Source organism: Myodes glareolus, chromosome X (assembly GCF_982192425.1).
Source record: "Myodes glareolus chromosome X, mMyoGla1.1, whole genome shotgun sequence".
Taxonomy (NCBI): Eukaryota; Metazoa; Chordata; class Mammalia; order Rodentia; family Cricetidae; genus Myodes; species Myodes glareolus.
This window is the reverse complement of record NC_142053.1, coordinates 68,103,162-68,161,005: the sequence shown is the minus strand read 5'-3', so window position 1 is coordinate 68,161,005 and position 57,844 is coordinate 68,103,162. Positions and strand designations below refer to the sequence as shown.

Here is a 57,844-nt window from a genome sequence, read left to right as displayed (position 1 = left end):
TACAACATAAGAGCGGTAAGGGGTCTCATAGAGACATCCCTCCAGACCCTAAACTACACATTTTATCCTTTATATATTTTCAATACATGTTCATCTCTTCTGTTTTGTGTGAATGTCTGACTGACCAAAAGAGGATGTGACTTGGAATACTTCAGTGTAAACACAGGTATACAAAAGGAAGACAAAATACACAAAGTGAATAAAATAGGTAGGGGAAAGCATAAAACGTACAATTTAGAGAAGAAATATCTACAAGTTGAAAAATATAATATATATTGAACACAATCATTGATGGAAAGTATTCTTGATATTGGAGGTGCCATTTGTGCTGAGGTCATGATTCACTTAGATGAATCCCACAATATAACTAAGGATATTATTTTATAATCTGTTTGAGGACATTTATCAATAAACATTTAAAAGATTAATCAAAAGAATTTGTCTTCATAGTAGAAAACAAAAATATAGAAATGAATAAAATTTGTGATGATAGAATTACTATTTTATGAATTGGTCCATATTGTTTGTGATATTTTCAGCTACAGAATAACAATTTAATTTCAAAAGTTGTTAATTAGTATAAAGCTGAAATTAAACAAAAATTAAGCCATCAGCAAACTTTTATTGATGATACTTAAAATTGTATTAATTATGCTAAGACAATTATAATGACCATAAATGAGGAATTTGAATAGTATTCTCAATGGATTGTTAAAGTTTAAGCTATATTTAAAATTATGTAGTTTATGAGTATGAGAATGTTTATATGTTTTATTAGAATATATATTATTTTTTGACAAAATTACTTCATTTATATCATAAATTGTTTGAAATGAATTCAAATTTGTAACTTTTTCTTTTAATCATCTCATTTGATCAATGAAGTTGCTTATAATACAATAAATATGATTAATAGTATTGTTACAGAATTCAGACTTATAGCATCTGTAATGAAGATCTCTGATGATCAATTTGGTCTTAATAAGCTTCCATGTAAAAATTTGTCTGTAAGGTAATTTACATATGTAATTAATAAGGGAAATCACTGCAGAATGCTAGTTTTTATTTATCAGGAAAAAGTGAACCAGAGTAGTCATGAGTCTAACTTTATAAAATTCCCTGACACAAAATTTTACATTGTCCATGAACTTGTTTTTCCTTGCTAAAATGAAAATAAGTTACCCTCATTTTGTAGAACATTGGAGTACTAAAAATACAACATATTAGCACAATGCCTGAAATATATACAGTAAGTACACAAAATGTATTATATTAAATCGAGTAGAATTAAATAATTGATTATATGAGTGGAACTAATAGATTTCAAAGACAGTGTGTCTGTACAACCTTAAAAGTTACATTTACAATAATGTCTCATTGTAATAATTTTTACTTCAGATCAATATAGAAGAAAATGTATCAAAATGTATTTTACATAATGTTGAAAAAGTATTAAACTAAAAACTTGCATTATAATTTTAACTAAAGGTTATTCTATTATAGATTTGTGTAACTTTCATTACATTAAGACATGTATAAGTATTTGCTAAAAATTCTTTTATGTTGCAGTTCGATAGTCCTGCCTTTCTTTTATTTTGATCATTTATTCCAATGAATGATTTTTTTTCACTCTATGTTTGTCTTTTGAAAGATGTATTGTATATGGAATCTAAAAATAAGTGTAGATAAGGGTAAAATATTTTCTTTCATGAGGCCAGCTTAGTAATCAAATTTTTCCAGGTTTTATGAATCTGAATTTTCTATCATTCTCAACTATATGTGACTTTAATATTGACCAACAATGTTATTTTTTGTATGTAGCTTATTTTCCTGTGCTAAAATATTACACTCATTTCCATATATCTCAGTTTATTCGCTTGTTGAATGTTATTGGAATAGTCCTACAGTTCGCAAATTGACAGTAGTCTTTCAGTAAAGATTACAATACCATTCAATTTTGTGTTAACAAAAATATTCCAGAGCTTCAGTAGTTAACTCATTTGACACACATATTTTTTAGCAACCTTTTCAAAGTGTTTTTTAGAATGAATATACAAGTTTTACTTTATTTCAACAACGTAAAAGGGTAAATAGTACTAATAGTACTAGCTTCCTTTTTCTTAAAACATTTCATTGGAAATACACAGTGATTTTTTTTTTCAAGTTGCATTTGGTTAGTTCATTACAACAATGGGTATAATTTATAGGTACCTCTATAAGTATATTTTCATTGTGGACATTTCTGTTAAATATTTGACCCTGTAATTAACAATTTACCAACATGATGTAGGATATCCTTCTGTATATGTATTGCTTTTATTTGTTAATGAATAAAGATGTTTTGGCCAATGTCTTAGCAAAGTAAAACCATGTGAGAAATCTGAACAGAGATATATATAGAGAAAAAGGTAGAATCAGGTCAGATACCAGTTAGCTGCCTAGGAAACAAGAATTGTAGAAAGTGTTTTAATGCGAAGGCTATGTGGAAGTATATTGGTGAATAGAAATGGGTTAATGTAAGGTATAAGAGAAATTTTGCTAGAAATGTTGCTAGAAATATTCCTGAGACATTTCCAAACATTTTTATAATTAATATAGTTAATTTGTGATTATTTGTGTCTGAAATACTGGAAAGAAAATGTACAGTCTCTGTTTATAAAAAAAAAAGTGGGCACTGAAGAAACCCATTATGAAGTTTGCCTTCAATGTGACATGACTAACATGAAGGCTGGCTTGTTGGGGTTTCTGTCCCTCCCAGTACCCCACAGCTGGCAAGTCCCAAATGAAATCACACAGAGGACTCCATAAGATTATAATTAGCTCAGGCTTCTTGTTAACTCTTGTAGTTTATATTAACCCATTATTCTGATCTATATTAGCTATATGGCTTGGTACCTTTTTCAGTGTCAGCTCACATGTTGCTTCTTTGGTGGTTTGGGCAGGAATGGCGGAGGGAGCTTCCTGCTTCCAAGAATATTTCTGTTCCCATCGCCCCACCTATACTTCCTGCCTGGCCAATCAGCGTTTATTTAAAACATGATTGACAGAATACAGACAATTCTCCCGCACCACATGACCAGCCATTTGTGCAAGAAAATATTTTTGTCTGTAATATTTGATGGTATGTTCTGTAAATGAGACATGTAAAATCCACAAGAAATGACTGTCTAACTTGTCAAAAGAAGATAAGACAGTCATTCATGGTTTCTGTTTCATGAAAGAAACTTTCAGATATTCTGAAGGACATAGAAAAAAATGACAGAAAAACAGAAAATATAGAAAAAACAGTCTTTTAAATGTCCTGCTTCATGGAAAACTCTGTCAGATGCTATGGGCTTGTCGGCTGAAGGGGAATTATCCAAAGTTACAAAAGAACTTTTGGTGACCATTCAGGCAATACACTCTTTCTGTCAATTTTAGAATTTTGGAAGTTGCTTACAATGCTCTTCCAGTTTATTTAGGTAATATTATATCCTTCTGGAATCTGTGATAGAGTTGAAGACAGTTATAGTTTTCTTAGTTTTGACTAAAGATAAATTAAATATGAAATTTTTGACTCACAATGATATAGCAAATGATAATGTATTTTCTTTAACTTGCCAAATGTAAATAACTAAATATTGAATAAACTATAATTTTGCTTAATAACTGTATTGTTTATGATATTTTACTATATTAAAATTAAAGCCTTCCTTTTTAAATTAGATAGAAAAGAGAAGTTGATGTGGGATATCATTCTGTATATCTGTTGCTTTTATTGGTTGACAAATGAAGCTGTTTTGGCTAATGGCTTAGCAGAGTAAATCCAGACAGAAAATTCAAACAGAGACATATATAGAGAGAATAGGCAGATTGGAGGAAACACCATGTAGTTGCTGAAGGAGAAAGATGCGAGAACATTATCGGTATGCCACAGTCTTGTGACAATACACAGATTGATATAAATGGGTTAATTTAAGATGTAAGAGTTAGTTAGGAGTATACCTAAGCCATTGGCCAAACAGGGCTGCAATTAATGTAGCTTTTGTGTTATTATTTGGGTCTGAGAAGCCAGGAAATGAAAGTGCAGTCTCTGTCTTCAAACATATTGTTTAACTGTAAGAAACTTTGTGTAAATTTAAGATGTAATTTTACATCATATATAATTTACAATTACCATATTCTATGGATTGTCTTTCTATTCATTCAGTAGTCCACAGAGCAAAGTTTTCTTTTTAATTTGAAGAAATATTCTTAACCCACATTTATATCTCTTATTCTGTGGTATTTTTCTAAGAAAACTGCTTATTTAACTCAAGATCATAAATAGCCTGTAATTTTTTTTGCATTATTATTTAAAATTTTATTTAACTTACTTTCTAAAATTTCCATTTATCATAGCAATAAGTCCTGAATTCATAATATCAGCAATTTTTTCTTTGTACTTCAAAATGATTGGGGTTTTTTTGCTTGTTTTGTGTGTGCATATATTTGTCTTTGTGCTTATGTAAACTTATCAATGTGCTCCCTAAAGCCTTTGCTTGGAGATCTCAGTGTTAAGCATTCCATGCCCTTGTAAGAACTTTCACAGCATACCAAAAGGGCACACTAAGTATTAGATTATTATAACAGAGAATAAGAAGAGGTTACAAATGGAAAAGTCCAGAAAAACCCCCTGTATTAACTTCTGCCACACTATTCATTTTCATAGGACCATGTCAAAGGGCAAACAAAGTTATTGGTGATTAGTTCCCATGTTTGACAAGTACAGGGCGAGGAGCCATGTCCACAAAAGCTCACCTAAGTAAAATGATAACCCCATGTTCATTATGCTAACTTTTGCACATGATAATGTCTTGACTCAGGAGCTAAAATATAAAGCTAGTTCAATAGCCTGTAATTTTTTAAACAAAGTTTCATTTTATATTCAGCTTTATGTTTTCAATATTTTTAGATTATTACATATATTTAACATTTCAACATTTTGAGATGTGCCTGTACTGTTTCCCAAAGATTGTTTATGCTTCGGTTTTACAAAGAGGTACTATTTCTACACTTATCATTTTCTCCATTTTCAAAGAAGTCTTTACAAACTAAAAAGCAACTACTAAATTGATAATGTTATGGGTAGGTATAGTTTCTACGATTAGAGTAAGTCAGCAAACATTTTTGAGTGCATTTTTATTGTTTTACTAACAATTAGATTCATTTCTCATTGAATTTCGATAAAGCCTTCATGTGATCAAGATTTTAATATATTAGAAAATGCCCTAAACTATTTTGAATCAATGGATTGTTTGCAACGTGGCAAGCAGTAGTTGAGGACTGAGATGTATAGGAACTGATACAATGATCTCATTGCCTTTCTTCCATTTCTGTATGTATAGTACAACTTGGATGCATATTGAATGGATTCACAAAATGAAGATACATAAATACTTTATTCTGATGCTGAAGGTCATTTTTTATTTTTATTAAAAATTTCCACCTCCTCCCATTTCCATCCCCCACCCCCCACTCATCCTCCCTTCTTCCCTCCAAAGAGCAGTCAGGGTTCTCTGCCCTGTGTGAAATCCAAGATCCTCCCCCATCCATCCAGGTCTAGGAAAGTGAGCATCCAAACAGACTAGACTCCCACAAAGTCAGGACATGCAGTATAATCAAAACCTAGTACCATTGTCCTTGGCTTCTCAGTCAGTCGTCATTGTCAGCCACATTCAGAGAGTCCAGTTTGTCCCAGTCCAGCTGGCCTTGGTGAGCTCCCATTAGATCAGCCCCACCATCTCAGTGGGTGGGCAGACCCCTCGTGGTCCTGACTTCCTTGCTCATGTACTCCCTCCTACTGCTTATTATTTGGACCTTGGGAGCTCAGTCCAGGTCTTCAATGTGGGTCTCTATCTCTATCTCCATTCATCGCCAGATGAAGGTTCTATGGTTATATGCAAGATATTCATCAGTGTGGCTGGCTATAGGACAAGGCCAGTTCAGGCATACTTTCCTCTGCTGCTCAAAGAACAAGCTGGGAACATCTCCTTGGATACCTGGGAACCCCTCTAGAGTCAAGTCTCTTGCAAACCATAAAATGGCTCCCCAAATTAAGATATCCATTTTGGTGCTCCCATATCCAACCTTCCTCCATCCCAAACATCCTATTCCCACAAGCTCTCCCCATCCTCTGATTCTCCCCTCTCTATCCCAATCTCCACTTACCCTCAGCCCACACACACCCCCAATCTCCCAATTTTTGCCTGGCAATCTTGCCTACTTCCAGGATCCAGGAGGATAACTGGATGTTTTTCTTTGGGTTCACCTTCTTATTTAGCTTCTCTAAGATCCTGAATTATAAGCTCAATGTCCTTTATTTATGGCTAGAATCCACTTATGAATGAGTACATACTATATTCATCTTTTTGGGTCTGGGTTATCTCACTCAGGATAGTGTTTTCTATTTCCATCCATTTGCATGCAAAATTCAAGATTTCATTGTTTTTACTGCTGAGTAGTACTCTAATGCATATATATAGTCCACACTTTCTTTATCCATTCTTCCAGTGAGGGGCATCTAGGTTGTTTCCAGGTTCTGGCTATTACTAATAATGCTTCTATGAATATAGATGAACAAATGCTTTTGTAGTATGATAGGGCATCTCTTGGGTATATTCCCTAGAGTGGTATTGCTGGATCCTGGGGTAGGTTGATCTCAAATTTCCTGAGAAACCGCCACACTGATTTCCAAAGAGGTTGCACAAGTTTGCATTCCCACTAGCAATGGATGAGTGTTCCTTTTACTCCACATCCTCTCCAGCATAGGCTATCATTGGTGTGTTTGATTTTTAGCTATTCTGACAGGTATAAGATGGTATCTCAGAGTTGCTTTGATTTGCATTTCCCTGATCGCTAAGGAGGTTGAGCATGACCTTAAGTGCCTTTTGGCCATTTGAATTTCTTCTGTTGAGAATTCTCTGTTCAATTCAGTACCCCATTTTTCAATTGGGTTAATTAGAGTTTTAATGTCTACTTTTTTGAGTTCTTTATATATTTTGGAGACCAGACCTTTGTCTGATGTTGGGTTGGTGAAGCTCTCCCAATCAGTAGGTTGCCTTTTTGACTTAATGACAGTGTCCTTTGCTTTACAGAAGCTTCTCAGTTTCAGGAGGTCCCATTTATTCAATGTTGCCCTTATTGTCTGTGCTACTGGGTTCTACCTAGGAAGTGGTCTCCAGTGCCCATGTCTTGTAGACTACTTCCCAATTTCACTTTTATCAGATTCAGTGTGTTCAGATTAATAATGAGGCCTTTAATCCATTTGGACTTGAGTTTTGTGCATGGTGATAGATATGGATCTATTTTCATTCTTCTACAGGTTGACATCCAGTTATTCCAGCACCATTTAATGAGATGTTTTCTTTTTTCCATTGTATACTTTTGGCTCCTTTGTTGAAAAATCAGGTGTTCATAGTTTTGTGGGTTAATATTCGGGTCTTCTATTCTATTCCATTGGTCGACTTCTCTGTTTTTATGCCAATACCGAGTTTTTCTCATGACAGTAGCTCTGTAATAGAGTTTGAAATCAGGGATGGTAATGCCTCCAGAAGTTCCTTTATTGTATAAGATTGTTTTGGCTATCCTGGGTTTTTATGTTTTTTCTATATAAATTTGATTTTTGTTCTCTCAAGGTCTGTGAAAAATTTTGTTGGGATTTTATTGAGGACTGCACTGAATATAGGTTGCCTTTGGTAGAATTGCCATTTTTACTATGTTGATTCTACCCATCTAAGAGAATGGGAGATCCTTCAATTTTCTGGTATCCGCTACAATTTCCTTCTTCAATGCCTTAAAGTTCTTGTGAAATAGATCTTCACTTCATTGGTCAGAGTTACCCCAAGATATATTATGCTATTTGTGGCTATTGTAAAAGTTGAAGTTCTTTGGTAGAGATTTTGGGGTCACTGATGTACACTATCATATCATCTGCAAATAATGAAAGTTTGACTTGTTCCTTTCCAATTTGACTTCCCTTCATCTCTTTATGTTGTCTTTTTGCTATTGCTAGAACTTCATGCACTATATTGAGGAAATATGCAGAGAGTGGACAGCCTTTTCTTGTTCCTGATTTTAGTTTCTCTCCATTTAATTTGATGTTAGCTGTTGGTTTGCTCTATATCCCTTTTATTATATTTAGGTGTGATCCTTGTGTCCCCAATCTCTCCAAGACCTTTATCATAAAGGGGTGATGAATTTTGTCAAATTCTTCTTCAGCATCTAATGAAATGATCTTATGGTTTTTTTTCTTTCAGTTTATTTATATGATGAATTAAACTGATAGATTTTTGTATGTTGAATCAGCCCTGCCTCCATCTCTAAAATGAAGCCTACTTGATCATAATGGATAATTTTTTAATGTGTTCTTGAATTCTGTTTGCCAGAATTTTACTGAGAATTTTTGCATCAATGTTCATGAGTGAGATTGGTCTGCAGTTCTCTTTCTTGGTTGGGTCTTTGTGTGGTTTTGGAATTAAGGTGACTGTAGCTTCATAAAAACAGTTTGGCAATGACTCTTCTGATTCTATTATATGAAACACATTAAGGAGTATAGGTATCAGCTCTTCTTGGAAGTTCTGATAAAATTCTGCATTAAAACCATCAGGTTCTGGGCGTTTTTTGGTTGGGAGTTTTTTTTCTTTATGACAGCTTCTATTTCCTCAAGACTTATAGGTCTATTTAAATTGTTCACGTGGTCTTGATTTAATTTTGGAAAATGGTACTTATCAAAAAAAAGTCCATTTCTTTTACATTTTCCAACTTTGTGGCCAATAAGCTTTTGTACATAATTTACTTTCTATTATATGGCGAGGGGATGCTTTATTTTTGATTCAGTCTTTTTGGTGTTCTATATGCTTCTTGTACCTTCAAAGGAATATCCTTATTTTGGTTGGGTAAGTTTTCTTCTATAATTTTGTTGAATATATTTTCTGGGCCTTTGAGCTGTAACTCTTCTCTTTCTTCCCCTATTATTCTTAGGTTTGGTCTTTTCATTGTGTTCCAGATTTCCTGGATGTTTTGTGTTAAGAATTTGTTGGATTTGTTTTGTTCTCTAATCAGTGAGTTTATTTCCTCTCCAGTATCTTCAGTGTCTGAGTTTCTTTCTTCTATCTCTTGCATTCTGTTGGTAATACTTGTCTCTGTAGTTTCTATTTGTTTACCCAGATTTTCCATATCCCGCCTTCCCTCAGTTTGTGTTTTCTTCATTACCTCCATTTATTTTTCAAGTCTTGAACTGTTTCTCTTACCTGTTTGATTGCTTTTTTTGTTGTTGCTGTTTTTCTTGGGTATCTTTCAGAGATTTATCCATTTCCTCTACCTTTTTGTTTGTCATCTCTATTTTTCTATGGCAGTTTTTTCACCTTCTGTTTAAGGTCCTCTACTATTTTTATAATGTTCCATTTAAAGTCGATTTCTTCTATTTCTTCTGGAGTATGGTGTTCAGTTCTTCTTGTTTCGTGATCCTTAGTTTCTCGTGATGTCATATTGCCTTTCAGATTGTTGGAGGATTGCTACATCCACGGCTGTCTTGCCAGTGTAGCATAAATGCTGACTGGATGGGCAAATATTGCCGGCAGGATTGGGATTTGTGCTTCCAGGAGCTGTGTGTTCCAGGCGGGTCCCTGGCAACCAGTTGTGGTGTAAAGCTACCTGAGTTGCCATTAGTATTGACTCGATCTGGCTGTCCTTGGAGCCATATGTGTGTCTTTTCCCTTGTCTGTGTGTTCTTTGTGATTCTTGCATATTGCTAACAGATCAGACTATTCCAGGCAGTTGCGGATACAAACAAGACTGCTAAGGACATTTTTGAATTCTGCTCCGCTATTAATCAAAGCCTTTAAAAAGTAGCCAGTTCTGAAATTGCCAGAATCATCATTAGGACAATTCCTTGATGATATGGAACAAAAGGAGTTAATTTTACTAGGATACATCTTAGAAGCTTTAGGCATTTGCCTGAGAAATATGTGCAATTGTAAACAGGCCTATGAAACCTTTCTTATGGGAAGAAAAAGACCTAGCCTAAACTGACAATATCTGAGCCTGAGAATTGAGAAGGGAGGAAAGTTGAAGTTAGTGATATAAAGTAAACTTCAGAAAGACTCAAGACTATGTATTAGAATTTTCCTAGCAGAAAGCTTTCCCAGGGAGATAGTAGCCTTTTTTCTTTCTCACTCAGGCACACAAGGTCACTTAGCTCAAACCAACCAGCCACCTGCAAGCTGATAAAGATGGTCTAGCTCAAGGGCAGTGATCTCTTTGAAGGCAAGAGGAGAGAGTTTGTTTTGTATAGTGTGAGAAAGCAGAAGTCCTTGTGCCCAAGTCAAAGCATCTTCAAAGATTCTTTTTGTAAATTATTTTATGCTGTTCTTTTCTGTCTTATGATTTGATGATGTATGCCTTTGCCAAGTTCTTTGATTGTAAAAAATATATAATCCTGCACTGAAGTAAGTAAATCGCCACAGCATGCCTCAATATTGAGAGTGTCTGTGTGTCATTTTTCTTCGCCGTATCCTGATCTCTCCTGTGCCTTCGCCCTGATTCCCTACGGTCTGAGTGGCCCCCCTGAGCCGGTCCGTAGCAGGTGGCGCCCGAACAGGGACTTGAAGGACAGGTAATATTTCTCTTTTCTTTCTTTTCCTTTTATTAGTTTTCAGGAACGGCTCTTACCAGGGAGCTGCAGTCCCGCCGGAAGATTTGCCGGTCACAGTGTAAGTAATCCTGAGGAACCATGGGGCAATCTATGAGAGATGCCTCACCAGACATAGTCCTAAGAATGGTCTATGCTGGAACAATGAAGGGTTGGAAATTCAGCGCCAATATTGAAAAGACATATGGAGGAGGTGTAAGAGACTCCTCATCTCTCACTTGTTATAATTGTGGGAAACCTGGGCACATGCAGAAAGACTGCAGGAGGCCCAGGGGAGCAGGACAAAAAGGAACAGGGCAAAGGGGAACTCCCGGACTTTGTCCCCGGTGCAAAAAGGGAAAGCACTGGAAGAATGAATGTAACTCTAAGTTCCATAAAGATGGAACGCTCTTAGATAAGAATAAAAATAAACATAAAAATAGAAATAAAAACCAGACAAATATAAAACAAAAGGTCTAAAATTATGATCAGAGAAAAGTTAATAGGGAATTTTAAAAGGCATTAGCAGCTAAAGGACATTTTCTGTGCCTCTTCTCTTTTCTGAGTTAAGTTTTTCACTGTGATAACACTCAAGGTTTCTTCCGCTGGCCAGCAGTTTCTTCTCTTAACTCTTTCCTGTCCTAATACTGCTTATAAAAGGTTTTAAATTATTCCAACCTGTAACTTTAAAAAACATTAATTTAAAAACAAATGTTAAAGATACATTAGGCTTCTATATTATCTAAAAACCAACAAGGGCAAAAAGGCTAAAATAATGATAATAATAAATAAAAATAATAAAAGGGGTTTGTCTAAAAGTGTCTGGCTTAATCAATGAAACAAAGATTGAGAAAGGAGTCAAAACCTAAAAATTACAAAAGATATATAAAATGTTATAATTTCTTATATCTGAATGTTTAATGGTCAATTCTGGTTTTAAAAGGATTTATCTTGTGAAAGGGTCATGGTTATTTCTTTTATGCATGCTTGTGTAGCTTTATGATATTAAAAAATATATGAGGTGAGTATACTCCACAGAGTAAGGGTCTCAAAAATTCTGTCCTATGAACATCATATGATTTTGCCACATTTTGCCAAAAACGTTCTGAGCAAATATTGATTTGGGTATTTTTTAATAATATAATTATTGATTAATTGTTCATGCTAAAATAATGCTTTCTCCACATTCAGCAAAGAAATTATATTTAAGATTTGTCTTTTTTCTAAGTAAAGACTTTCTAATATCTTGACAGTTATTTTTTGCAATAAAATATTCAAATGTTCTGACTCATAATTTTTGAGAATTTTTATGTCTTAAAAATACAATACAAATACTTATAAAACGTTTCATATTGTTTATGATTAGGTTTTAGCCTCATTGTCTTTACTAAAAATGATTAATTTACAGGTTTACTTTAACAAAGATATGGTATATATTTTTGGTTTGTTAAAAGTATAAGTTAATAAAAATAATAAAGTTTGCCTAATCAGAGATACCTGGACAGCCATAAATGCTTCAAAAATCTGTATAAAATGGCATTTAAAATAAAGTTTAAAAAGCATATATTAGATAGAGACTCTGAGACTTTGACAGTGACCTAAGGTCTCCAAAGAAGATTATGGGACACCACGATGTCTCCACCTGAATAACAATAATGCTGACCACTGGGTAAGATGACCCCCAGTGCAACACCTGCTGTCAGGACCTGGTCCAGACCATGAACAAACAGCAGGGGAAATAGTCCTCAGGTAAGCTGGGGATCCTGTGACTAAAGCAGGGGAAAATAGTTCTCAGGTAAATGGGAATCCTACGACTAAAGTAGGGACGATTAATTGCTTTTCCTATAAGTAAAAGGAAAGCGTCTGCTGTTAAAGCAGGATTCATTTATAGCTCTCTTTGTAAATAGAGAGAAGACAACCGCGGCAAAGCGGGGGTTAATTACTTTTCCCTGGAAATGAAGGGGGAGCAGCCGCTATCAAAGCGGGAGTTTTATTGCCCATTCCATAAACAAGGAATGAGTAAAAAACAGTTTCGCAAGTCGACGAAACGAAAGTAAAAGGAATATCAATTAAATATGGGTGCTAATCAATTGCACTCAATTTTTTAGGCTCTTAATGAGCTGCTATGTTTAAAGAATCTAGAAGATAAGACAAAATACTTAAAAGAAATTTTTTGCCATTGCACCCTGGCTCGCTGTTTCAGGAAGTCTCTCGATGTCATTGTGGGAAAAGAGGGGAGAGACCTAGACTTTGCATTTAAGCAAGGGATCCTTAAGGGAAAGGAAAAATCAGTTAAGGAATCAGAGCCAGGAATTTAAAACCTGATGCTCCAGAGTTTATCATACATGAATTGCCTAGAGCAACACCAGGTAGTGCTGGCCTTGATTTGGCTAGCTCAAAGGATATGATTCTTTCTAAATGGGATGGCATTGCCTTAGTACCTACATCAATGAAAGGAACATTGTTGCCACAAACTGTGGGACTTATTATAGGAAAAAGTTTCAACTATCAAAAGAATTCTAAAGTTGTGTCAGGTGTCATAGATGCAAACACAGAAAATGACATTAAGGTCATGGTGAAGCCATTATCTGAGACTATTCAGATTCATAAGGGACAAAGAATTGCTCAACTATTACTGCTACTTTATGTTAATTTACCTAATAAAGTTTTGAGGAATAAATAAGAGCAAGGGCAGTTTGGATCCTTAAGGGAGGGGTCAAGTCAATTTGGAAGTTAATTAGAGGCTGTCTGGAAGATCTATATTACAGTAAAGCAGTAAAAAATGGACAGGCAGCGCTGGAAATGTTGCAAGAGGAAAGATCAAAAAAAGTCAGAAAAGACAAGCAGTAAAAGGAATCATCAGGAATGGGGAGAGTTATACCCGGACCTTTCTGAGTTAAAAGAGTCAGATAAGCAACTACAAGCAATTGTAAGCAAATTTGAAAAGGCAAAGCTGAGAAAAAGGATGAGAAAAAAGGAGAAAGGAGGTTTAAAAGCGCTGACGCTTTGCCCCATAACACCCTCCACCCCTCCACCTTATGTGGGAGGAGGTAAGGGCAGCTTCGAAAGCACATTTTATTTAAGCGTTTGAAAAGAGGTGAGAACTGAGCTGCAATCAGCATACCCAGTGTTTCAAAGTCCGCAAGAAAATAGATACAAAAAGAATAAAATCATAAATTATTTAGGAGCATGAATTTGTGAGAAGCAAATTATTCTACAAAAGGTAAAATTGAGAAAAAATAATTTAAAGATCTTGAAGGATTTTCAAAAGTTGTTAGATGATATAAATTGATTTAGATGTTATTTTAAGGAGCATCCTGTAATATTTTCTGAAATAACATTATCACAGCCTATTTCCATGGCCCCAAATGTATTTACAGACGAATCTAAGACAACATTTAATCTAATATCAGATTCTACAGATGTTAATACCCTCAGAATTTTAGAAGTAGCCAGGACCTATTAAAAGTTCCAGCCCTATGTGTCTTTTATTTCAGCAATCGCAACATTTAATTTGGCAGAGAAGAAATTGTTTTTACATTCAACATATGAAAGTCCATACAGCTCTGCCAGGACCTTTGAATGAAGGAAATAATGTAATTGATCAATGGACTAAAATGGAATATATATATATATTCATGAGTTCTTAGAGAAGGCGAGAGCTTTTCATAAAGCTTTTTATGTCAATGCTAAAGCATTATAACAAAAAATTCATCTCTCTCTCGAGCAGATTGCTCGACAGGTAATCTTGCTCATCAACATCTACCCAGCACTGGAATAAATCCACGGGATCTACTCTCTCTAAAAATCTGACAAATGGAAGTAACACATGTATTCTCCTTTGGAAGGTTATGCTATGTGCATATGACTGTTGATACTTTTCCATAGTTGCTTCAGCACACACAGGAGAAGCTATTAAGGATGTTATTCAATATCTCACTTTATGTTTTCAAATTATGGGAATGCCTTTACAGATAAAGACAAATAATGGGCCTAAAAGTTTTAAATGTATTAACTTCTGTTCCTAGTATAAATTTGTCTCTACAGGTTTCTCCTTGGCTGGCAGACACAAACAAGCATTAATTGCTGCCTATAACCTGCTCTAAATGACTGTGGACCAGTCTAGCCGATGTGAATGCCCCCTAGCTCTTCAACAAAGTCCACGAACCAAATGTTTCCAAAATTTTCTCTTTTTGACTAGCATTTTACCTTTGTTAACCTTTGACAACGTCGCCCCAAAGTCAGCTGGAAGCAGTTAAAAGAATACATCGCCCAATTATCCCTGGTTAAAATGCTAAGTCAAAAGAGATATATTAAAAACCCAAAGTTAACAAAGCTAGCTTATGATTGAGCTGACCCTTAAGACCAGGAGGATTGGGGAAATATAGGACCCTCACCCCTTATTTTCAAAGGGACAGAAGAAATTCCTTAGGATGTTTTTCATAATAATGTTACAATTATTAACCAATTATAATGATAACTTCTTTACAGTCATAATGGTTCTACTTATGTTTCTAAAGCTTTTGAAACTTTTTGTGCACAATGACACAATGTACATATTACAGGCATCCCATATAGCCCTTAGGGCCAGATAATTTTTAAAAGAGCACATGAATATTTTGCTCCTCATCATTTATTATCACATACCTTATTTGTATTAAATCATTTAAATACTAATGATAAAAGATTAACACCTGCAATGGTGCATTGGACCTGTGAGTCTAACTCTGTTTTGCCAAAAGTCCTATGGAAAGATCTGCTGTCTGGCCAATGGAGAGGACCAGACGTTTTAATAATATTTGGACGAGGGTATGCTTGTGTGTTTCCACAGGATGCCGACTCCCCCATCTGGATACCAGATAGGCTTGTCCAGCCGACGCCAGGAGAGGCGGCGAAAAAGGAAGAGGCAATGGAGACAGACGAGATATCTGATGTGTCAAATGAGGAAAATGAAGGCAACTCAGTTACAGGCGTCGGAAATCACCTGGACGAAAATCAGATGCCTTGTCAAAGAAGCTAGAAGACTGCTTATTCAGCAGGAAAAACCCCTGAAACCCAGCCTATACTTTCTTGCTTTCTTAGCCTTGATATCTGCTCCTCCTACAGTACAGGGAATGGCTTATTGGGCCTATGTTCCTAATCCCCCAGTTTTACAACCTGTTGGCTGGCTAGATCAAGAGCCCATCAGGATTTTAACTAATGATACTAGGAGACTGGGAGGTGCTCAGGACTCTGACTCAAGAATTAGTTCGTCCTCGTTAATAACCTTTGAGGGACGTTCTGATTCCTTGCCTATTTGCATTACACTTTCTGGAAAGGTACCAAGATTTTGCTTAAGTTCAAGCTATAGAACTTTTCTTACTGACAGCCCAGATAAGGAAAATGTTGGTAAGAGATGGATTTGGGAAATTCAGATGCAGACCTTAGGGGAATATAATTATAAAGAAACGTTTGAACAGGTTTCATCTATGCCTATTGAACCATGTATTCAAAAATATCGGGATAAGGATCAATTTTGGGATTCAGCTATTAATAAGTTCCCTACATGGCTAACTTGTGGCTTTCCAAATACAGCCACTAAATATCAGCCTAAAGATTCCTCTTATGAAATTTGGGATTATTCTATATCTTCAAGTTAACAGTATTTTTATGAAAACCATATAAACACTCATCAAGAGAAATTTCATCACTATAAATACGTAAGGGTAGGAGAGCCCTTACGAAGATGGTTTTCTCCAGGTTTTGTTGAGCCTACATGGTTTGCTAAAGAAGGGAATATTACTAGAAAGCACTCTGGCCTGTTCAGATTGCTTGCTGCAGCTAATATATTTCTGGAAAAAAGACCTAATCATACTAAGATTGAGCCTATAGGACTCAGGGCATGTATTTCTTATCCTAATGCATTGTTATTAGCTCAGCCTGCTTTTGTTAATATTACCAAAGTGAATAAGTCCTATCAAGTTGTTTGTCATTCCTGTAAACTAACTAATTGCATTACTTCAGCTGAACCAAAAGATTTGAATGTTTTGCTTATTGTTAGACGTTCACCTTTTGTTATGCTACCTGTGGAACTGGGAACTGATCCTTGGTTCGATAACTCCGCCTTGCAAGTTTTGAATACATTAAGAGATTTGGTACGGCCTAGGAGATTTGTGGCTACACTTATTTTAGGCATAGCAGCATTAATATCAATACTCACCACTTTTGCTGTAGCTACAACAGCGTTAGTTCAAGAGATTCATACTGCTCATTATGTGAATACATTAAATAAGAACATTACATCTGCATTACTGAGACAGGCAGCAATTGACAATGAATTGGAAGCAAAAATTAATGTATTAGAAGAAGTGGTCCTTGCTCTTGGACAGGACATTGCTAATTTGAAAACTACTCTATCCACACGTTGTCATGGAAGCTTTAAAGCAATTTGTGTCACACCACTGACTTATAATTATTCAGAGCCATGGGACAAAGTGAAGGCACATTTACAGGGTGTTTGGCAAGATAATAACATCACATATGATTTAATTGCATTACAAAAAGATATTTCTGCTATTAGCCAAGCTCATTTACAACTAGGTGGTCTACAAGATTTGGCTAATGAAATTGAGTCAGGAATTAAGGCTTTAAATCCATTAAATTGGGTGCAGTATTTTGTCCTCATTGGAATAGTCATTTTATTAGTACTGTTGGTGATTTTTCTATTCCCTTGTCTCCTTAAATGTCTTTTCAAGTCAATGGCCCAAGTGAAACAGGATGTGTTCGAGTTGCATTTTAAAAATAAAAAACGGGGACCTGCTACATCCACGGCTGTCTCGCCAGTGTAGCAGAAATGCTGACTGGATGGGCAAATATTGCCGGCAGGATTGGGATTTGTGCTTCCAGGAGCTGTGTGTTCCAGGCGGGTCCCTGGCAACCAGTTGTGGTGTAAAGCTACCTGAGTTGCCATTAGTATTGACTCGATCTGGCTGTCCTTGGAGCCATATGTGTGTCTTTTCCCTTGTCTGTGTGTTCTTTGTGATTCTTGCATATTGCTAACAGATCAGACTATTCCAGGCAGTTGCGGATACAAACAAGACTGCTAAGGACATTTTTGAATTCTGCTCCGCTATTAATCAAAGCCTTTAAAAAGTAGCCAGTTCTGAAATTGCCAGAATCATCATTAGGACAATTCCTTGATGATATGGAACAAAAGGAGTTAATTTTACTAGGATACATCTTAGAAGCTTTAGGCATTTGCCTGAGAAATATGTGCAATTGTAAACAGGCCTATGAAACCTTTCTTATGGGAAGAAAAAGACCTAGCCTAAACTGACAATATCTGAGCCTGAGAATTGAGAAGGGAGGAAAGTTGAAGTTAGTGATATAAAGTAAACTTCAGAAAGACTCAAGACTATGTATTAGAATTTTCCTAGCAGAAAGCTTTCCCAGGGAGATAGTAGCCTTTTTTCTTTCTCACTCAGGCACACAAGGTCACTTAGCTCAAACCAACCAGCCACCTGCAAGCTGATAAAGATGGTCTAGCTCAAGGGCAGTGATCTCTTTGAAGGCAAGAGGAGAGAGTTTGTTTTGTATAGTGTGAGAAAGCAGAAGTCCTTGTGCCCAAGTCAAAGCATCTTCAAAGATTCTTTTTGTAAATTATTTTATGCTGTTCTTTTCTGTCTTATGATTTGATGATGTATGCCTTTGCCAAGTTCTTTGATTGTAAAAAATATATAATCCTGCACTGAAGTAAGTAAATCGCCACAGCATGCCTCAATATTGAGAGTGTCTGTGTGTCATTTTTCTTCGCCGTATCCTGATCTCTCCTGTGCCTTCGCCCTGATTCCCTACGGTCTGAGTGGCCCCCCTGAGCCGGTCCGTAGCAGAGGATTTTTTGCTTTGGCGCCTGCCCATCTCTTCATTCAAATGCAGCCAAGAGTCTTGGTGTCTTGGTCCAACCTTTGCTGAGACTGACTCTTCTCAGTGCAGGCACAGGAACTGTTCCCCAGTTGGTTGGCCAGTGGGTCTGAAAGGTTTTCCTCAGAACAGAGGCAGGACTCCTCGAGTTCAAAGGACCCCACAGACAAAAGGGCGAACTTGAGGGGGAGGGGAGAGTTGTGTGGAGTCAATAAACCCCTGCAGCAGGAGCTGGAGGTGCCGTGCACTCCCCTCTGGCTGGGCAGGTGCACACTCACCCCTCTGAGTGGGTAGCCCCAGTGAAGGAGCAGGACCTGTTCCAAAATATTATTTTCTTATTTTACAATAAAGCCCAGTTCCCATTTCCTTCCCTCTTCCCGCTGAGTCATCAGAATCAGAATGACAGCTTACTAAAATCATTAATAATAAATTTATTATAGCAAAACCTAGAAGTCCCCATATTAAAACATATGTACATTTGGAAGGTGTTTGAGACTTCAAGTACAACTTATATTTGCTGTTTTTGTTACTCTTGTTTTGTTCTGAATTTCACTAGAATGATAATGAGCTTTAGAAATAGACTCTCATGTATCTCAGTCTGTGCTAAAATACTATGTACCTCAATATTACCTTGATTACTTGATACACTTCTCTCTCCTCATCAAGTACTAAGATCATACATGTGTTTAGTTACAGCTGGTATTGTTGGACATGGCATTCACAATTTTATGCATTCTAATAAATGCTGTACCAAATAAGTTCCATCTTTTACTCTTGAATATGATGCCAACTTTTAAGATAGGTGTCACTTCTAGATATGCATTATTTAAAATGGTACCAACAGAGGCATTTTAAATTGTAGCCACAAATAGCATGACAGAATTGCTCCTTCTCTAATTATTATAAATCAGATACTAATTTTAATACACAAAGAGCAGATATTACCATTAAAGTGTATGTCAAATCATTATTTACAATTCACAGTTATTAGATGTGATTTTCACTTAATTTACTAAATAATCACTAAACTACCATTGATTTGTGCAATTATTTTCCAACCAAAAAATATTTTAATGGCAAAATTTTCTGGCTTATTTGGTGAATATAAATCCTGATTTTTTAAATAAAACCAGAAATTCTATTTTTTATGAATTAAATATTTGATAGTATACCAGAATGATCATACAAAACACTGGCTTCAAATCTGACTTCTTGGTCTGTAATTGATTTGAAATCTTCTAAATTTACTGGGTTTTATTTAGTTTTGTTTTGTTTACCTAAAACATTTAAAGTTACAGATAATATGTCAAATTATTGTCTCAGTGATTAAATAATTTTATTTTGCTACTTTAAAGGAAGTCAACAATGTATAAATTAGATCTGTGCAAAGATGTGTGCTATTAAGATTTTTCATTCCAAATACAATATAACCTAAACTGGCAACTTAAACAAGTAACATTGATTTTTATAAATATTGGAGGCTGAATACTGAGCAGGCCAAAATCAAGGATCCAGTATGATCAAGGTCTGGTGATAGCTTCTGTCTGAATGTAGATAGTCTCCTTTTTACTCTGTTCTTGTATGGCAGTAAAGGACTTGGAAAAATCAAGGTCTTATTCTGTAAAGAAACAAACCCTATCATCACATTCTCAGGCTTTATAATTCACCTCAGCTTAATAACATCTCAAATTGGTTATCTCCAAACACAAAATGAAGATACATAGTCAGGGGAAGGATCAGTTCTAATATTGGTACTCACTTTTTAATATATTTTCTTTGTCAGCAATTTTTAATTATTCTTATTCTAGTCACCGTAAATTTTATCACAGAATTAACCATTTTAAAATATGAGTATTTGTAAGGAGCCGCCATGATGTCGCCTTGGCGAGATAGTGCCAGCGGTCCTACAGCCTGGAGGTATACAAATCCTTTGATGTTGCCGTGCAGGCCAGTGTGCTTGGGGCCTTGTTTTGCATTTCAGAGACTTGGTTCCCTGACCTGTCCTGTGGCCTTGGGCCCTAGCAGAATGGCATCAACCAATCAGCATTCGAGCCTCTCACCCTAGAAAAGCAGCTGCCTTTGAGCTTTTCCGCTCTCTCTAATCTCTCTCTAGTCCCTGCGCTCTCTCATCTCTCTCTCATCGCTCTCTCTGGCTTCCTGTTCTCTCTCTTCCTCTCTCCCTTGCTCTCCCTCTCTCTGTCTTTTCTCTCTCTTCCCTTCCCCCAATTTTCCTCAACCGAGTGGCTCCGAATAAAGACGTGATAAGGGAAGGAATCTTGATTTCGTGGCCGTTCATTCCTGCTGGTCAGGAAGCGCGCCGCAAGTATTTTATTTTATGTCTTTTCTATAAACAGTGATCTGGTTTATATAAACATCTGTTGAAATATATAGCAATGGCTATAATATTTGAAAAGCAAAATAGTATTTTACTTGACAAAATAGTATTTTTGGTGAATACTTTATGTGATCTTGATCCCACCTAGTTCTGTCTGTTTTCTTGCTTATAATTCTCAATAACAGACATGACATGAAAAAATGCAACTATGAAAAGGAAACAATAGAGTAACTTAAAAAACCTGGCAAAATGACATCACCAGTTGACATGCCAAATAAGAAGATGAAAAGATCACAATGTCTCAAACAATTTCTCATGACGGAGGAAAAATATGTTTCCTCTAGTCATCGATTCCTATATACTTTGTGTAATTACAAGGGAAAAATTCTTGGGCAAATGTCTGTTTAACAATGCTAAATTAATTCAATAGGTTGTTCACAAATTGTGGGGATGGTTGTAAGTTTGTTCCACCTTGACTGTATATCAGAGAAATTGAGCTAATTATTGCTCCCTCAAAGTTGTTGACAACATTTGTGGCTACAAATCAGAGACTCTGACCTACTGTGTATTTTGGGAATAGAGGTGGATCTGATCCAGAATTCATGTCTATTTCATATATCATAGTAATAAAGTCTGTTGTCTCCCTCTCCCCTTTTGGAGTGAAATCCATAACCATGTGAAAAATAAATGAGGCAGATTCACAGTTTACTGAATGTCCCTTTTCATGCTGTTTTGTGTTTCTGTCTCTTTTTTTCTTTCATAACTCTGTTCCTGTTGCTTAATAATTTTAATCCTCATGCTCCTACCCTGAAACATATGGACTTTGTTAAAGATAGTTTTCAACAACAAATATGTTTATCTACCTGGAATGTAGATGCAGTGCTCATGAATTAAGTTCTCCAAACAAATCCTAGTTTATACAAGGACAACAAATCCTCACTGTGGAAAGTGCTTCAAATTAGACACCCTGAGATGAGATGTAACTGATTTTTATGGTCTTGTTCTGTTACTGGTCTTTTTTCTCTTTAGAGAACAAGATATTATAACATTTTATTCTAGTGGGTCATGTAGCCTTCTGAATTTAAAAACCCAGGTATGCTGCTCTCTGAGTTCCCTGAGATGCCATGCAACTGAGCCTGAAGGAAATGAGATTCCATTCACTCATAGATAATGTCCTCTGCTATAAAGAAACGACTGCTTTGTCGTTAAACCTAAATTTCTACTCTCTGCTTATCTGTCAATTGTAAAGTTGGCACTTGTTACTTCTCTCAGAACTCACTGACCAGATCCACAAATGTAGTAGAAACTTCAAGAATTTTTATTGTATAATTGCACTTTTATTTTTAAATTCTTGATTAGATGAAGTACAAAATGCAAAACAAAAATCATTCAAAATTTTCCAGGAAAGTTGTTTATTTTAAAATAAGATTTGAGAGACAATATCTATTATCCCTGTTTAATAAAATGGTTATTATTGACTTCTATTAAGTAATGTCTCTAAACTACAAGTATTCTAATTAAAATAATTATTATCCAAGTATCTTCAGATAAACATTAAGAGCTAGTAAACACTTAAATAGTGTGAAAACAAAGTAACCTTTTAATTTTCCTGAAAGCAATGATTTCAAGATTTAATAGGATTAGTATTTTACTTGTTAAATTCAAATAACATTTATTCTTTGTAATCATTTGGCTAATGATACACTAAGCATATTATCTATTCAAAGCATAGATCATGCATTTGAAGTGAAACAAATGCAAAAGATCAACTAAGACTAAATATGCAGTAGATGACTAAGTGTTTACAGAGTATATAGTAGATAATTTTTATTTTATGGTATTATATATAAGTATTTGATGAATATTACAGTTTTCAAAATACATAGCTGAAAATATAGCTTTGTAAATGCAACTGACTTAAAAAAGTATATGCTTGTAAATACACAGAGAACTTTAAACTGTATATTGCTTTCAAGGTATTTTAGGGATAGTCAGTATAGGATTTTTGAGATGTTAATGGAAGTTATAAGGATTTTGTAAGAAATTTCAAATTAAGTTTATCATACACCTTTTTTGCTTTTGACATTTGAAAATAGAGAAAAATCTTTCATCTTAGAACATTTGTACTTGTCAGTATCAATTTATGAGTAGTTTTCTAATTAGCACATATCACTATTTTTTTCAAAAAGAAAATATATGTTTAAAATATATTTAAAATGTAAATACAACAGAACTGATGAAATTAGCATGAAAGAAAAAATTCAAAAACAAAGAAAGAAACAAACAGACCAATCCCTGTACTTTATCCATAAATAACTACATGTAATTTTTTATTTTATTTTGTAGTCTAAAATTCTTGAGATATCAAAACCTCATTGTATAAAGACAATATAGGAAGATTATCCTCTAAATATGAAACTCAAAATTTGCTTGAAATGTGACTTTTCCCCTTAAAAGCAAAACAGGAAATTGCACATGAATGGACTTTTAATGTTATGCTATGGTTTAGAAACCTAAACTGCCAAAATGCAGCATTACATAATGACTTAGGTTTCAAATTCTCTGTATAGATGTCAAAATTATCAAATTTCTTGAGGTATGATGTTTGTTTGAATTCTCATATTTGAATTATCCACATCTACATGAATTATTTCCTTACCACCTACACTGCAACATTTCTTTCTCTGCCTGATATCAGAGTGTTAGTGGCACACATGAGTGTACTATAGTCTGGGCTTGAAATTAAATAGCTTCTTTTACTAGGGTCAGCACAACATTTAATGATTTCTAAGCACAGGACACACAGGCCAGAATTTATTAGTTTTAGAAATATGTTCGACTAGATATGATGGTTCCTTTTTTTTATTTTTGTTTGGTATAAAACAGAAACTTACATTTAAATGGAAATATAACACAATACCCTGCCAATAAAAATATAGATGTATATATTCTCTAATCTATCATAGATTTATTCCTCATCTTCCACAATGCAAGTTCCTTACCAGACAGCTATCTTATTGTCTCATTCTGCATAACCCTGTACAATGTATAGATGCTGTCCATATAATCTATTACATAGTCATAAGATGAAAATGCAGTTATTGTTACTATCATATGTAAATACAAGCATTCAGTTATCAATCACAAGAAGAACTTTTTTTCTCCAAACCAATGGTCACACACCATACATCTGAAAATTCGCTATTTTTTCTTTTAACCATGTACAGTGCTAAATACAACAGCTAAATTTAAGGATACTACCTTGCTGGTCTTGGACTATCATGTGTCCTAATATCATCTAAATCATTTACAGATATTTTAAATTATTTTGATTGTGATTGCTGGCATTAATTGTCAACTTGAAACCTAAAAACATCCATGGAGCTGGGCCTTTGGGAATGCCTATTGAGAATTGTCTTGATTATGTTAACTGATGAGGGAAGATTTATTATAATTGTAGATAGGGTTATTCCCTAGACAAGAAATCAAAAATTACATAGGAAAAGAACAGATGAGCACTAGCATACATGTGTTGGTTGCTCCCATTTTTTTTGGTGAAAGTGATGTTATTTACTGTTTCAAGTTCTCATGGCTTTGATTTCCTCATCATCAGATTAATTGTGAAGGATAAGAAACCATTCTTATCTTCTTAAGTTGCCTTTTTCTGAGTCTTCATCACAGTAACACCAATAGAACCTAAGAAAGACAATGCATAAAGCTGCTATGAACAGTTTTCGGTAGACTCATTTTCCACCATAAGTTTTTATCCATCTATGATAATATTTCAATAATATAATCAAAGGGATGTATAATAATGGCATGCTTAGATTCATATGAAACTGCCAAATTGTTTCCTATAATGGTTGCACCAATTTATATTCCCATCAGTAGTGTATCAGTTACTAATTGCTTTGTAGTCTCATCAGAATTCTAAATTATTTTTAACATAGAAATACAGAAAGGCATTCTTAATGTATTTTCATGTGCCTATTTGGCAAAATAATCATTCCTATGTTTTGTTGATTTTCTAAATGTGTTTGTTTTGACTTTCTTTGTTTGGCTTGCTAAGAACTTTGGGGTTTCTGTTTCTATTTCATATACTATATTTAGTGAATAAATACATTATTTTACTAGTTTTGAACTTCCCTCATAATTTACTTTATATATATATATATATATATATATATATTTATGGGAAATATATGCATATTAGTCGTAAGGATGTTCAACTTAATGATTTTTTTTCTCCTTTTAGAACATGTACACAGATTCAAACCAAAAAACTCATTGCTTAGCAGTACAACCCAAATTTTCCCTGAATTTTCATATTGTTAAATTTATATCTAATTCTATTAAACATTTAGTTATTTTTTTGCTATCTGAAACCTCAGTACATTTGTTTTGTTCTATCATTTTTCAAGTGTTGGTGTAGGTATGTATGTTCAAGTGCTACAGTTTCATTTGTTGAAGAGAGGTTTTGGTTTCTCTAAGAAGTTTCTCATAAACTAGTTTGAGAAGTCAATTGAACATATTTTCAAAAATCCATTTCTAAGCTCCTGGCTTTCTTTCAATGATTTTATGTAGGTATCTGTATCAATGCCACATTCTTTTGCTTTATGTAGTTGCACAAGAAGGCTCAATATTTTGTGGAATGATTCTTTGCAACTTATTTTTCTTTGACAAGATTGGTTTTACTCTTATTGAAACTGTACCCTTTGGTGGAAGTTTTAGAATAAAATTGTGTGCATTTAAAAATGATTCTTACATCAAACATGAGGATCAAATTGAAAATATTTCATCAAAATTACAGATCAGTTTGAGAATAATGGCCATACTATTCCAAGATTTTTTAATGTGGCATTTTTTGTCATTTAACTGATTCCGTGTTACTTGCATTAGCATTAAATAATGGTAAACATGTTTTCTTAAGACTATAGTAAGGAAATGTATATTATTTTGTGTGATTATAAATGGTATAGTATAATTTCAGCATAATAATATTTTAGTAAATAAAAATATATTTGATGTTTGAACATTTACATAGTGGATACACATCTTGACAGCCTTCATTTGATAGTTTGGAACATTTTAGAGATTTATTTGGTTCATTCTTTTCAGTTTTCTGTATATGAAATGATCATATCAAGAAAAAATAAATATGATACCTACTAACTAGGAAAGAAGAGAAAAACTGTCAATTTGCGATAGATTAAACTGCCTCACTGCCATATCTCAGAGCATGCACAACACTCTACAATTTTGAAGAAAGAGAAAAGTGGTACTATGTGGTTCATGTCATTCTTTCTTTGTTTATTTTTCACCATTTTGTGCTAACACACTAAATGCTTATTTAAACAAATGTCCTTACTTCTACTGTTACAATTTAAAATTGTCAATACATTTTTTATACTTTCCATAGGCTTTTTAAAAATGTTTTTTTCTTAGTATTTGCCATGAAATGGGCAATAAAATCTACAAGAAATAATTATTAAAATATTGTTGTGGAACAAAACATGACATTAAAAAAAGAACACAATGATAAATGTATTATTCAATATGTTCAGTATGTAAACTATAACTTATGATATTTTGAGGCTTTATTCCATGGCAGGCATACATTTGGAAAGAAATATGTATTTGTGAAGATTCTGACGTAATGTTAAATAATCATATTTTAATGCATTTTCATACGTCTGCTGATTAATTTTTAAATTATAAATACTAAAATATCTTGACATGCTTTAGTAATTGAGGAATGTATTATTTATTTTTATCTCTTAGGCCTTTAACTGTCTATAATTTATATATTTCATGAGACAAATAATTATACTTTTAATTGGCAGCAGGTATATTTTGATAAAACTATGTATTTATAAAATATGAGCAATTCTGTAAAGCTAGAATCATTTATATTCATGTAAACCTTCAAACTTAAATATATATATAGATCTTTTATAACTGTTATTGATCCATGACCTAGATAGTTTTTATGCCTATTTTATGTTAGCAAATAAGGGCACATGTGTTTTTCTCATCACGTCTTGTGTATCTCAGGCAAGAGTGTGTGAAGACATGATCATACATTTTAACATTCTAAAGATATTTGCTTTTAGTTATGCATGTATGTGTTTATCTCTGGGTGTATGTATGAGTACAAGAACACAAGGGGGCAAAATACATCAGATCTTCTGTAGTTAGTGTCTCAGGCAGTTGTGTAATACCACCATGAGACATGAAACTAAACACAGATCTTCTGGAAGAGTGAAAGGTGCTAAACCACTGAGTCATCTACCCAGACACAGTTATTTTCAAAACTTATAAAATGGAATCAGACAAATTCATCTTACAATCGTATAAATATCTTTCATGTATATGTAAACCAACTAGTCAGTATTTTATATACTCAAAACCAGAAAACAAGACAATATAATATACATAAAATAAGTATAAGTATAAAATAATAAAAGTTTCAAATTAAAAATATTGAAAAGTTCAATTTCTTAATTGAAATTATCAACATTTGTTTGTGTGACTCTCTGTGTATTTTTGTGTATGTGTGTGTGTGTGTGTGTAGGGGGAGCTCTTGTATAATGGTATACTTGTAGAGACTGGAAAACAATGTCTAGGAGTTAGCTCAACCCTTCTCCATTGGGGAATGAATGTAGGTTGTTTAGAATGTTCAGTTACTACACCATTTTATTGGCCCATGTTTATTTAATTCTTTACAGATTTTTTCCATACAACCAACATGTAATGGTTCTACAAAGAGACATGCACAGATGACTATTCCTATTTGATCATTTGCTTTGTATAGAAGACAGTTGTCATTAATATTGAAAGATTTTGCACTTCCTCTGATGGAGGAGGGTTATCTGTCTATTGTGTTATTTTCATTGGTCAATAAAGAGACTGCCTTGGCCTTTGATAGGACAGAAAATTAGGTAGGCGGAGTAAACAGAACAAAATGCTGGGAAGAGGGCTATGAGGCAGACGCCATGGAGCCAGCCACCAGGTCAGACATGCTGAATCTTTTCCGGTAAACTATCACCTCGTGGTGCTACAGAGATTATTAGAAATGGGTTAATCAAGATGTGAGAGTTAGTCAGTAACTAACTCTCTAGAGATAATGGGCCAGGCAGTGTTTAAATGAATACAATTTGTGTGTTGTTATTTCCGGGGCTAAGATAGCCATGCAGGAGCCAGGTGGGATGATAAGCGGGTCTGCCCGCAGCCCCTCCCTACATTCCTCCACTAATACATTTGTTAAAACATAATAGAGATTTAATATGCTCATGATGAAGATATACCACTCACTGTAGGGTTACTTGTCATATAAGAAGACTAACATATGAAGTGTTACATATTGCCTCCACATGTCTTCTTAGTGAGGATATAAGAAAATAGAAATTCAGGATAGGGTTTCTTAGCTGAAGAAAACATTGAAAACTTTCTTCACCTAAGCCATCTGATTTTAAAATTGAATTAGACTAAGAAAAAACAGAATAACTTTTCTGAAATTGAGAAGTTTCTATTCTCAATAAGTACATTTGATCAAATGGAAAATATATATAATACTATGATTATGTAGGCTTAATTCCTATGTGATCTTATAAATGGTATATTAACAGTAAAAGTGTTTCTTTAGTACTGGAACATTAGACATAATACTAGGAAATAATCTATACCAGTTGTTATCAATCTTTCTAATGCCACAACCCTTTAATAAAGTTATTCATGTAATGGTGACCCCTCAAACATAAAATTATCTTTATTGGTATTATATTACTATAGTTTGTTACTGTTGTGGATTATAATAGAAATATCTGTTTTCCCAAGGTTTAAAGTGACACCTATGAAATGTCATTTGATTTGCAAAGGGGTCATTAACCATCGAATGAAAACTGATGGTTTTTTAACATTTTCTCAACATTATCCCTGTTAAGATAAACAGTAACAACTGGTGAAACTCCAATGTACTCTGTAAATTGCAGGCTGCAAAATATTCTTCCATAACAAAGCTCTATAAATCTCTCTCTCTCTCTCTCTCTCTCTCTCTCTCTCTCTCTCTCTCTCCCTCCCTCTACAGTATCTTAACTGTAACCCTCTGAAAGAAATCAAAATCAAAAAGCATTATCACTTGCTTCCAAGAAACGTATATATTTTTACTCCAAAGGGGAAGAAAGGGGGCATAGTGAAAACATCTTTGACCAAAACAAGACTTAAAAATGGAAAGGTGAACTTCCATTTTCACATCTACATGCCTAATTGTAGTGAGGAGCTGTGGGCAGGCCTGCTTTTCGTCCCACTCGGCTCCTGCACAGCTAACTTATCCCCAGAAATAACAACCCAAAAATTATATTCATTTAAACATTGCCTGGCCCATTATCTCTAGAGAGTTAGCTATTGGCTAACTCTCACATCTTGATTAACCCATTTCTAATAATCAGTGTAGCACCACGAGGTGGTGGCTTACCAGGAAAGATTCAGCATGTCTGATCTGGTGGCTGGCCCCATGGCGTTTGCCTCATTGCCCTCTTCCCAGCATTCTGTTCTGTCTACTCCGCCTAACTAATTTTCTGTCATATCAAAGGGCCAAGGCAGTCTCTTTATTAACCAATAATTTCAATAGCTTCCTGAAATGGCTTCTCTGGGCCTCCATGCAGGGATACCTCGGACACATGCCTGGCCTTATCAGCTTTACATGGCCATGGAAGGAGATTTTACACATTTTGTGTATTATTGACTGTAAAATTACTGATTGTAAAATCAGAACCTTGTGGCTGAATCTGCCAGGTTCCACTGTTTGCAGATTCAAATGCAATTTTCACCAGCTTTCTGTTTTTTGGTGGTTTCCATGTTAACAGTTCTTACTACTTTCAATATTCATTCTATTGTGTCAGTTAATTCAATTGCTACATCTATTTTACTTATGGTTCCATTTTTTGAAATATCAATTTTCATTCTAAAGTTTCATATATATTACATGCATATGCACACACAAATATATACATTAACAAATTTATTTTAATCTTCTAAAGTGAATTATTTTATTGAAGGAATATGGCTACAAAAAGACTATTAACAACAAAGAATACTAAATGTTTGTATTAGTTCGTGTTACCTTGTTTTTTATAACATTTGACACTTTCCAAAGTTTAATGCTTTTTATATTTCATTCTAGAACAGTTTGTCTTTCCTCTAAATTCATGCATGCTTCTATATGTATCTTCAATGTATAGAGACCCTTAAATTACCTTCTTTTATGATATATTAGTGGTCATGACTTTATTTAACTTTAATAATTTTTTTTATCTGCTTAAATATGGAAGTATATCTTTGTGGCATTTAATAAACCTAATTGGTATAAATTGCTGCCATTCAGTGTCTGAAATGCATTGATCCAGTGGCCTTCTCTGTTTTAGAGTTTCCTTTCATTGTGACTTTCTATTGTTGGATTATTTTTTTACAAATCTATTGTTACCTTGATATGTTGGTCTTTATATAGGATATGATGATTTTCCCCTGCCGATTTCAATATTCTTTTTATTATCATTTATTTATTATTCTGTATTATTACTGTCATGGCTATAATATTCTGTTATATGTCTTCCTTTATGTGTTTGGTGTTTTATGTGTTTGGTGTTTTATGAAATTTTGTATGTGGAAAGGAATATGTTTCTGGAGATTTAAAATTTTTTCTTTCCATTATTTAGTTCAACATATTATATGAGATATTACCCTATTTGCATCTATTTTTAAAAGAAATCACCTTCAAATCTTGTAAAAGGAGTGGCAGGTTGCGTACTGCCACCCAGCTAGCTTTACCCAAAATAATTGCACAGAAATTGTATTCATTTAAACACTGTCTGGTCCATTATCTCCAGTCTCTTACTGACTAACTCTCACACCTTGAATAACCCATATCTAGTAATCTGTGTATCAACGCAGGGTTGTGGCCTACCAGGCTGAGTCTAATCTATGTCCATCTCTGGCCGGAGCTTCATGGCATCTGTCTGACTCTGCTTTCTTTCTCCCAGCGTTCTGTTCTGTCTACTCCACCTATCTAAGCTGCTGTCCTATCAAAGGTCAAGTCAATCTCTTTATTTAAACAATGAAAGTAATACATAGACAGAATGACCACCTACATCAAAACATGGTCTTTTAATGATATATATAAATATCATATATTATGCTATGGTTCCTTAGTTCATACTTGTCATGATATGAATTTATACTAATTCATGTACTTATTGTTGAGTCCTGATTAACTGGCTTCCATTTTTTTCAGTCTATAAGTGATAAATTTACCTCATTTCCTTATACTACTTATTGAGCTTTTTACTTCCAAAATTTAAATTTTATTATTATCACAATTTTCTTAGCTTTGAAAACTCCTCTTTAATATCCTGTGCTTACATTTATTTTTCCAGTAGTTTGAATATTTTATTGTTAGTATGTCTATTCTTTTATTTCAATGATCATTTTATAACTATTCCTTTGAATTTATTTTCTCCTGTTTTTTTTTTGCTAATTTAGTATCCTCAAAATATAAAATTCTGCAGAAAATAGAGTTTCCAAGAGTCACGTTGTTCTAGTTTTTCACATTGCTTGTTTGTACATTTTAAAATGCATAACTGGGAAGAAGTCATTGCTAAAATGTGCTTTTACAATTATTTCTGTGGATGCATTCATATTGCTCAAGTAGGACTTAACTGTATTAGATATAAGGTGACACAACTCTGCATAGCTGACAATTTTTAAAAGATTCCTTGCATGGGTACAGGTTTCAGGTATGTCTATGAGGGAAACTTCATAGTACAGATAAGAGTAGATTTCCTTTTTTTTGCAGGAAGCTACAGTTCTGATTCTATTTTGTCTTTCTAATTCAGATAGATCTCAGCGTGTAGGTTTTTAACCACTGCTCTGGATTCCAAGAGTTTTCTCTCTCTCTCTCTCTCTCTCTCTCTCTCTCTCTCTCTCTCTCTCTCTCTCTCTTGTTCTCCCTAAACCTCTATCTCCTTCTTTATCCCCCTCTCTGAGTCTCATGCACAGTACATGCTCTTTCTCTTGCATTGTTTTCTCTCTTCCGTCTGTGGTCTGATGAAGTGTAGTTTCACTCACATTTACAGGGAAAAGAGTGCTCTCTACTCAGGAATTATCACTCCAATATGGATTCAGGACACACTCTCTCTTTCTAACCTATTTTGTGTCTAAATTTTTTCTCCTCATTCACTAATAAAATAAATGTCTCAAGAAAATGAATTTTATATGAATGTTAATTTTCAGGTGAATATCATCATTTACTTTGTAAGGAAATATTGCAGACCCTGTTTTACAAGATCTACTTAAGTATCAGGAAAAAACATTCAAAAATCAAAATATAATTTAATTATTCCTAAGGTTTAAATAACTATTTTACATAGACACAAGAACATAAAGATAGATATAATTATCATTGTCTAATCATCCAGTGATGAGCTCAAAAACCCGTATTGTAGTTTGGCAATGAGAAACTATTTAAATATAATACATAAGTGTAAAGGCTTCTATTTTGTATGTAGAGATAGATTCATTAGAGTTCAACAGCTATACCAATAAGGGAAGTAAAAGCAAATAAAAACTATATTGACAGTCTAATATTCAAGTATTACAATGCTAAACATTATGTAAACAAATCATACACACAAACAACTACACAACCCTCTGAAATAACAGCAAAATCTAGACCACAACAAATTCTAACAATTAGACAACAGTAAAGTGGTAGACATAGTTGAAGAAAAACTGCTATACTTCTGGTAAGAGCCCAAATTAGTCCAGTAATTTCCTTTTTAAAATACCTCTTAAGAATAATTCTGAACTGATATTTAGTGTCCCTGACTTCAAGAAGAATGTAGTACATTTTACTAAAAAAAAAAGCTTTAATTTTTTTTCATTTAGTTAAAACCTTTGACACAATTAGCTTCCTGTTAAATGATTTTAAAATTGTCAAAGTATAATTAAAGTGTTCTTAAACAATCATAAGAAAATAATTAGTGGATTTATGAAGCAAGGGCATGGTGATACACATATTAAATTCTAGCTCTTAAATAATAGAAACAAAAGAATTACTGCAAGTTGAAGTTCAGAGTGATTTACATAGTTATTTCTGGTCCCACATGATGATGCAGTGATGCTTTGTTTCAAAGATTTCAAGCAAAATAGCATTCTTTAGTTGAAATATGTTCATAGAAGCTTAGTCATATACTTAATGCAGAAGTAATGTCTCAGTGGTCATAAATTACACATTTGCAGAAATTTTATAGATTATATCTTCAAACATAACTTGTATATACTGTAGGTCCAATATAACACAACACTAAATAGAATATTACAAAATCCTGTGTAAATTTCATACTGTTTTAAATCAGTTATGAAATTACCAAGAAGTATAAAAATAGAACTTCCATGTGATCTTGTATATATAATGTTTACATAATTATGTTAAATTCCCAAAAAGTAAAGAACAAAAACACCAACAATGAAGGTAGAAGCTACAAAGTAATCAAACACTAGTTCAGAATTATAAATAATGAAGGGTTATTATTAAGGGAAAATTTCCAAATCATTGTCCTAGACAACAGTCCTCTGCACAAACAAGAACAGGAACAGAGTCTAGCATCCCGAAGTGAGAGCAGGAAGCAAGAGAGGGAGTGCATGATTTACAGCTACATTTAATGTATAATAGACCATGTCCAAGTGGACTAATATGTTAAATGCTATTGGCTAAAGGAGTGGAATGCACTCCCACAGAACCTCTACTTTTGTTTAAATAAGAGAGTTCCAAACACAATACAAAACTACATATACAAGAAACAGATATCTAGTATAATTAGAATTAAAGCCAACATAAACAGTATTAAGCAAGGAGCATATGCTAAATGCTTTAATAAACATTCTATCTTAAGGATTCTAAGTCTTTTATAGGAAAAAGTTTGGCTAGATCATAAGAGGACAGTAACTACAACTACCTAATCTTCAACCCCATCAAAGGCCTGAGGAGGGAGATAATATTACTTGAGCAGGCAGGAAGTACAAAAAAACAGCTTCCAAAGCAAGTGATATATGATGGAGACAATTAGCTACCCAAGCTACCTAAAGTCTCATATGCAACGTTGAAATGTTGAAGCAATCATCTTTGGCTAAGGCCTAGCCTAACTGAAAGACCATTTTCAGAGGCAGAAAAATTTTCAGAACTCATATATATATATATATATATATATATATATATATATATATATAGAGAGAGAGAGAGAGAGAGAGAGTTTAAATGTACGTGTATCTAGTACTTTACCTCATAATTCATATCTGTTTTTCTAGATGATTCATAGTGGAGAGTCACTATTCCTTCTGTCAGCATTATTCAAACATCCATGGTCTCTTGAACTTTTGAAGATGTGTATTTTCCTGTAACGATAAGAGCAGAACCCTGCCCCAATCCTGTATGCTTTCCTTACCACCTATATGGTTGTCAATATTGTGGATGAGGTGTCATTTCTCTTTCTAAAGAGGTTTCTCCTTTTCAAAGCAAATATTTATTAATTTTGGTGGTATCCACAGTTTGTCTTCTCCTGTGTAAACAGGAGCAAAAACCCTTTCCCAACCTAGCACATCTCCTGGTTTACATTGTGAGTTTAGCACATCCTTGAAATACACTGGTTGATACAAAACAGATTTTTTTCCATTATCCAATGCTTCTCTCCTGTTGTTGTTCCTTTCTCATTAGTGTTAAGACAATTCAATGTTAATAAAGCATTATGTAACCTATTTTTGAGAGTATTTTCCCTCCATTATTGTTTGTTCAGTATATTCTTTATAGTATGGTCTGACTTTTCTATAACTACCTGACCTGTAGGATTATTTGATATACTTCTAATATGATTTATATTGTAAATAGGCAAAAAACTGTTTCATTTTTTTAGATATATATGCTGGACCATTATCTGCTTATATTTGTGCATTTGATGGCCATAACTTCTAATACATTCATTATTACCGAATCAGCATTTTCCGAGCTCAGGGAAGTTGCCCATTGAAAACCTATGGTTTGCCGCTGAGTAAAACTCTAATGTGTATATGTTCCACACCTTCTTTAACCATTCTTCTATTGAGGGGCACCTAGGTTGTTTCCAGGTTCTGGCTATTACAAATAGTGCTTCTATGAACATAGTTGAACAAATGCTTTTGTAGTATAATAGGGCATCTTCTTGGGTATATTCCCAAGAGTGAAATTGCTGGGTCCTGAGTTAGATTAACTCCAAGTTTCCTGAGAAACCGCAACACTGATTTCCACAGTGGTTGCACAAGTTTGCATTCCCACCAACAATGGATGAGTGTTCCCTTTACTCCACATTCTCTCCAGCATAGGCTATCATTGGTGTTTTTGATTTTAGCCATTCTGACAGGTGTAAGATGGTATCTCAAAGTTGTTTTGATTTGCATTTCCCTGATCGCTAAGGAGGTTGAGCATGACCTTAAGTGTCTTTTGACCATTTGTATTTCTTCTGTTGAGAATTCTCTGTTCAGTTCATTACCCCATTTTTAAATTGGGTTAATTAGAGTTACAGTGTCTAGTTTCTTGAGTTCTTTGTATATTTTGGAGACCAGACCTTTGGCTGATGAGGGGTTGGTGAAGATCTTCTCCCAGTCAGAAGGTAGCCCTTTTTTCTTAGTGACAGTGTCATTTGCTTTGCAGAAGCTTCTCAGTTTCAGGAGGTCCCATTTATTCATTGTTTCTCTTATTGTCTGTGATACTGGGGTTCTCCCTAGGAAGTGGTCTCCTGTGCCCATGTCTTGTAGACTACTTCCAACTTTCTCTTCTATCAGGTTCAATATGGTCAGATTAATAGTGAGGTCTTTAATCCATTTTGACTTGAGTTTTGTGCATGGTGATAGATATGGATCTATTTTCATTCTTCTACAGGTTGACATCCAGTTAAGCCAGCACCATTTGTTAAAGGTGCCTTCCTTCTTCCATTGTATACTTTTAAGCTCCCTTGTCGAAAATCAAGTGTTCATAGGTTTGTGGGTTAATATCCATGTCTTCTGTTCAATTCCATAGGTTGATTTCTCTATTCTTATGCCAATACCAAGCTGTTTTCGATTCTGTAGTTCTGTAATAGAGTTTGAAGTCAGGGGGATGGTAATGCCTCCAGAAGTTCCTTTATTGTATAGGATTGTTTTGGCTATCCTGGGTTTATTGTTTTGCATGCAAATGGATGGAAATAGAAAATGCTTTACTGAGTGAGGCATCCCAGACCCAAAAAGAGGAACATGGTATACACTCACTCATAAGTGGATTCTAGCCATAATTAAAGGTCTTTGAGCCTATAATTCGTAATCCTAGAGAAGCTAAATAAGAAGGTGAACCTGAAGAAAATCAGATATTTATCCTCCTGGATATTGAAAGTAGACAATATTACCAGGCAATCTTGAGTGAAAGGGGGAGTGGGGGGTCATTGTAACAGGAGATGTGTAGAGAGAAGGGAGAAGGGGAGGATTCGGGATAGATTGGGGGAATGGGATGGGTGGTATGGAGGAAGGTTGGATATGTGAGCAGGGAAGTAAATATCTCAACTAAGGGAACCATTTCAGGGTTTGCAAGAGACTTGATTCTAGAAGGGTTCCCAGGTCCAAGGAAAGGTCCCCAGATTGTTCCCTGGACATCAGAGGAGAGGGTGCCTGAACTGGCCTTGTCCCATAGCCATACTGATGAATATTTTGCATATCACCACAGAACCTTCATCTGGTGATGGATGGAGATAGAGACAGAGACCCACATTGGAGCACTGGACTTGCTCCCTAAGTCCAAATGAGGAACAGAAAGAGGGAGAACGTGATCAAGGAAGTCAGGACCATGAGGGGAGTGTCCACCCACTGAGATGGTGGAACTGATCTGATGTGAACTCACCAAGGCCAGCTGGACTGGGAGTGATGGAGCATGTGATCAAAATGGACACTGAACGTGGCTGGCAATGAAGGCTGACTGAGAAGCCAAGGACAAGGGCAATGGGTTTTTATTCTACTGAATGGGCTGACTTTGTGGGAGCATGGTTTGTTTGGATGCTCACCTTTATAGACCTGTATGGAGGGAGGAGGACCTTGGACTTCCCACGGGACAGGGAACCTGAATGCTCTTAAGACTAGAGAGGGAGGGGGAGGTGGGGAGGGGGAGGGAAAGTGACGCAGGGAAGAGATGAAAATTTTTAGTAAGTAAATAATTTAAAAAAGAAAACCTATGGTTTGATTTATATATTTTAATTTACCAAATTCCATAAAGTGGAACACATCCAACTGGCAGATATTATTTTTTTGTACCCTTTGTGTTATTCCCTTCAGGCAACAGTGTTTGATTTTAAAAAGAGCAAGTAGGACATCTCTTTAAATTCTCTTTAGCTTGTTTTTATGTAATAGAAAATTCTTCCTTTATCACTTTGCTGTTGACATGATTTTTAATGAAATTCTGAGGCCTGAAACACGCTTCCAATCAATAATTGATCAATTTCTGCATTGCCTTGTATTAGAAGACCTGGCACTCCCATATGTAATCAGATGTGTGTTATGTATATAGGACAAAGCCTATTCCTGATTTTGTCTTGCACCTAGATGAATATTGAAGTCAAGTCTGTATCATCTGGTATAAATTTAGCAGTTTCAATATATGGTGTCATCCCTTTTTAGGTACTGTTTATTCAGTCATGTTGATGAGGCTTCATGGCAGTATCTTCTTTGATATTTCGAGGAGATGAAATTCTTCAGCAAACTTCCTGTAGGCTCTAAATTTTTTTCTTCCCCAACTTCTGCTATGATACCTATGCCCTAAGTATAGTTTATATTGTAGATATATCAATCGAGGCTGGGCACCACGTGGTTAAGAACAATTTTACCAAATAACCTAAAAATTAAGAAAAGATCACTAATTTGGCATACAAACAGATAAACAGAAAACCTCAAAAATACAAATACACAAGCACACAAACTTTCTCTCTCTGTGTCTCTCTGTCTCTCTCACATTCTGTTGCTGTCCCAAGGTCACTTTCCTGTGTTGTATCCAAGGAAATGCAATAAAATGTTTTTTTTCCATCGAAAATGTCCTTGTTCTTTTGTTGTTTGCTAAACATAAAACAAAGAATGCACATATAAACATACATGACTGAATTGCTTGAAGACACAATTACTGAGATATATGTGTTGAGTTGCATCGTTAACACAGTTGTGCTCTTTCTGATTTTCTCTTTTTTTGTTTTGATTCTCAAGGATGGGTTTCTCTGTAGCTTTTAAAGCCTGTCTTGGAACTCACTCTGGAGAGTGGGCTGGCTTCAAACTCACATTGATCTGCTGTCTCTGCCTCCCAAGTGCTAGGATTAAAGTTGTGTGCCATTAACACTCAGCTGATATTCTCTTGTTTAAATTTATTATTTCAAATATTAGATCCCCCCATCACTTCTTCCCCCTCCTCTTTTCCCAGTACCCCCCACTCCCCACGTGTTGCTAAATTATTCTTCAGGAAAGGTCCATTCTCCCAAGGATAACAATCACACATAACATCAAGTAACAATAAGACTCTGTTCTTCCCTTCATATTAACACTGACTGAGGTAATCCAATAGTTCAGAAAGAGTCGCAAAAGTATGCAAAAGGATCAGAGACAGCCCCTGATTCTTTAGTTAGAAAATTTCAGAAGAAAATCAAGCTATACAACTGTAACATATATGTGGAGGGTCTAGGTAAGAAACAGGTATGTTCACTGACTGTTGGTTCAGTTTCTATGAGTCATTATGACCCAAGGATTAGATGACTGAGTGACTTTGCTGCTGCTGTTGTTGTTGTTGTTCTCTGTGTGTGTTACTTTCTGTATCATTCTAACTCCTCCCATAATTCCTCCCCCTAATCCCCAAGATTCCATGCACAATGTTGGGATGTTGTTCTCTGCATCTGTTTTATCAATTGTTGGATGGAGCCTCTCTGATGACAATAATGCTAGGTCCTTCTTTATGAATACAGCAGAATATCATTAGGAATCATTTCATTTACATTTCTTCTTATTGCTGGGCTTTGAACTTTTCCACAATTTCAGTGCCACTTTTACCCCAGCACATCTTTTAGGAAATCCAGATTGTATTTGTCAAGGACGTTTTGACTGGATTGATGTTTCAGTCATACCACTGGAAGATTTTCTTTGTTATAGAAGTTGGCTAGTTCAGGTTCTGTATCCCCCATTACTAAGAGACTTTACTAGGTTCACTCTGATAGATTTCAGAGAGTTTCCAATGCATTTAATTTTTATATTGCTTCCCAAGTGTCTTTTCCCATTCCTATCATCTCTGCCAGTTTCTCTACTTTTATCACTTCATGTACCTGCCCCTGCCTGAATAAAATGTCTTTCTTTCATATATATATGAAAGAAATATATATATGAAATATATATATTTAAAATATAAATATGTTAATATAATATTTAATATATAATATAAAATATTATATATTTTAAAAACTATCCTTTTTATTTTATATACCAATGCAAGTTCCCACTCCCTCCTTTCCTCCTCTTCCCTCTACCTTTCCTCCCACTCCATGTCTCATTCACTCCTCAGAGAGCTTAAAGCACATTGATTTGAGGAAGAACAAAGGTCCTCTCTACTATATGTAGGTTGAGCAAGGTATCCCTCCAAAAAGAATGGTTTTAACAAAGCCAATACAAGCAGTAGGAATAAATCCTTGTCCCACTGACAGTGGTCCAGCAGTCTTCCCCAGACTTATAACTGTCATCCACATTCTGAGGGACTATTTTGATCCTATGCTGGTTCCTTCCCTGTTCAGATGGAGTTAATAATCTCCCTTTTGCTCTGGTAAGCATTTTCAGTGGGTATACCCATCATGGTCTTGACTTCTTTGCTCATATTCTCAGTTCTCTTGCTGTCCAACTGGACTTCGGAAGCTCAGCCCAGTGCTCCATGGTGGGTGATGCCACAGGGTGATCGGTAATGAAAAGTCCCCAGACTATCTTAATAAAAAAAAAACAGCGTTAATAAACAGAAGTAAGAATTACACCAGCTTACACCAGAATCCAAATGATCCCTCAGGACGCAGGAGCCAGGCGAGAGAGAGCTAGTGGAAGTGCACTTGCCAGCTTTATAGGTAAACTTTAGCCTAAGGGCAACACACCCCATGAACAGAATGTGATTGGATGAACTCCCCTATCATCTCCCCCTTTTTTCTAAAATAAGACAGACCCAAACCAAATACATCTATATACAATAGAAGCACATAATAAATTTAAAGTTACAAACAATAAACAATATTAAGCAAGAAATCTATTACAAAAGTTTTACTAAACATTCTATTTCAGGGAGTCTAAATAATTTAGATGGTAACTACAACTATCTAATCTTTAACTCCATCAAAGATCTGAGAAGGGAAATAATTTTATTCAAGCAGCCCAGAAGTACAAGCGGGAAACTTCTGAAATGGTAACAAATGGAAGGGACAACTGAATACATGGGCAATCTTCCAAAGTCTTGTATGTAATGTTGAGTCAACCAACTTTGGCTAAGAACTGATGTAACTGACATGCCATTTTCCAAAGGCAAGAAACCTTTTAGAACTCTCTCACCCTGTCTTGGCAAGATAAGACAATCCTGCTTTTATCCATTTATGGATATTTTGTAATTTTATCAGTGGTCGAGGTATGAGCTTTTTCTTTGCCCAAAGACCAGTTCTACCAGGAAGAAGACAAGCTCCAGGTGGAGTGTCTTTGGTGCTCAATGTTCTCTCGGGAGTAGAGCAGTGATGCCAGGAGCGATTGTGTCTCATTACTATAGAACTAAGTGTTAGATTAAAGACCATATTCCACAGCTCTTTGAATAGGTTGAAGATTATACTATCTATATTAAGTATGCACCTAAATAACCTGATTACCCTAATTATAAATATAATAAACATATATGACTATTGATTTCTATCTATCTAACTTGAAGACTAAGAGAATGAACAACTGTGCAATGAGTGAGGACAATGACCTCTAAATGTAAACAATGTATATCATTACATAAATATCTTAATCAGAGGTAGGAATGTAAATATATGTATATATATATATATCAATACAAATAGGGGTAGAAGCATACTCACATACAATATTCAATATATCAATGTACAAAAATCAACACCAATACAATTTTCTAAAACAATAACTCACAAATACCAATATATTATTATCCCATCACCAATCAATCCCCCCTTTTTTTGATAAACATCCCTGAGCTTATAAAATACCTCCCCAATTCCCTCATCACTATATCAATTATAACCAATCCCTAAATGATGCCCCTAAACCTGAGGGCAAATTCTACTGGGAGAGGGGACGTTGTCCTCTTAAATTGCTTCCAGCTCTCATGGGGGCAACGTTTCTCTTAGGGAGTCCTGTGAAAATAATTAATGGTAAAATTCCCATATAAACATTTGGTGTGAGAGAGTTGTAAATAGTCTCTGAGTAATTTGAGAAGGTCTGGCCAGAGTGTTGTCAAATATTGTGTATCATCCAGAACTGTTTTGTGTAGCTGGTACCAAAAAACAGGTCTAAAAAATAACGCTATCAACATTATGATGTCATAGTAACCAGGTGGAGTTGGTGTTATGGGGCCCCATCTTCATCCTAGAAGCTTTAAAGATTACTGCAGGAAAATTTATTGTTTGTCATGGGAAAGTTAAACATTATCTACGAAGACAAATACAGACATGTACATATATATATATATATATATATATATATATATATATATATACACACACACACACACACACACACACTAATAGAGACAGAAACAGATGTGGGGAAAGGCAAAGAAAATTTATCAACTATAGTTATTCTGTCCCGTATCTTGACTTTTGACATGAGACAGAAACTCTGGGATATCTCTTATCAACAGGCTTGGAAATGAAGAGTGACTGAGCCATAGTAAAACTCAAAAACCAGTTCTACATATTCATAAGTAAATGCACATTAGTACATACAAAAAATAGTAATACTTACCTAAACTATTTGGATTCATTGTTGATCCTCTTTGGGTCGTAGGAGGTTTCTATATTCAATTATCCAGGGTCCCTTGAATCCTTTAAAAATGAACATTCTCCTTTGGAGACAAGAAGAAAACCCTGCCCCTAACCTATATATTTCTCTTACCATTGGTGTGATTATTATCCTTGTAAGTGAATTATCATTTATCTCTTCCAAGAGGCTTCTCCTCTTAAAATCAAACCTTTATTAATTTTGATGATATCCACAATTTTTCCTCTCCTGTGGAAAAAAGAGCAAAGCCCCTTACCTAATGCAGAACATCTCCTGGCTTCAACTGTGAGGTCAGCACATCCTTGAAATAAATTGGTTGATTAAATTCAGCAGACTTTTCCAATATCCAATGTCTTTTTGCGGCCGTTGTCCCTTTCTCATTAGCGTTGAGAAAATTCAAGATTAATAAAGCTTTATGTAATCTATTCCTGGGGGTATTTTTCACCCCTTTCTGTTTGTTCAACATATCTTTTATAGTTCGATTTGATCTTTCTATAACTGCTTGACCTGTAGGATTGTATGGTATACCTGTAACATGCTTAATATTATAATAAGCAAAAAAATCACTTCATTTTCCTAGAAACATAAGCTGGACCATTATCCGTCTTTATCTGGGTAGGTATACCCATGATGGCCATACCTTCTAATAAATGAGTGATGACTGAATCAGCTTTTTCTGAGCTTAAAGCAGTTGCCCATTGGAAACCTGAGTACGTGTCAATGGTGTAATGTATATATTTTAATTTGCCAAATTCTGGAAAGTGGAACACATCCATCTGCCAAGTTTCATTATTTTTAATACCCTTTGGATTAGTCCCTGCAGGCAATGGATTTTGGTTATAAAAAGAGCAAGTAGGGCATTTCTTTACAATCTCCTTAGCTTGTTGCCATGTAATAGAAAACTCTTTTTTCAAGCCTTTGCTATTGACATGATGTTTTTTATGAAATTCAGATACCTTCAGCACACTACCAATCAATAATTGATCAATATCTGCATTATCTTGTGCTAGAGGACCTGGTAGACCCATATGAAATTGGATGTGTGTTATATACATAGGACAAAGCCTGTTCCTGATCATGTCTTGTACCTGGATAAACAGTGAGGTTAGTTCTGTATCATCAGGTATAAATTCAGCAGTTTCAATATGCAAGATAACTCTTTCTGCATATTGTGAGTCAGTAATTATATTAAGAGGTTCTTTAAAATCCCTAAGCACCATAAAACTGGCATATAATTCTGCCTTCTGGACAGAATCATAAGGACTTTGTTCCACTTTACTCAATTCTTCTCATTTGTAATCTGCTTTCCCTAATTTATTAGCATCAGTATAAAATGTATGGGCTCCGGTTATTGGAGCATCACGGACGATTCGAGGAAGGATCCAAGAAGTTTTCTTTATAAAGTTAAGTCTCTTGCTTTTTGGGTAATTGTTATTGCCCACATAAGTTTTTAATTTTTTACTTGATTTGTGTGGCAAAAAGATCCATTCAAAGATAATATCATCTCTTTTTATCAAGATTCCTGTAGGAGAAATTCTGGAAGGCAATATAACGAGAATACAACTAAGCTTTGGATTTACCCTGTCCACATGAGCCTCCTGTAATTTTTCTTCAACCACTGTCACTTCTTTTTCTGCTTCAGCTGTTAATTCTCTGGGACTGTTTAAGTCTTTATCACCATCCAAGGTCTTGTTTAAATGAATTATTAGATCAGTTGTTATCCCATCAGCCAGTCGTAGGCTGGAGATGTCTCCTAATAATCTTTGAAAGTCATTAAGAGTTTGTAACCGGTCTCTCCTGATTTGTGCCTTTTGTGTCTTAATTCTTTGTACACCTATTTTATAACCTAAATAATTAACAGAATCTCCTCTCTGAATTTTTTCAGGAGCAATTTGCAATCCCCATTAAGGTAATACTAGTTTTACTTCTTCAAACATCCTTTCTAAGGTATCTTTGTTTTGATCAGATATTAAAATGTCATCCATATAGTGGTATATTATGGACTTAGGAAATCGTTTGCATATAATTTTCAATGGTTGGCTTGCAAAATATTGGCACAGGGTGGGAGAGTTTAACATTTCCTGTGGAAGGACGGTCCACTGATACCTCCTTGCAGGCTGAGAGTTATTATAAGTAGGCACTGTGAAGGCAAATTTTTCTCTATCTTTTTCTTGTAAAGGTATAGTGAAGAAACAATCTTTCAGGTCGATAACTATAAGAAGCCATCCCTTTGGTAACAGGGAGGGCAGAGGAATTCCAGATTTCAGAGTGCCCATAGGTTGAATAACCTTGTTGATAGCTCTAAGATCTGTCACCATTCTCCATTTACCAGATTTTTTCTTAACAACAAATACAGGAGAATTCCAAGGGCTGGTAGATTCTTCTATATGTCGAGCATCTAATTGCTCTTGTACCAGCTGTTCTAAAGCCTCCAACTTTTCCTCAGCTAAAGGCCACTGTTTAGTCCATACTGGTTTCCCAGTAAACCATTGTAGAAGCATGGCTGTTGGTACCTCTGAAGGGCCATCAATTGTGTTGTGTTTTTGTATAGTTCTAATGGCTGGTTTCAGCCATCTGTAATATCTTGTAATATTTTCCTCAGAAATATAGGCTCTAGAAGCAGCAGGAATGTTAATTTGGGTATTCCATTCCTGGAATAGGTGACGGCCCCATAAATTCACTGCAATATTGGCTACATATGGCCTTAGTTTTCCTATTTGTCCATCTGGACCTATAAAATTGACCCATCTCGTGCTTTGTCTTACTCGAGATAGGGTTCCAATGCCTAGGAACTGAATATCTGCCTCCTGAAGAGGCCAGTGCGGATGCCAAGATTCTGGAGTAATGATATTTACATCCGCACCTGTGTCCAGTAAGCCAGTAATAAATTTGCCATTTACACACACTCTTAGCTTTGGTCTTTGTTCATTTATAGAAGTCTGCCAGAATATGGTTTACTTTGTCCTCTTAGATTTCCTGATTCATTCACCACATTTAACTCGTCCTTCAGGCCGCTATTGCTTTTAACAGCAGGCATGGGTCATTCTAATTTCTCTGAAGAAGCATGTTCTCTGCATTGACCAGAAATGACTGGACCACATTCGGCATGGGGGCCTGCAAGAAGCCTCTCATTTCGTTTCCCAATGGCAATGGGTTGTCCTGTTTATCTCTTGTCAACCTACACTCTTTCGTTCAATGCCTGCCCTTTCCACATCTCCTACATAAACCTGAAGGCTGAGTCCTACTATTTCTGTTATTTCTAGAAGAGGCATTATTTTTGGAATTCCATTGTCTGTAGTTCCTTTTTATGTGTCCCATTTTTCCATAATGAAAGCATTTTGTAATCTGATGTCTCCTTTTACCTTTGGAAATTGCTTCTTGTACCCATGTTTTATTGTCATAATCAAATGTATCAACATTCATTGTATGTAATACCCATTTATCCAAAGGTGCTGATCTGATCTTTAAAGGCCCCAGGATCCTTTTGTATTCTACGTTGGCATTCTCATAAACCAAAGACTCAATTACTATATTTCTTGTTTCTGGATCAGGTATCCCTATTTGTACAGCCTTAGTTAGTCTCTGTAAGAAGTCATTAAAGGGTTTTCTCTGACCCTGTTTTATCCTGATATCTGATTCTATTCTCTGACCTGAGTCTTGAACCCTGTCCCAGGCCCATAGAGCTGCTGTGGCACATATGGATAAAATGTTTTTATCATAAAGAGCTTGTTCCTGAGGATCAGAGTAAAGTACTTCACCTAGAATTTGACCTAGAGAAACCTCAATTCCTTGAGGTTGTTGTTGTAAAAGTCTGGCCTCTTGCTTGAATAGGCATTTGAAATGCCAAAAAGATCCATTCTCCAAGACTGCTGACATTAACTGATTTCAGTCTTGAGGCATTGCCCTGCAGCTGAGAGCCCAGGATTTTAACATCTCTCTAACAAAGGATGAATGTAGTCCGTAATTTATAATTGCTTGTTTAAATTCTTTCAGATCATTCATACGTATAGGCTCCCATGTATGTTCTTTAATGACCTTAGGGTTTTTGGAGCCAGTTATCATTTCTGATGTTATTACTGGAAAGGCAGGTATAACTCTGTGTAGACTCAGAGTTTTTGGAGGTAAATGTGGCCTTTCTACCTTTTGCTCCTGTTCATCAGAATCTATGATTTTCTCAATCTTTTTAAATCTGCTCACCATTGCCTTCTGTAAGTCCTGAATCTCCTGTCCAGTATTATGCTCCAAAGCCTTTATTAATGATTCTAAGGCATGGAACTTGTCCGTCAGAGATACCATTTCCTCCCTGGACACTATCACCTTCATTGATAATTCTAAGGCATGGAGCTTGTCCGTTAGAGATACCATATCCTCCTTGGACATAATCCTCATGGCATGTACTGTGCCTTCTTGTATGGAAATCTTGTCAATTAATCTATCATACCCTTTTGATAAAGTCCAATTTTCACATTCAATGGTTTTAATTCTCTCAGCTAATGTTTCAGCACTTATAGTCATGGACTGGAGGTTACGAGTCATTTTGTTGTCCCCTCCTCCAGAGCAGTGAAGCTCCCTTCTAAAGACGTAATATCAGACTCTACTTTCTGGATATTTTGATCAGTCGACCGAGTCATATCAGAGAAAGATTTAGTCTCCTCCTTGAGAACTTCAAACTCTTGTAAGACCCCGACCCAGCTTTAGCTGCAGTAACACCATTTTGCAAGGCTCTTTCACAAACAAATAGGAATAATGGAAGGTCAGGACGAGGACAGCCTCACCAGGGTGCAAAACAGGAGATTTATGGTCAGATATCTGGCAGGATATCTGAGATCAGGGCAAGGGCAGCCTCACCAGGCCGCAAAACAGGAGATTTATGGTCAGACACCTGGCCTGGGAGGGGAACGGAAATTTTGGGGAAAACCATATGTGCTTTAGATAGGGTCAGGTCAGCTATTATCTGGTTTCTATGACCCCAGCCAGGGGCCAAGGGACCTGACCTCAAATTCACCCCTCGCCTCATTCAAACTGACCAATGAGATCCCTGTAACCATGCATCTGTTTCTGTACGCTTGAATCTGCCTACCCCAAACCTATATAATCTGCCCCAAAACCCAGCCCAGGGTGCTCATTTCTCCGTGTTACTGCAGCAACCACAGGTCCTGTGTGAACAATAAAAATTGCCTCTTGCTCTTGCATCCAGTGGCTCAGACTCGGTTCTTTGGCGAGGGTCTCCAAGTGTTCAAGACACCCTCTTGGGGGTCTTTCATTTGGAGGACCCAGCGAGATTGGGAGACCCCTGCCCAACCTACCTGACAACCCACCGGGAGGTAAGCTGGTCAGCCACTGTTTGTCCCTGTCTGTCTGCTGTTTTGTTCTGTCTTTAATGTGCTGTGCTGAGTCTGTAAAATCAACTCGGATCCGTGGTCATTTAGAATTCTGGGCAGCTTGAGAAGGAGTTGATGAACTCGGACTTCTCCCCCGCCACCCTGGAAGATGTTCCAGGAATTCCAGGAGCCCGCCTTTTTGGGGCTCAGTATGTGTCTGAAGGATACATTGTTCTGCAAGGGGAACAGGGACCTCACGTCTCTGACTCCCCATCTGAATTCTTGGTTTCAGTTTTACACCGAAAATGCACAGCACATCTGTTAGCTGGCTGTCTGGTATTTTTGTCTGTGTTATTCGTTTGTATTATCTCTTACTTTGAAATAACCATAAGTCAATCCATGACTATCAACCTAAGTTTGACTCTAGATCATTGGGCTGAAGTCCGCGACTGTGCCTCCAACCAGTCGCTCGAAGTGAAGAAGAAGAAATGGCAGATATTATGCACCTCTGAATGGCCCACCTTTAACATGGGATGGCTGAGGGATGGGACTTTTAACGTTACTACTATTTTACAGATCAAGTAAAGAGTCTGTGACAAGGGACCCCATGGGCACCTGGACCAGGTTGCCTATATCGTCACCTGGGAAAGCCTAGCCTGTAATCCTCCCCCCTTTGTGGCCCCCTTTGTCCTACCCAAGTGGCCATCTTTGACTTCTCCTACTGCTCTCCCTCCTCCTCCAAACCCCCTTCCTCCTCTCTCTACCCTACCTTGATTAAGAAAGATCCCCCCAAACCTGTCTTGCAACCTGACTCAGATACCCCCCTCATAGATCTCCTGTCTGAGAACCCCCCTTCTTACCATCCATCCCCTCAGGCACCACCGCCTGCCGCCGCACAGCCGGCAGGATTAAGGACTAGCCCGAGTCAGTCTCCACAGCCTCCGGAGAAACCTGAGACCACCACTGCAGAGGCGCCCCACCTCCCAGTTCCCCTGTTGTGGCGTGCCTGCGGAGACATGGGGAACCAGCCTCTTCAGAAAGCACCACACACTCACAAGCTTTCCCCTTATGTCAAGGAGGGGATGGCCATTTACAATATTGGCCTTTTTCTGTCTCTGATCTCTATAACTGGAAACAACATAATCCCCCTTTTTCAAAGGACCCTGTAGCCTTAACTAACTTGATTGAATCCATTCTCATCCCTCATCAGCCTACATAGGATGACTGCCAACAATTGTTGCAGATGCTCCTCACATCCGAGGAAAGACAAAAGCTTTTTCTAGAGGCTCGGAAGAATATCCTGGGAGAGGATGGGAGGCCAACTCTGTTGCCAAATGAGCTGGATGCAGCTTTTCCCCTTACCCGACCCAACTGGGACTTCTCTACGGAAGCAGGTAAGGGACACCTACGCCATTATCGCCAGTTGTTCATAGCAGGCCTCCGAAGGGCAGGGCACCGCCCCACCAATTTGGCTCAGGTAAAGCAGGTAATGCAGGGCTCTGAAGAATCTCCCACTGCTTTTCTAGAAAGGCTGAAAGAGGCCTATCACATGTATACCCCTTATGATCCTGAGGATCCAGGGCAGGCTGCGAATGTTTCCATGTCTTTTATTTGGCAGTCAGTGCATGACATTAGAAATAATAATACCCTTCAGGATTTATTGTAAGAGGCAGAGCGCATATTCAACAAAAGGGAGACACCTGATGAGAGGGAAGAGCACCTACATAGAAATTCGGAACAGAGGGAGGACAGACTTAGGAAGGAAGCTGAGGAAAGAGAGAATGCTAGGGACCGCAAGCAAAATAAGGAACTTAGCTGCCTCTTGGCCACCGCTGCACAGAATAGTTACAGTTCAGACAGGCTGGGAGAGCAAAGGAGACCCAAGGTGGACCGACACCAATGTGCCTATTGCAAAGAAAAAGGACATTGGGTCAAGGACTGCCCAAAGAGACCCAGAAAGCAGAAGAATCTGGGGCCAAAGACTTCACTCTTGGCCCTGGATGAAGACTAGGGAAGTCAGGGCCAGGAGCCCCCTGCTGAGCCCAGGATAACTCTTCAAATAGGGGGGCAACCGGTCACCGTCCTAGTAGACACTGGAGCACAGCGTTCAGTCCTTACTAGGTCCCCAGACCCTCTCAACAACCGAACAACCTGGGTGTAGGGGGCCACAGAAGGAAAGCAATACCATTGGACCACTGAATGGAAGGTACACCTGGCGACCGGGAAGATCTCTCATTCCTTCTTACATGTCCCAGACTGTCCCTACCCATTATTAGGACGGGACTTACTGACCAAGCTAAAAGCCCAAATTTATTTTTAAGGGACAGGGGCCAACATATTGGGACCAAATGAAACCCCTCTCCATGTACTGACTCTTAAAATGGAAGATGAATACAGGCTATATGAGAGGCCAAAGGAAATCCAGAGTAGTTTGGACTCATGGCTGAAACATTGTCCACTAGCCTGGGCTGAGACTGGAGGCATGGGGCTAGCCCTACAGCAGCTTCCCCTGATTATAGACCTTAAAGCCACTGCTACTCCAATTTCCATCAAACAGCACCCTATGTCCAATGAAGCTTATCAGGGCAACAGGCCCCACATAAAAAAAAAAAAAACTTTTAGACCAAGGGATCCTGATTCCTTGCAGGTCCCCTTGGAATACCCCCCTCTTACTAGTAAAGAAGCCAGGCACCAGGGACTTCCACCCTATGCAGGATCTTAGAGAAGTAAACAAGTGGGTGGAAGACATTCACCCCACAGTACCAAACCCCTACAATCTATTGAGCACACTGTCACCAACCCACCGTTGGTTTACTGTTTTAGACTTAAAGGATGCATTTTTTTGCCTAAGGCTGAGCCCCCAGAGCCAGCCTCTGTTTGCCTTTGAATGGAAAGACCCTGAGCTGGGAATTTCAGGACAACTCACTTGGACACGGCTCCCTCAAGGATTCAAGAACAGTCCCACCCTTTTTGACGAGGCCCTGCATCGAGACCTGACAGATTTCCAGATCCAACACCACTCATTGATCCTGCTCCAATATGTGGACGACCTGCTATTAGCAGCCCCAACTGAACAGGACTGTCAAAAAGGTACTGGGGCCATGTTGCAAACACTGGGACAGCTAGGATACCGAGCCTCTGCTAAAAAGGCTCAAATTTGCCAGACAGAGGTGACGTATTTGGGATACAAGCTACATGATGATCAGCGATGGCTGACTGCCACTCGCAAAGAGACTATATCCTGTATCCCTGTGCTCCAGAACCATCGCCAGCTACAGGAATTCCTAGGGATGGCTGGGTTCTGTCGATTATGGATCCCAGGGTTCGCTGAGATGGCGGCTCCCTTATACCCATTAACCAAGCAGGGAGCCCCCTTTAACTGAACTGAGCCTCAACAGCAGGCCTTTGACAGTATCAAGAGAGCACTCATCTCCTCTCCAGCCTTAGGCCTACCTGACATAACTAAGCCATTTGAACTTTTCGTGGATGAAAAGCAAGGCTTTGCAAAAGGGGTTTTAACTCAGAGACTTGGGCCATGGAGACGTCCCATTGCCTATCTGTTCAAGAAACTGGACCCAGTGGCCTCTGGATGGCCCCCTTGTCTAAGAATGATTGCGGCTATCACAGTTCTCATTAAGGATGCTGCCAAATTGATTCTGGGACAGCCATTGACCGTACTAGCACCACATGCAATTGAGTCCCTTGTCCACCAACCCCCCAATTGCTGACTGTCAAATGCCCGCATGACCCATTACCAGTCTCTCCTTCTGGATGTGGACCGAATCCAGTTTGGTCTGATAGTTGCCCTCAATCCGGCAACATTACTGCCCCTGCAGGAGGGGCCCGCATCCCACGACTGCCAACAAATCCTTGCAGAAATGCGTGGAACCCGTGCTGACCTGACTGATCAGCCCCTCAAGGATGCGGACTTAACTTGGTACACAGACGGCAGTAGCCACCTGCTAAACAGGGAGCGATGGGCAGGAGCAGCAGTGACCACTGAGACACAGGTAATCTGGGCCAGCGCCCTTCCGGGAAACACCTCTGCTCAACACGCGGAACTTATCGTGTTGACACAAGCCCTCCAGCTGGCAGCAGGTAAGAAACTCAATGTGTTTACAGACAGCCGATATGCCTTTGCCATTGCTCACATACATGGAGAAATCTATAGGAGGAGGGGACTATTAACCTCAGAGGGAAGAGAGATTAAAAATAAGACTGAGATCTTGGCGTTGCTGAAGGCCCTTTTTCTTCCTAAGAGACTGAGCATTATGCACTGCCCAGGGCACCAAAAGGGCAATAGCTCCGAGGCAAAAGGGAATCAATTTGCTGATGAAGCATCCAGGCAAGCTTCCCTGGGCCCCCAGCTCCTGACAGCCACTATTCTTGTTGAACAGAGCAACCCCAAATCCCTAGACTGGGACTATACTGATGAGGACCTAGACATGATACAGAAGTTAGAGGCTGTCCCGTCCCGCAAGCGATGGGTCTACCAAGGAAGGACTGTAATCCCCATGAAAATCACTGCTGAATTGATTGATCACCTCCATAAGTTAACCCACCTGAGTGCCCAGAAGGTGCAGATCCTGTTTGATTGAACAGAGACTGGGCAATACCTCCTGAACAGAGATGAGGCCCTACAAAAGGCAATGAATAATTTCAGGGCCTGTGCTCAGGTGAATTCAGGCCAGACTAAGATTGCTCCCAGAGTTTGCCTTGGGGGCATAGACCAGGGACACATTGGGAAACAGATTTCACTGAGATTAAGTCTGGCATATATGGTTATAAATATCTCCTAGTTTTCATAGATACATTTTCAGGATGGATGGAAGCCTACCCCACCAAGCATGAAACTGCAAAAGTTGTAACCAAGAAGCTACTGGAAGAAATTTTTCCCCGATATGGGATGCCTAAGGTACTCGGGTCTGATAATGGTCCTACCTTTGTCTCCCAGGTAAGTCAGTTGGTGGCCAAGTTACTGGGGATTGATTGGAAATTAGACCCCAGAGCTCAAGACAGGTAGAAAGAATGAACAGAACAATCAAGGAGGCTTTATCTAAATTATGGCTTGGAACTGGCTTAAAGGATTGGGTGACCCTCCTACCACTGGCCCTCTATAGGGTCAGAAATACCCCTGGACCACATGGGCTGAGCCCCTTTGAAATCCTATATGGTACACTGCCGCCTGCAATAACTTTTTTTGATACTGATGTTTATGATTACACTGACTCCCCCTCTCTTCAAGCTCATCTGCAGGCCCTGCAACTGGTGCAGGGAGAGGTCTGGAGACTCCTTGCAGCTGCTTATAAAGAAGCCGCTGACTCCGTAGCAATACCTCACCGGTTCCAGATTGGCAATTCCGTCTGGATTTAACGACACCAGACTAAGAACTTGGAACCTCAGTGGAAGGGCCCCTACACTGTCCTCTTAACCACCCCAACAGCACTCAAAGTGGATGGGATTGTGGCCTGGGTACATGCCTCCCACGTCAAAGCAGCCCGAGCTACTGAGGAAACTTAAGAAACCAGACCTTCGACATGGAGGGTACAGTGCACTCAAAACCCTTTAAAGATAAGACTCTTTCATGGGGACCCTTAATTATACTTGGGTCGGGAACTGCCACCAAGCCAGGGGGCAGGAGCCCACACCAGGTGCATACCTTGACCTGGCAAATTCAATCCCAAAGCGGAGAAATTGTATGGGAAATCAAAGGCACCCATGCCCTTAATACTTGGTGGCCCACACTTACACCTGATTTCTGCCAATTGACTGTGGGATTGGACTCTTGGGATATAGCTGATGCAGACCCCACAAAGCCCCTAGAAACAACAAGGGAACCCACCTTGGGAGGACAAGCCATGGAGGGCTGCCCTAGCCCCACGAGGAGGTGCATATTGGCAGGAGCATCTTTTTACTTATGCCCCAGGGATGGTAGAACTTCGGCCCAGGCCTATAAATGTGGGGGATACAACAAAACATTTTGCGCAGCATGGGGATGTGAAACAACTGGGGACGCCTACTGGAAACCCAGATCAATCTGGGACAAAATAACGGTACCCAAGGCTGGAATCAGCCGCCACTAGAATGGTGGTCCAATAACTACATAGGTGGCTGTGAAGAAGAAAACTGAAATTGGGGTAGTTACACATGCTCTAATGGCACTTGCTTGCCTCTCAGGATTGAATTCACGGAGTCAGGAAAGAAGGCTACAGATTGGCAAGGGGGATATGCCTGGGGGCTTCAATGGTATAAAATAGGAATATGATTAACCTTCAAAATTAAACTTAAGGTGCAAAGACCCACCCTCTCTATAGAACCAAAACAAGTCTTGGGAGAGAGGAGGTCACCATCTCAGCCGGCTCGAGTCATTCCTCCAGCTGAATCCCCCACACCTCCCCATCCTCTACACCTGGCAGCCCTACAAGCATGACCCCTACTACCAGGGGTCCCAGGGACCCCCCTCCTGGAATGGGGGATAGATTGCTCAACCTGGTACAGGGGGTCTATCTAGCCCTAAATTACTCTGACCCCAATAAAACCCAAGAATGCTGGCTATGTTTGGTCTCCAGCTCCCCCCCATTAGAAGGGAGTTGCAGTCACAGGTAATTACTCCAATCAGACTAGTGCCCCCCCTTAGCTTCAAGGCCTCCCCACAACACAAGCTGACCTTATCGGTGGTCTCGGGAAAAGGGCTCTGCATAGAAACAGTCCTTCAGTCCCACCAGGCACTCTGCAACCTGACTTGGGAGGTCACCACTGGTTCCCACTATTTAGCGGCCCCTAATGGTACTTATTGGGCATGCAATACGGGCCTAACACCCTGCGTATCTGCTACAGTGCTTAATCAAACCTCTGACTATTGTGTGCTAGTGGAACTATGGCCCAAGATTACATATCATGAGCCAGAATATATTTACAACCATTTTGAGAAAAGGCCCGGTTCAGAAGGGAACCCATCTCCTTGACTCTTGCATTGATATTAGGGGGTATCACAATGGGGGGTATAACTGCCGGTGTGGGGACAGGAACCGTGGCACTCATGGAAACGAATCAGTTCAGACAGTTACAGGCAGCCATGCATACAGATGATTTCGGCTTTAGAGGAATTAGTCAGCGCCCTCGAGAAGTCCTTAACCTCCTTCTCCGAAGAAGTCCTCCAAAACAGAAGAGGGCTAGATCTGGTATTCCTACAGGAAGGGGGACTATGTGCTGCCTTAAAGGAAGAATGCTGTTTTTATGCAAATCATACTGGGATAGTAAGGGACAACATGGCGAAGCTTAGGGAAAGATTGGAAAAGAGACAGAGGTTATTAGATTCACAACAGGGATGGTTTGAAGGATGGTTCAATAAATCCCCCTGGTTTGCCACCCTACTCTCTTCTTTAATAATTTAATAATTATTTAATAATCCCTTAATAATTTTTCTCCTGATACTCCTGTTTGGACTTTGCATTCTCAACTGCCAAGTCCAATTCATGAAGGACAGGCTATCCGTCATCCAGACCCTGATATTGACTCACCAATATCAGCAACTGAGACAACAGGAGACAGAGATAACATAATCAACTTGAGTAAAAGATTTAATTCAATGATAAGAGAAATGGGGGAATATAAGACCCCGACCCAGCTTTAGCTGCAGTAATGCCATTTTGCAAGGCTCTTTCACAAACAAATAGGAATAATGGAAGGTCAGGGCGAGGACAGCCTCACCAGGTCGCAAAACAGGAGATTTATGGTCAGACACCTGGCCTGGGAGGGGAACGGAAAGTTCGGGGAAAACCATATGTGCTTTAGATAGGGTCAGGTCAGCTATTATCTGGTTTCTATGATCCCAGCCAGGGGCCAAGGGACCTGACCTCAAATTCACCCCTCGCCTCATTCAAACTGACCAATGAGATCCCTGTAATCTTGCATCTGCTTCTGTACACTTGCTTCTGCCTACGCCAAACCTATATAATCTGCCCCAAAACCCAGCCCAGGGTGCTCATTTCTCCGTGTTACTGCAGCACCCACAGGTCCTGTGTGAACAATAAAAATTGCCTCTTGCTCTTGCATCCAGTGGCTCAGACTCGGTTCTTTGGCGAGGGTCTCCAAGTGTTCAAGACACCCTCTGGGGGGGTCTTTCATTCTGATCTAGTCTCCTCCTTGAAAACTCCAAACTCTTTTTTGAGGAGGTTGGTGTCAGTCTGAATTGTCCTTAAGGTTTTAATCTCTGCCCTCAGCATTGTGGATTCAATCTGTAAGGACTGCATCATCCTTATAAAATAGCCAGACACCAGAAAAGCGACAGATCCCAGAAAACACCAAGTAAGAGAAATATCAGAGGCATCCTTCAGAATATCCTCCATAGTGAAATTAAAAAAGCCATTGAACTTTTGGATAGTAATATTTTCTGACATTTTTAATCAAAAGAAATTGTACTTGTATGTATGTATGTATTTATTTCTTTTCAACCGAAAAGAAAAATCTTACCTGTAATGACAGTTGCCTGCCAGTAGGTGACTGGGGGCGCACCTGAATCCACGTAGCAATGGAGTCAAACCAGTAAGCAAACTCTAAAATATATGCACTCAAATCCGGAGGTTAAATTCACAGATCGTGTGCACCTGCTCCGGCAGGAAAGTCATTGCCCGAGGTGGGTAACAGAAGCCAAGAAGTCCCCTCCCCAGTCCGCCCAAGGTCGGGGCCAGTTGGGAGCCAGTAGCAGTATGTGGTTCTGGGATCTAGTGTGCAGGTTTTAAGGTGTAGCAAGGAAGTTAGCTGCCTGCTGTTTCGGCGGCGGCCCCATGAATGTGGTTTGTACTTAGGCTAGGAGCTGGCTATTCATGGTAAAAGCCGTGAGGCTGCAGAGAGACACCAGGTGTGCGCTCAGGCTGCTAGGCCCTCACCATGAGGGGGGAGAAACCCCACCTTGGGTGCCAGATGATGCTGCAGGGCGATCGGTAATGAAAAGTCCCCAGACAATATTAATATAAAATATACAGCTTTAATAAACAGAAGTAAGAATTACACCAGCTTACACCAGAATCCAAAAGATCCATCGGGACGCAGGAACCAGGTGAGAGAGAGCTACCAGAAGTGTACTCGCCAGGTTTATAGGTAAACTTTAGCCTAAGGGCGACATACCCCATGAACAGGATGTGATTGGCTAAACTCTCCTATCAAGTGGGTCTCTGTCTATGCTTCCATCAGTTGCTGGATGAAGGTTCTATAGTGACATTTAAAATAGTCATCCGTCTGATTAGAGGGCAAAGCCAGTACAGGCACCCTCTCTGCTACTGGTCAGGGTTTTAGCTGGGGTCATCCTTGAGGATTCCTGGAAATTTTTCTATTGCAAGGTGTGTTTCTAACCCCATAAATGGCTCCATCAATTAATTTATGTCTTGTATCACTTTTGCATATACACTCTTTGAAAGAGGAAATATGATTAAAATGACTACATTTATCATAAACATTTACTAAGAATATCTTATGTTTGTCATTATGCTAAGAATTTAATAACTTGTTTGAATAAATTCATTTATATAGTCTAAGTTCAATGTTTAGTTATTATCATTAGATCTATATTACAATTAGTATAATTATATCTAGAAGTTATATTGTTTATGTAAGATTTCATAAATTTTGACACCTTCCTCTCTTCCCCCCTTCCCCCTGTGGCCACAAGATCTCCCCAGAGCAGCTCCCTTGTGCGCTGGACCTGGGATATGGGCACAACCCGGCAGGGGCAGTTCCTGTGTTTTGATAGTTCAGCCACATTCCTGGCCAGCAAGAGGCAATGATCTTCTAGCAGACATCCATTGGAGGAAGGGTGAGTGTGCTCCTGGCCCAAGGGCTTTGGCTAGGAGGAATTCAGACTTTCCCTGCCCCCCTCGACTTCCTGGTCACCCTGCAGTGGTGACTTCACCCTGCGGAGCTCTCCCGAATCCCATCCCAGCCTTCATCCAGGTACACCTTCCTCTCTTCCCTCCTTCCCCCTGGGGCCACAAGATCTTCCCAGAGCAGCTCCCTTGCACGCTGGGCCTGGGTTGTGGGCACAACCCGGTAGGGGCAGTTCCTGTGCTTTGATAGCCTGCCTGAGGACAGGCAGGCTCTGGGTCAGCTCAGCCACATTCCTGGCCAGCAAGAGGCAGTAATCTTCTAGCAGTCATCCATTGGAGGACTTCTCTATGGAAACCATGAAAGCCAGAAGGTCCTGGATAGAGGTACTGCAGAAACTAAGAGACCATGGATGCAAACCCAGACTACTATACCCAGCCAAGCTATCATTCACTATCAATAGAGAAAACAAAATATTCCAGGATAAGAACAAATTTAAACAATTCGTAGCCAGAAACCCAGCCTTACAGAAAATAATAGAAGGAAAATCGCAACCCAAGGAACCCAACATTGTCAACAATGCCTACAATAACTCAGACATCTAGCGATCCTTCACGAGCTTAACTTGAAGAAGGGACACATTCAAACTCTATTAAACAAACAAACAAAAAATAATAATAACCAGAGTAAACAACCGCTGGTCATTAATATCAATTA

The 57,844-nt window shown here is 37.6% G+C and overlaps 1 long non-coding RNA gene across 1 annotated transcript; it reads left to right on the top strand.

Moving 5' to 3' along the window:
• Positions 1-9,533: 9,533 nt before the first annotated feature.
• LOC148117362 (uncharacterized) lies at positions 9,534-18,407 on the top strand. Its single transcript, XR_015736954.1, has 2 exons — positions 9,534-10,633; positions 15,480-18,407. It is a non-coding gene; the product is annotated as an uncharacterized LOC148117362 (long non-coding RNA).
• Positions 18,408-57,844: the final 39,437 nt, after the last annotated feature.